Source organism: Euleptes europaea, chromosome 12 (genome assembly GCF_029931775.1).
Source record: "Euleptes europaea isolate rEulEur1 chromosome 12, rEulEur1.hap1, whole genome shotgun sequence".
Lineage (NCBI taxonomy): Eukaryota > Metazoa > Chordata > Lepidosauria > Squamata > Sphaerodactylidae > Euleptes > Euleptes europaea.
In genome coordinates, this window is record NC_079323.1 from 38,710,582 (window position 1) to 38,782,155 (window position 71,574).

Below are 71,574 nucleotides of genomic sequence, written 5' to 3' on the forward strand. Positions count from 1 at the left end.
GCTGCTTTGTGCATGGTTGACATGAATTGCGTATGATCTGATTGGAAGCCAGAATGACAGGGATCTTAAGTAGCCTTAATTCATACTGATTTTTTCTTTCTTTCAGCATCCTCTGCTTACTGAAGAATCACTGTGATACTGCCTTGTAAAAATTATCAGACTGAAGTGAAATGTTAGATTGAAATTGACTCTTTCCCTCTGATTAGAGGATCACTCACTTTGTCAGGTTACTTGAGCTAGATGTAAAACCAAACATTATCTTTAATGCAGCATGATATGTCAGAAAATGATATGACTGCACTCAGACTTAACAGGATTTTTTTTCTGTTCTTTATATTTAGCTTTCTAATTGTTTAACTATCAGTTTGCAGAATTATATGGCTCTTCTGCCTTAGGAACTTATTACTTGAAATCAGTTATTGCTGCCTTTAGGTAAGTAATTTTCTAGTACACTTCCTCACTGGATATGAAATGATTTATCTGTCAGCTTTTGATGGCTTTTTGTATTCTCTAGTGGGGTGGATTAGCCCTTTAAATTAATGGGGAAGTTCTGGGTGGGCCGCTGCCTTGGAAGTTCATTGGCTTTCTGGAGCAGGCTCAGCCCTAGTGGCGCTGGCAGCTCTTTAAGACCACTCAGCCTAGACCTGACCAGAGTCGATGTGATCGGCACTAGGGTTGTGCAAAAACAAAAATCAAAAAAGGTAAATTTCGGGTTCGGGTTTATTGGGCCCGTTTTTTTTGGGAAACCTGAAATAAGCTGAATACCCATACCGGTAAATATGGGCATGCGGCTGATTTTCGGGCTTCCTGAAACAATTCGACCCTGGGAGAGTTATTTTTCGAGGTAGAGCTCCCAAATTCACAGTGTAGCTTGAAGAGACTGTCCTTGCACAAACCCCAAACTTTGGTTAAGATTGGGTCAAGGGATCTGATTTTATGGGGTTTGGAAGGGGTCGACCCCTCCTCCATAGACAACCATTGTGAAGTTTGCAATAGTTGTCTATGGAGGAGGGGGCAGCCCCTGCCAGACTCTATAAAATTGGACCCCCTGACCCAACCTTCACCAAACGTTGAGGGTCATGCAAGGAGAGTCCCTTGAAGCTAAGCTGTGAATTTGGGGGCTCTACCTCAAAAATGCCCCCCCGGATAATTTTAAATCTATTTACCTTTTTAGACTTGTTGTCGGTAATGGCTGCCTGTCTGTTTCCTTCCTCCCTCATGGTTGATTGCAAGGTTGCTGTTAATTATGGGAAGTTGAGTTTTCCCACACTTGTAATTGCTGCTTCCTTCCTTAAGAATGCTGCAAATTTGGGGACTCTACCTTCAAAATTCCCCCACAGGAACTTCAAAAAAATCCTCGTATAATTTAATGGACCCGAATTTTTTGGTCAACCTGGTAATAAACTAAATACCAACATTCAGCTTAATCCGGGTTTACCAAAAAAAAATCGGGCCTAATAAACCCGAACCTGAAATTTGCCAGGGTTTTTTTGCACAGTTTTTTTCCTAGTCACAACTAATTTTAGCTGGATCAGAGAAACATCATTAAAAATATGTTCCTGTAAAAGCAATGGGACAATTCCAAATGCTTAGGATTGAGATGATTTTCTAATTATCTTGGGTTTGCATAAGCTATCAGAAAAGAAACAAAATCTCTTACTTGTATGGAAAAAAAACAGACTTACAGAGTGTGCAAATTAATGGTGAGGCTTACAAGACTTATGAACTGATTTTAAATTACTGTTTGCCACATACTAGTATAAACCTCCCCAACTTGGGAAGAAGAAATGGAACAATCTTTAAAACATGGTTGAGAAAACAGTTTCAAAAGGGCTCTATGTCTTGTGTCATAGAAATGTGACAATATATTCAAAGGTTATCTTTACAAAGTGATAATTGAATGTGATAATCAGATCCCAACATATACCAACGCACACATTATGGAGCATACAGGTTTGGCCCAGGTTAGCCTGATCATCAGATCTGGAAGCTAAGCAGGGACAGCTCTATCTAGTATTTGGATGGGAGACCACCATGGAAGTCCAGGGTTGCTACGCAGTGGCATGCAATGACAAACCACCTCCAAAGACTCTTGCCTTGAAAACACTACAAGTTCACCATAAATTGGTTGCAACTGGATTGTACTTTCCACCACCACCATCCACCTTATGCTTATGGGAAGTCAAACATGAGTTGTGGTTTCTTGTCAATTCCCACATGTGCATGACCTGATCTGGATTGCAACTGCATTGTGCATGGAGAAAGGGCTTCAGTTTTCTCCCTTGATCATCTTCCTGACCTGAGATGGTCCTGGGTGTGCACTATTTGGCCCATTGGGCAAACCCATATGTATAGTTGGGGTTTCCTCAGAGGCCAAATAGTGCCTCTTATGCTATTTTGGGTCAGGAAAATGGCTGAAATCATTTCTCTATTCATGCCACACTTGTGATCTCAACCACATTCTCACTACACATATGAGAATTTAGGAGAATTTGCAATTCACATCGGAACACATGGTGGGGACACCAGACTGATCCTGTGTACTGTGTAAATCAACTTGGTGCCTCTCTCTATTTTCCAAGATAATTCAGAACAATTCTGTTAACAATGAATTTTACTGATGTGTCTAGGCCAATAGATACAAGTAGCTGCAATAAAATCTGAGGCTATACCTGAGCCTTTGTTTTTCATTCTTTCTTCTTCTAGTGAAGGAAAAACTGGCCTTCGAGCATACTACTGGAGCACTTTTTGGGCACCACAAGATATTGTTCTCACTATTAAAAATGTAATCTCAGTGAAGCAAAAGCAAATCATTAGCAAAAGAAGACCCCCAAAGATTAATAGTTCAGCTGAAACATTTTCTTTTGAAGAGGATTTTGACATCATTACAATGGAACTTTTTGGTAATGGAAGATCTTGTATTCTTTCAATGTTTCAAAACTTAACAGGCGAATCTAACCAACTTTGCTGACTCTTAAATCATTTTAGTTTCAGATTCTATGGACTATGATGTGACATTAAAATCAGGTAAGAGCTAATTTATTTTATTGCACTTAGTTTCTATATTTCTAGCAGTGTATCAAGGAATGTTTCTGCATAACCTTCATTTATTTCATTCATTCCAATTCACTGCAAGGCTGAACCCAGAGGATTCAATGCACCAGAAACCTACTCCCTTTCATGAGTAATTGAAATGAATGGAATTTTCAAGCACCCCTGTGTAGCTTGCATTCATTTAATCAATGATTGTGTGGGAGGACTTCTGATGGTTTTTCCATCAGTCCCAACTTCCAAACTAATCACATAGTCTCTCTAAGAATTTGTCCACATTCATTTGGTTCCTATGAAGTTGAATGAAGAGGAATTTTCATGATTCACTATATTTGACTTAGCAATCATATTTCACCCAACAAGCCCCAGAGCCTACAAGCCCCAATCATATTTCACCCTACAAGCACCAAGAAAGAGCAAAATGTTACTTTTGTAAGAACTGGCAAATCTGTTTAAAAACAAAACAAAACAACAAAACACAGCAGTACCATCATAGATAGGTTAAACTCAATCCCAGTTATTAAAACTATTAATTTATCTTTTAAGGTATAATAATTTATTTATATGGTCACTGACCAGCAAAAACAAACAACCAAACAACAGCCACAATAGTTAAAAAAACCCACAACTACAGCTATTACTGCTACTACAAATAATCTAAACCTAAAAATTACAAATTATGTGTATGAATAAAATTTATATATACATTGTATAACTTGCTGTGACCCCCTTAATATTTTGAGTAATAAATTATTTCTGTTACTTTTATCCTGTCAGGGTACGACGTATTTTAATAGCTGCAGCACAGAATTTAGCAGTCAAGAGTGTAAATTGTGATTTTTCATCAGTTAAGAGCTTCTTAGCCAGAAACTCATCTGGTTGGTCAGGGCAAGTGTTAAGAAAAGGGGAAATAAACCTTGTGCAGACATCTTTTAAGGTATGTGTGTTATGTACCATCAGGTCACTTCCAACATGGCATCCCTATGGATTAATGATCTCCAAAACACCCTAACATTAACAGTCTCACTCGTCTTTCAAACGGAAGGCCTGGCTTCCATTATCAAGCCAATCCACCACTTGTTGGGTCTTCCCTTTTTCCTACTGCCTTCAACTTTTACTAGCATTTGCATCTTTTCCAGTGAGTCTTGTCTTCTCATGAAAGCACAATAGCCTCAGTTTAGTCATTTTAAATTATATTTTAAGGTAATTGAGATAATTATCTTGTTCCTCCCCTAAAATGTTTTTTAACTCTCCTGTATTCAAGTTGAAGTGGTGGGGTTTCTTTCAAGGCCTCATAACAAAGCTCCAGATCTCCTTTGCAAACCTCTAAAGGCACAGAATGGTGCTGATCGGATGGAAGATGGAGAAGACTGACTGTGTTACAGCCTTCTAAGGCCATAGATTTTTTGGAGGGTAGGTTTTACTCAGGCAGGCATCCGCCCTAATTCAAATCCAGCCAATGTAATCAGACAATGACAAGCTGTTTTAAATACTGATCATTTTTTCCCTCAGCATTTTCAAGTGCCATTGTGTGGAACTTGGACTATCAGAAATTATTTTTTTCTGTTGTAAATCATTAGCTAACTAGCCAATAGAAATAAATTCTGCAGTGTTTCACTATATGAGGTATGTTGAAAGTCTTCATCAATTTTATTTTACTTAGGAAGACTAGCAACAATCTTAACTCCATTGTATGAATAAAGAAATGTACACTGGCCTTTAGAAAGAATGCCGTCAGTACTATCATTGTATAGCTACAGTCAAGCAATTTAAATAATTGGTAATTTTAACCAGTTATTTCACCTTTTTTTTTTTTAGTGCTCTAGTTTAAGAATAAAAGTATGAATCCAGAGAAAATTTGTTTTTGGTTTTGTGATAGTACAATGTACACCCCTGATCTGGGCAACCAAAGGGGTTATAAACACTACCATTTTTTTTAAAAAAAAAAGGATGAAAAAGTGAAGCAATTAATTAACAGGTTAGGTAAATCTTTCCATGGCTTGTCCTGGCAATCCTATTCCAGAGTTAGGGTTGCCAATCTGCAGGTGGTGGCTGGAGATCTCCCGCTATTACAACTGATCTCCAGGTGACAGAGATCAGTTCACCTGGAGAAAATGGCTTCTTTGGAAGGTGAACTCTATGGCATTATACCCCATTGAAGTCCCTCCCCTCTCCAATCTCGGCCCTCCTCCTGCCCCACTCCCAAAATCTCCAGGTATTTCGCAACCTGGAGCTGGCAACCCTGCCCAGAGTCAACCTGTCTATTGATTTATTTGCTGTTTATATCCTGCCTTTCCAAATTCAAAGCAGTGTACACAGGTCAACAGATAAAAAAGTATTGAAACATGATACAAGAAACATCCAAGAGTCCAATCTAAGCACCACAATAACAATAACAACAGAAGTACCCAGTCCCAACTTCACTAGAAAGCCCTCTACCACAGAATCATCTTACAAGCCCAAGAGAAGGTCATCAATGCCAGTCCTTTACATGCTTCCTTCGGCAGACCATTCATTCCCTGAAACAGGAGCTGCAATGGCGAAAGCACAAGCACTGGCAGAAGCTGTATAAATCTGCCAAATTGAGAGTATTGATTGCAAGGCCTGGTGAGCAGATCCAAGCTCATACGGTTGCTACCCTTACATAACATGCTGCAGCTGTTCAGCAGGACACAGACAGTAAGGGGAGAAAGCTCCCCTTCCTATCCTAAACAACTGATAGGTGTTAATAAGTACCTTACCAAGTACATATTAACACCTATCAGTTGCACAACCCAGTTACTGGGTCAGGCTTTAGAACTGCTTTAGCCATTTCACAGAAAAAATTCCATCCAGCTAGGGATACACCCACAGAACAATTTTTCTACCCGTGTGTAATCTTTAGCTGGATTGGGGATGATTGTCAATATACAACAGAGCCCCATTTAAGAGAAACTTAGTTTATGCTTGGATAGGTCAAGACTAAATATTTGACAACTAGAGGCAGAGTTGCCAACCTTTAGGTGGGGTCTGGAGTTCTTTTGAAATTACAACTGATTGCTTGACAACAGAGATTGGTTCTCCTGGAGGAAATGGCAACTTTGGAGGGGGGACTCTATGGCATCACATCCCTATGGAGCTCCCTCCCCTCCCCAATGCTGTCCTCTCCAGGCACTACTCCCAAACCTCACGTAACTTCCCAAGTCACAGTCTGCAACCCTAACTGGAGATCTGTGATCAGATGTCTCCTTTTAATGCTAATAGCCAGAGGGAGGGGGGAGTGCTCCAAATCAGATAGGATTACAGCTCTGTAGAAGTATCATTTCACTGATGCAACATTTGAGAAACCTTCCAGAGGACACCCCTGATTTGGATAGCCCCAGGCTAGCCTGATCTTGTCAGATCTCAGAAGCTAAGCAGGGTCGGCCCTGGTTAGAATTTGGATGGGCGACCTCCAAGGACTACTTGGATCATGACGTGGAGACAGGCAATGGCAAACCACCTCTGAATGTCTCTTGCCTTGAAAACCCTGCCGGGTTGCCATAAGTCAGCTGTTGCTTGATGGCACACACAGACAGAGGACACAGGCTGAGTCAAAGATAAGAGTCATGTGTGACTTGCAGGTTCTCCTCTACTCCTGTGTGCATGGTGCCCGATTTGGATTGTGACTGTGGCACTCTTCGGAAAAGCCTCCCCACAGCGTTTTCCTGACCTGAATTGACCCTGTGTACATGGTGGTTTTCCCCCAAAGAGCCAAAGGATGCACTCCTGGGACCACTGCAGGTTTCGATTTATTATTACAGCATTAGCCAGAAAAGATACAAACCTTGACAATAAAACTGATTACATGATAAATAATCTCTTTGTACAAAATACAGATAACATTATATCAATTAAAATTCACCTTATTTACACTAATACCCCTTTCCGAGCGGATTTTAATTGTTGCAGAGCAATACTTGGCTACCTGCAAATAACACTGAGAGTCTCCCTCCCATAAGAGGAATTTAATTTTCTCTTCCTCCGAACTGGATTCCATTGTGTTAATAAGAGGAAGAATTAGCTTCTGATGGATTCCCTCATATTAGATACACCTAAATAGAACATGACTTATACTTTCCATTTCACCTGACCTGCAAGGGCATGCCCACTCAGATCTTGATAACTTCCTATAATTTCCCTCCAGGACTGCTGAAGGCAATGCCGACCCTCTAGCCAGGGTTAGGGCTCTCCTTTGCTTATTAAGCTCTATAACAGACAGATATTCAGCTGGCGCTAAACGATAGCATGTTCTAATAGGAGCCAAGTAAACTGGGGAGCTCATGAGCTCTATTTGTCTTTCTGTATTGAAGTTCTTTAGTCTAACTAGAAGCTTTGCTCGCACTTTTTTTTTAGCTCTAAGAGGGATTGAGGTGCAAAACCAAGACTCTCCATTCTTTTTACAGACTGTGTCTGCCATCTGGATCTATAATTGTCCAAACTAAGCAGTGGTAAAAATCCCTCTGATGCCTCATGAGCCTTTAACCAAAGGGAAATTGAGGCTAGGGTAATTCTTGCCGACCACTGCAAGTTGGAAAAACAGTGCAGTGAGGAAAAAATGTTGTGGGGAGATATCCAATTCCCCCTCTCTCTGTATGGTTGTTAATAGCATTTTAATTTCATCTTCCAGTTATTTCAGTGAGGTGCAATTAATTTTCTCTGGAATGGTCCAACGTGGGGAAAGCAAGAATGTGGCCATTTACAGTGCAATCCTAAACAGAGTTACACCCCTGAGTTTAGATGGGTGTCGTTCTGTTCAGGATTGGACTGTCAATCACCTAGCAGTTGCCCTACAACCTGTCCCAGCCCCTGCAAATAAACACACAAACAGAAACAACCCCCCCCAAAAATGCAAAAACACAAACACAATGCTTTTCTACACAGGGATGAAAGGTACAGAAGCTGTATTCTCCATTCTCACTCCGTTCTCACCACAGATACAAACAAGAAGCTCCTTCTGTTTCCAGATAAACCAAAGGATATTCGAGTCATGTTTTTCCATATATTAACAGTGGCTAGAACAAATCGTGCGAGATATTGGAAAAGCAATAAACTCCCTGATTTAAATAATTGGCTTGATAAGGTTAAAGAAACTTATGCTTTAATTAAGTTGACATATTATAATAATGACAAAAATACGGAAGAACTGGATGCTCACTGGAATGTAACAATCTCCAGTGTGTAAATCGAAGAGAGGGAGTGATGTAATTATCACTGGATTTTAGATAACTAGATAGTGTATTGTTTGGCTCACTGGTATAGATATTTTAGTTATATTGCAGCGCGGTTTTAGTTTATTTTCAAGAATTTGTAGTATGTGTATTTTAGTAATGTTGTATTTCCGTTTTCTTTTATTGTTATATTCTCATTTTCTTTTTTAAAAAAAGAAGCTCCGTCTGTACTGAAAAACTGTGTTGTGACTTCAGACATGAAGTTAAAAGATTAGGGCACGATCTTGACAGTGGATCTTTTGTGAACAGTTTGTTACAAGATAGCTGTAATAAATGAGATAATATCTTGAAAAGGCAATTATTTAATGCCACAGACATGGCTACAGTCTGGTTTTGACCTTTGAGGAAAATCAGATATAGATTGCTTTATGCTGCCATGGTTTATTTATTTGAGAAAAAGCTTTGAGAGTCATTCTGACAGTAATGGATGCTGAAGTCAATGGATTTAGAAGGATGTAACTCCGCTTTAGGAATGCGCTGTAACAGAACAATTTCCTAAGAGTAAGCTTCATTGTATAGACCTGAGCAGGATTCTGAGTAGACCTCTTTAGGATGACACTGTAAGTCATTGAACTCAAAGAGACTCACTTCTGAAGAAAAGTATTAAGGACTTCACCGGATGAAAGATTAATTGTCCCAAACCGGGATCATTGTTTGTCCGCTTAAAGTGATGTGGTTCATTTGCTTTCTCCATTAGCTGGTTCGTTTAGAGCTGCTTTGCATTGAATTAGTTGGTGAAAGGTGCTGGCTGAACACTGAGCAATTCAAGTCCTCCAGCCACAAATCAGTTGTCTAGAAGAGATCCTTTTTCACATCCTTTATGCCTCTGCTTTGTCCCAAGGGGGGGCAACTTCATGGGGTGAGAACACAGCGCAGAACTGGCTCACGTCCAATACTTGTCTGATGAGATGGACAAGCCTGCCTTTTGTGATGGAGATATCTGTTCCCTGGGACCTGGGCTGACAGGGTCTGAATTAGCTTCTCTTTAAATTGCGTCTCTTTACTGCTTTGCAGTCATTGATCTGTTTGTGTTTTGTCTGCCAGTGGCCTTTGACCTTTATGCAAAGCCCGGTAATAACAGGACATTGACGCTAATGAATCCCAAGAAATCTTTCTATCAGTGGCGGCTGCGAGTGCCATCTGACTATGTGGTGAGGCTGGTCGTTGTTACAGCGCATGAGATATCTCCTGGGAGCTGCACATCTCACAGGCTGTCTGCCTATGATTTCCTTCTCCCCCTGCAGAACAAGATCATTACAAGGTAGGAGCATGAAGAAAAGTATACTCGATGAGGCATACAACATGTACCATATCCTAAATATTTACTGATCATCATTGAATTGATTAAAGCATTATAGCACAGTGGTAACAGATATTTATATATTTATTATTATTATTATATCCCGCTCTCCCCGGCAAAGCTGGGCTCAGAGCGGCTTACAACAAAATCATACAATATAAAATAGATTACATAAAATACATTAAACAATTCCTATAATAAATAAAACCCTGCCCCATAAACATCATCAGTCAATAAAATCAGTAATAAATATATCAGTGCATAAGTGCATAATATGATGCTCCTTAGTGATATATCTGCTTTTGCAGGGCTTTTGCAGTTAAGTCCCTAACCTAGTAATCAGGATAAATAGAGAGGGTAAAGTGGGGGGGGGGGTAGGGAGGCTAGCACTGATGGAATACCGTAGCTGACCTCAACCATAAGCCTGGCGGAATAGCTCCATCTTTCAGGCCCTGCAAAACTCCTTAAGGTCCCGCAGGGCTAGGGTTGCCGGTCCCTCTTCGCCACTAGAGGGAGATTTTTGGGGCAGAGACTGAGGAGGGCGGGGTTTGGGGAGGGTAGGGACTTCAATGCCATGGAGTCCAATGGCCAAAGCGGCCATTTTCTCCAGGTGAACTGATCTCTATCGGCTGGAGATCAGTTGTAATAGCAGGAGCTCTCCACCTAGTACCTGGTGGCTGGTAACCCTATCAGACACACCTGCCCAGCTCCCACCTCTCTAAGCTTCTTGTGTCCAGCTGTTGTGGGGCTTCTGACAGCCAGCACAAATCTGTGGCTGGGGGAGGGCAGCTGTCAGGGATCCATCTGGCCGAGGGGACTGTCACTGCGGTGTTCCAATGGTACGGGGTTTGATTGCTGTGGTTTCTTCTGGGTAGAAGGCAAGGCAGAACAATTAGTTCAAGTATCCAGAATATTTGATAACTGGCAGTGTACATTCCCCTTGAACAGTGGATTACAAAGCTTTTACTGTAGAGACAAGCCATGTATTAAGGACTAGTATAATCACATGTTCAATCACATGTTGTTATTATCCCTAGAACTTGCCAGGCTTCAAATTTGTTCAAAATCTCATTCCGGCTCTAATTGAAATGTGCCGTATCAATTGTAACAAACCAACAAAAACATCTGCAGTTTACTGTGCACAGTGAAATAACTCACAAGCTGTAATTGGCCTAAATGTGTTTCAGATGGTGTGGAATGTCTGGGGCCTGGACCTCCCCATTTATACGCTTAACTTCATCAAGCAATGTAATGTTGGTCACTTTCTCACTGGACCGAAGAAAAGAGACCAATGTACTGAAAGCGTATTTCCAAGCTGTTCCTAAAATTGGTATGCAATCAGACTTACATAGGCATTGTTTGTGCATTCATGCTGCTGGATTATTTTTGATAATTCATATTTACTTGCGATCTGTTTGAAGCATTTCTTTGGATTAAAACAGGGATAAAGAATGTATCCATAAATTCTATTTCCTAATATTTATAAGGATATTAGAGATTTAATACAGATGTGGGTGCAATCTAGCAGCTGAGGAACACAAGCACAGAAATAACCATACCATTGCTGTCTGTTGAACTTTGCTCTTGCTTTTCCTCTTTTTCACTTGTGGCTTCCAGCCCACTGCACTTTTGCCTCACATGTAGACCTCATGGCTAGTTATTTAGTCCTAAGCAGGCCTAGGGTTGCCACCTCCCCATGGTGGCTGGAGATCTCACCCTAATAAACTGGTCTCGAGGCGACAGAGATCAATTCAACTAGAGAAAATGGACGCTAAAGCAGCCATTTTCTCCAGGTGAACTGATCTCTATTGGCTGGAGATCAGTTGTAATAGCAGGAGATCTCCAGGTACTACCTGGAGGTTGGCAACCCTAGCAGAAGGGGAGGAACTTCAATGTCCAGTTGCCAAAGCAGCAATTTTCTCCAGGTGAACTCGTCTTTATCGGCTGGAGATCAGTTGTAATAGCAGGAGATCTCCAGCTAGTATCTGAAGGTTGGCAACACCAACTCTGCGGCATTGTATTGAAGTCCCTCCCTCCCCAACCTCACCCTTCTCAGACTCCACCCTCAAAATCTCCAGGCATTTCCCTACCCAGAGCTGGCAACTCTAGCAGGCCCTTAAAGAAATAAATTAAAACAATTAAACAGCAGGCCCTTATTAGACCGGAGGCCTTGTTCTGGATTCATTTTGGTCTGGCCATAGTGCCTTGCTCTTCTCCTCTTGGGCTGGCCAAAGGGGAAAACTGGCCACCTGCTGCTTCCATGGCAAAACACAGGTACCATGAATCTTCTCTCTGTTTGACCCTCTGCCTTTACCTTCCTTCTCCCTATCATGAACTCCACTGCGGTATATGCATGTCAGAATAAGATGTGAAGGGGTGTTCCCAAGATTTCAGACCCGATGTTTCATCAGTTTAGGAACCACTCCTTTAAAAAGAAGTATCAAATTTCAACTAAATTATTATACCAATTCCTGATTATCAGCATATGTGAAGTGCCAGATAACAGCACCTTTAGTGCACAAGGCAATACACATAGAGCCTATAAGAAATGTTACCTTTTCTCTTCCATTTCAGCATTTTAGGAAGTATAACTTGTTTTCCTGTACTGTACTGAATTGTTTTGTTTTGTACCGCATTCTTTAGTGGCTTGACTAAGGAACCAACTGGTGAATGCCAGTCTTGAATGAAAGCTGTAGGTTGGGTTCTAGAGCTCAAGGTCTACTCTGATTTAGAGTTCCATGTTTACTCTGGTGTGTTTTCAGATAGTTTGCATGTGGGAGGATTCAATTGACAGTCCCAATCTATGCTTGAAAAGAAATGTGTATAAGAAATGTGTCTCATCAAGGAGTGAAGAATGCATTGGTGAAAGGATATACATAAAGCATTCTGAGTACTTGAACTCTTCTAAATAAATGGTACACACCATTTCTAGTACAGGGCCTCTGACATGGCCTCTTTTACACAGAATTAACACAATGGCATATATCAAAGTAGGCTATTTACGCTGCAATCCTAACCAGCCTTCCAAGCCCATTGACTGCTGTTGACCAGGAAGGATTGCACTGTGAGAATTATGAAAGAGAATAGAAAGATACTATTCTTATAACTAATTACAAAATAAGAAAGAGTTCCAAGGCATTCTTTTGTCCATGGTTTCAAAGAGAACAAGAGAAAAAAAGATCATAAAGGATCCTAAGACTATTACTAGTCTTTTGTTTTCCCCCCTCTTAGTATGTGGTGGCCATTACATCTCTTGGAATGGGACTGTGACTTCTCCTTATTACCCAAGTTACTATCCACCCAATATTGATTGCCACTGGATTATCAGGGTATGTATTCCAAGATGTAGCATAAAATCATAAAAAAGAAACAACTTAATGTACACTAAAGATAGGGTTGCCAACCTCCAGGTGGTGGCTGGAGATCTCCTGTTATTACAGTTGATCTCCCGCCGATAGAAATAAGTTCTCCTGGAGAAAATGGCCACTTTGGCAATTGGATTCTACGGCATTGAAGTCCCTCTCCTCCCCAAACCCTGCCCTTCTCAGACTCTACCCCCAAAATCTCCAGGTATTTTCCATCCTGGAGCTGGCAACCCTAACTAAAAAACAATAAAAGGATAATTTTAGTGTGAGTCAAAGCAAAAGCTCTTTTTTTTTTATACACATATGGTCATTATCTGTGAGGTTAGAGGAAATGGACCCTGTAGCAACCCAACATGAACCCAATGGGATTCTTGTCCTGGCCCTTCCTTAAAGGAAGAGAGGAAAAGGAAGCCTGCCCCACCCCCAGCCCTACTCCCAAGGAGAGGGGAGAGGGGGGGCTGCCTTCTTTCCAAGCCCCCCCCCCAACATGGCTTGTGAGGGCTGGGAGCATCCACTATATGGGCCTCGAATGGGCCAGGTGCCACCTCCCACCTGGCAAGCCAGGCCTCACTTGGGCTGGGTTCCACTTTTCCCCCTGTCCAGCGTCACTTGCAGGCCTCACATGCAGGCCTGGTACTGCCACCCTCCCATAGATGACCAGGTCTTGGAAGGGCAGGGTTACCTCCAGGTACTAACTTAGGGTTGCCAACCTCCTGCTATTACAACTGATCTCCAGCCAATAACGATCAGTTCACCTGGAGAAAATGGCAGCTTTGGCAATTGGACTCTAGGGCACTGAAGTCTCTCCCCTCCCCAAACCCACCCCTCCTTCTCATGTTCTGCCCCAAAAACCTCCTGCCGGTGGTGAAGAGGGACCTGGCAACCCCTATGGAAAGGCCTTGGAAGGGCTTAGGGTTGGCAGGTCCCTCTTTGCCACCGGCGGGAGATTTTGGGGGTGGAGCGTGAGGAGGGCAGGGTTTGGGGAGGGGAGGGGCTTCAATGCCATAGAGTTCAATTGCCAAAGCGGCCATTTTCCTCCAGGTGATCTGATCCCTATAGGCTGGAGATCAGTTGAATTAGCAGGAGATCTCCTGCTACTACCTGGCAGTTGGCAACCCTAGATCGGCTGGAAACACCTTGCTTCTTGCCAGCTGGGCCTCGGGATGGCCTATGATAACAAAGCTATTTCCATTAAATTCTGAGAAATAACCCCATGGCGCATTCCAGTGTATCGTTGCTCAGTTATTGTTTTACTGCCACTTGATAAATAAAGCTGGTTTTGCATATGCATGCCTGTCTTATGTCTTTTGTGCTGAATGGTACTGATTTTCCTGAAGGAATTTGGAGCAAATATTGTTGTTTCTCTTGAAATGTACAAACACAGAAATGACAATACATTTTCTTTTTGCACTTTTATTTTTAAAGAGTGGATTATTTTTAATCTTAGGCACCACTACCTGGATACAGATTGTTATTCAAACTTCTTGTAATACAAGTTCAGGAACAATCTCTAGGATCCAATAAATGTGATAAAGACTGGCTGGAAATTGATGGGGTCAGGTAAGAAGTTTTGTCTATTAACTTGTTAGTCAATAGGATTCCCCCCCCCCTTTGAGCAAAGGCCCTCTGCCTCCATGCCACATTATAAACCCCTAAGTATGTTAGTAGCATCCCTTGTAGCATCGCTGGGTAAGGGAGGGCAGGGGCGCTGATTCTGGTAGTCAGAAGCTTGGCATGACATGTTATGCATATGTCCATATTGAGAGTAATGCTCTACTGATGTCAAACTAAGACCAGTGCAGTGAAGCATGGAAGGGAGCATCTGTGTGGTCTTACAAGAGGGAACTGCCCGCTATTATGTAGCTATAGATGAGATGGGATAACCACACAACAAAGTCTAGAAGGGATCCCCAACCTTGATGAGCCTGTGGGTGCCACTATACAATGACTGCTATGAAAGAAGGACCAATGACAAAATGGCTGCAGTGTAGGGTTGCCAGTTTGTACATGCATTCACTGTAAGGTGTGAATAGGGCTGTTGTATCTGGGTGAACTGGAGAAATTTTAAAATCTCTGAGATTTATGAGTTCTCATTGAGAAATATAATAAGCAGGCTTCCAATGTCAATGACATTGACATTGGAAGCCAAATGTTGACATTACTAGTTACCAATGCTAGGAGGTGACGTCAGGGGAAACCTTGTCCTCCAAGGCATCCGTTTGTGTGAAACAGGATGCTGGACTAGATAGACCACTGGTCCTATCCAGCAGAGGTCTTCTTACGTTCTTATCAAAGTATAACATTTGAATCACAGTAGGGGTAAAAGTTGTAGAATCGATGGTAGTAGTATGTTGTTGAAATGGCTTTAAAATGTATGCATCACTAAATATAATATTTGATTAGACCAATTACAATAAAGTATGATATATATTGTCCCCTATAACTTGTCCAGGTACTGTAAACCAGTTTCAGAAGGCAACAGGGTCAAGGAATATGGCTATTCAGTTGCAATCAGTTTCCATTCAGATGAACTGGTCACACACAGAGGATTTTATATTGAATTCAGAGCATTCAGCCACACTGACCGTAAGTAGACAGAAGCACATTTTAATGTTTGTGTGGGGCCAGTGTTGTGTCTTTGGGAAACTGCTTTTAAGTTCTGCAAAACAATAACACAAAGGAATAATTTAATTGCTTGTCTTTTGATAATTGACTTCTTTTTTTGCTGCTAACTGCAATGCTTTCGATTCTAATGCTAACAGACACCAGTTTGCTAAGATTTCTTTGAAGGCTGAGAACTTGAACCACATGCTAGGGTTTTTTATGTGCTTGTAAATAATGAAAGGTTGGCAAAATCACACTGAATTTCAAAGTCATCAGAAGAAACTCGATGAACCAGTTATGATAGTACTGGCAATGAAGCAGTCTTATTTATTTGATGCTCTTGGCAACTTCTCCTACATCCTGATAATATTAGGCAAAAAGTGACGAACCATTTTGATATGGTTTTATGCCACATTTTTACATGTGGACTGACTGGGGTCCTTCTAATAGATGATCTAAACTAGAAAAGGTACAGATGGACACTGATTGTCCTAGATTGCTCAAGAGGTTTTATACCATTAATTATGGCATATTGACAGAATGCCATTAAGATTTGAAACTTGTGAGCACAGTTTTGCATGGTTCTGCTCCTTTTGGGTGGAAGGTTCCAGTAGTTTGAAACATTATTATGAGGGTCCTCAAGAATCAGCCATACTCTTTAACATTCTACGTGAAACTACTGGGTGAAGTCAGCTGTATCATCAATAAGTAAATTATTCCCTACTCTATTTCTGCATTTCATCTTGTCCAGATAAGATGATGTCATTAGTATGACTGGACATGCTAATGAACCAGATGACAGTGCATAAATCTTAGTTATGTCCAGACAAAACAGAAGGTATACTGGTAAATGAATCAGTGACAGGCTAAAAGGAGAAAGGAGCAGAAATAAGATTACAACTTTCCTGAAAAACCAGGTTTTTAGGTCAGGATTGATTTTGAACCCTGCTTTGCTCAAGAATTCCCAGATATCAGCAGCGGCTCAGAGTACTTTCTTTTAGTTTTGTTTGATTTGCCAGCTATGCTGGAAGACCAAGATTTTGCCAGTCTAATCCATGCTTTAGTGCCTTCTAAATTAGACTGCTATAATATCTGACCTGGATGGCCCAGGCTAGCCTAGTCTTGTCAGATTTGGGAAGTTGAGCAGGGTCAGTTCTGGTTAGAACAACAACAAAGTGGGGTGGGGGGGGGGGAACCCAACCAAATATGTAGAGAGAGCTTCAAAGTTTGAGCTAAAAACTATGCTTTATAACAAAATAGTTACAGTTATTGCTAGGTGTGCACAGTAAAATTGTTAAAAACACAGGGCCTGGAATACAGTCTAAATAATAAAAACATCAGATATGAAGGTCTTATACACAGGGGGTTACCACACTTTGTATTCCCAGCGATGTATTAAGAGTTTGAAAATGTTGTAAAAAACACCGCTTTAAAAGGGCTTTTGGATACCACGACTTATAAATGGTTGGAAGACGTCTTCACAGCTAAAGGGGCCAAACAAAGTGCGAACAGTATTTTTTATAACGTTTTCAAACTCTTAATACATCGGTGGGAATACATAGAAAGTGTGAACAGTATTTTTTATAACATTTTCAAACTCTTAATACATCGCTGGGAATACAAGTGCGGTAACAGCCACAGTTGATATACAATCAATGTAAATGGCCAATGCTAGACCAGACATGTTTTGGCCTGAATAGGCCTTTCTCAGTGGTCATAAATACAGAACGTTGTAAACATCCAGATGTTTTTATCTAATATCTTGTGTGGCTTGATGTAAACTGTTAACCCAAATTGTGGGTCTTGCCATAGGGACAGTTGCTCACCCAATCTGATACAGAATGGACAGTGCTTCCGGATGGGTGTACATCAGCCTGTGAAACCTGGAGGTTGTTTTTTTTTTTTTTTTTGCCATCATCTGGGTGTGGAGTAGGGGTCACTGGGGGTGTGTGGGGGAGGTAGTTGTTAATTTCCTGCATTGTGCAGGGGGTGGGACTAGATGACCCTGGTGGTCCCTTCCAACTCTATGATTCTGTGATTCTATGATAGTTAATTCTGTATCAGATTGTGTGAGCAACTGTCCATGTGACAAGACCCATGATTTGGGTTAAGCTTTATATCAACCACACAAAATATTAGATAAAAATATCTAAAGAGTAAAGGGCAGAAGCTAGGTCAGTTAAGACATGTCTCTGGGTGCTCATTGACTGAGAAAGGGTGCTGTGACCAAGATGCTCTTCTATGCTGCATTTCAATCAATGGTAGTTCTCATGGAATCTACTTGTAGGGATTTCTCCAGCATAGGAGATAACGTGGCCATTAGGACAGTATTAGGGTTGCCAACTATTACAACTGATCTCCAGCCGATAGAGATCAGTTCCCCTGGAGAAAATGGCTGCTTTGGCAACTGGACTCTATGGCATTGAAGTCCCTCCCCTCCCCAAACCCCACCCTCCTCAGGCTCCACCCCAAAAACCTCCTGCCCATAGCAAAGAAGGACCTGGCATCCCTAGACAATATTCACCCATTCCAATTACAGATCATACAGGACCTGAGTCTCCAATGACTGTTCTGCTCCCTGTGCCTTGGCTCTTATCTTGACAGGCAGTGTTCTGCCAACCTAAGCATTCTGCCTCCTGACACAACATGCTAGCATAGTCCTCCCACGCAGACTGACATAGTAATGTGCTTTGCTGACACGAGGGGGGTTTAGGAGCAATCTTATTTCACCCAAGCCATGATTGCTCTGTTACTGCATTTTAAGATGACTGTGATAATCGGAAACCTTTTGTTCTTTTAGCTTGTCCTAGGCAATTTAAATGTTCTGACAGAACATGTGTTCCTTTAAACAGCAAGTGTGATGGGTGGAAAGACTGCACAGATGGAAGTGATGAAGTAGACTGTGGTATGTTTATGGACATTATCTAATTAGTTTGGTGTTGTGCAGAAAAGGCATTTTCATATCCATGGAAATTTGCAAATTTTCATATCACCTGGTTGGCCACTGTGTGGACAGACTGCTGGGCTTGGTGGGCCTTGGTCTGATCCAGCAGGGCTTTTCTTATGTTCTTAAATTGGAGGGGGGAGGGAATGACATGCATTGTCTCCACCCCCAGCCTATGTTTTTTCAGTTGAAGGTTGGAACCTTAATACCATATGGTCATCTCTCTCTCACTTGCTCTGTGATCAGTTTTCCCCAGTGACATGTGGGAGCCTAATGCATGCACACGTGTAGGCCCTATTTCAACCTTCCATCACATGTAGAAAGCTGTTAAGATCCTACTTTATCCCACCATTCGTTTCCATCCACAGGACAGGAAGGTCCAAGACAGGCTTAAGGCATTTGTTGGGGGGCATATGATATTTAAAGTATTAAACATAAGCTCAGGGCTTAGAACCTTAGTAGACCAAGTAACCATTCAACCAATCAAAAAAAGCATCATATAATAATTAGTCCTAACAACAGTTTAACAAGTCAATCCAAAACTGAGCTTTATTTCACATAACAAACTAAGGCTGCTTCTACACGACTGTGATTCTCCTTCTAGCTCTCGTTGCAGCTAAGAATGTGCAGGCATTCACAGAAGCATTCCTGATTTTAAATTTTTTTTTTTTTTTAAAAAGGCCAGTGGTGGGAAAATGGCAGCCATAGCTTCTGGGGCAACAAAAGTACAGTGGAAAGACCATGTGGACACTCTATTGCTGTGGTGAGTGCCTAGGGTTGCCAGGTCCCTCTTCGCCACCAGCGTGATATTTTGGGGGTGTAGCCTGAAGAGGGCATGATTTAGGAAGGACTTCAATGCCATATAGTCCAATTGCCAAAGCGGCCATTTTCTCCAGGTGAACTAGTCTCTATTGGCTGGAGATCAGTTGTACTAGCAGGAGATCTCCAGCCATTACCTGTAGGTTGGCAACCCTATGAGTACCTCTGCAGCAATGAGAACTACACGGAGAATTGATGCGCTGTGGAAGTGGCCTGTTAGAGTTTATGATCCAACAGTCATGCCTCTGGAGCGCATGGTCTTGGGGGCATCTGCTGTTGGACAGAGTTCTACAGCCTTGACAGTATAGTCCTTCCCGTAGGTTGTAATCCAGTGGAGTCAAATTGTGGCAATGGGAAGTGTAGGCACCATTCCAGGACCTGCAAAGGGGATGAGAGCTGTGACAGTGACAGCCAGGAGGAGGGCAGTTGCTGTAAGTATGATGTAAATTATTTTTTTAAGACTGATAATGATGCATTTAAAAGTAAATGGAAAGGCATTTGGCTGGATGCAGCATGACGCTGGCTTCAGGGGGCCTCCAGCTGTCTTGCTCCCACCCCACCTCCTGAATTTTGTCCTCCCTCTTGGCGGCCCTGCCCTTTCCCTTATATACAACCCTGTCACATCCCTTATATATAACCCACTGCTTTTTTCGTCTGAGGTTCCAGTTACTGAATGTCAGCATCACTTGTTTGGCCTACAGTGTATGTAAATTTAAATTATTGTATTTTCAGTATAAGACAGCACCCTGCTGCTTCTAGTGCTCCTTAAGCATGTTATCAAGCAAATGTACAAACAGTAGTTCAATGGTTTCTAGTTGGCTGGTTTTTTTTCTTTCAGAAAAAGAGTTTATCTAAAGAAAAATACTTAATTTCTTCTTAAAATGATCCACTGAAATCCAGGCAATGCATCACAGCCAATACTTTAAAGACAAATATCCGCATTCCCCCCCCCACACACAAAGTTTCTGAATGTGTAAAAAGGTTTTTGCTTTTTTTAAAATAAAAACTTTATTACATACATAAAATTCACAAAATTGGGGGAAAGAAGAAGAAACAAAAAAAATCAATCAAAATTACATACCGTTACAGATAAAAGTAATAATAGTAAAAGTGAATGAACTCAGCTATGCATATTAAAGTCAGCAAAAACATTACTCGTCTTCCTCTCCACGTTCTAGATTTTTAAAAGTTTTTTCCATTCTGGAGATTATTGGGATCCAGACAGCATCTAGATCTTCCATGTCTTCATCATTTTTCTAATAAGTCAGCTTAATTAATACATAGGTTTGCTTAGCCTTATCTATCCAGTTATTTAGATCTGGGAGTTTGTTTCCTTTCCAATATCTTGCAAAGTTAATTCTAGATGATGTTATCATATGACGGAATATGTCTCGAAGATCTTTTTGTATATCTGGTAAATAATTTAGTAAAATTGTTTCGGAATTTGCCGGAATATTTATTTTGTGACTATTAGAAATAATTTGTATCACTTTTTTCCAATATGCATTAGCTCTTTACAACCCCACCACAAATGTAAGAAATCGGCTTTGGCAAGGTTGCAGGGTATAAAAAGGTTTTTGCTTGCTGAACAGATGTTTTCATCATTAAAGTAGCCAGCGCAAGAACCTCACTTAAGTTAAATCAAATTGCAATCAAAAATTTCCCATGAAAGTTCTTTTATATAGCGGTGTCCCTTAAGCACATTATATTGCCCTATTTCTTGTGTACAGTTATACACAAAGAAGTTTGAGTAGTATATGATGTACAAACCAAGACCTTTGACAATGACCATACATTTCCCAATTATATAACTATTCCAGTAGTAAAATTCAGATTCCACTATGTGTGTTTTTTAATGTCCAGGTTATATACATGTCCATTGGGATTAGAATGTTGTAACTCTGCTTAGAATTACACAGTAAGGTACATAAACTATTTATTTATTTTTATACCACCAATCCAGGAACCTGCCAGAGGCAGCATATGAAAGAAGGATAAAAACTAAACATTAAAGATATTAATTAAAATTCAGCATCAATTAATATCTAGCATATTGCCAGGACACCTATGAAAGGATGCTGTTAAATGCATTCATCTTTCCCTCCCTCAAATGCATTGTAAAAAAATATGCTGCATAACCTATATGATGGCATCATTAAACGTATTAATGTTTTCCTACTCTGTCATTGTGTCCTTTCAGTGTACAAAAGTTGCTCACAGCACGCATATAAATGCCTAAATGGGAAGTGCCCAATGAAAATAAACCCAGAATGTGATGGAGTAAGAGATTGTGCAGATGGATCGGATGAAATGAACTGTGGTATGTAATTTACGAGAACAGCAAATGGAAGTGCCTGTGTGCCTATATTGGATCCAAAATCCAAAGTCCTCTAAGATGCATGTGGAGCTTCCATAGGTAGAAGTTCTCCATTGACTTCAGTGCTGGGAACAGTTTTGTAAGTAACAATGCAATCCTGAGCAGAGTTATACCTTTCTGAGTCCATTGACGTCTAAGTCCATTGAAGGCTTAGAAGGATGTTACTCTGTTTAGGATTGCACTGTTAAGTGTTATAAGGAATGTGACTTGGGTGATGGTAGGGACGGTAAATATAATATATGTTATTTTCATGCTTATTCTGTTATTTGTATGTGTATTATATTTTAATAGCCTGTGGAAGGAGTCAGGTAAAGAAAACCAGAATTGTTGGTGGTGAAGAGGCCAGGTCTGGAAAGTGGCCTTGGCAAGCAAGCTTGCAGCTTGGAACATATGGCCATATCTGTGGGGCATCCATTATTTCAAATAGGTGGCTGGTATCTGCTGCCCATTGCTTTCTGGACTCTGATTCTATAAGGTAGGCACTATGCAGCATAGGGCATTTATTACTAGCAAGGAAAACTCATTTCCATAATTTGCTGATAGACACAACATAAATATTATTTACATTATGGACTGTAATATTAAGCTGGGTTCCTTAGAGTAAAATTTGCTGAAGAAAAAGTGTAACTTGTTTTTTTAAAAACCATGCAGCAGAACGCTAATTATACCAAGCAACGGGTTCTTTTTTAGGGGGTAGGGTGGGAGGTTTTCCATCAGGTCACAGATGACTTATGGCAACCCTGTAGGGTTTTCAAGACAAGAGACCTTTGGAGGTGGTTTGTAATTGCCTGCCTCCATGTCACAACCCTGGTATTCCTTGGAGGTCTCCCTTTCAAATACCAGCTAGAGTCAGGGCTGAGAGTGTATGACTGGCCCAAGGTCACCCAGCAAGCTTCCATGGCGTGAGTGGGGATTTGAACCTGGGTTTCCCAGGTCCTAGTCCGACACTTTAACCACTACACCACACTGTCTCTCATACCAAGTGACATAGGTGGTTGAAACTGATTTGTTTGGATGGCTAGCATCCAAATATTTGTTGAAGTAGATTATTTATCACTATGCAGAGAGACCAGGTGATCATCATAAGGTGAGTACGCCATAGCCTGGAGGGGATGTAAGCTATTAACTTGCTACAGTCCTGGCTGGTTTTCCCTCCGAAGTTGATACAGAATTCTGTTCCTAATAACACATTATATGCTTAACATGCACTTTTACAGAATCATGAAATATCCACAGCCCTGAACACATCCAACAGTAGTTGGGTGTCAACCATGGTTTTGAAAATGAAGTGCAAACTATCAGTTATATAGGCTAAGGCTGCATATAGATGCAGTTGTGGGTAGGAACAAACACAGGGTTGTTTTCCTATGAGGCAAGATCTTTTTTTTTCTTCCTGAAAAGGTTCAGCCTCCAATTTGAACATTGATTGATACAACTGTTTACTTGTTTGCTTTCCAGATGCCAAACATTTCCTGAGAATTGTTAGAGATTTTTAAATAGGTTTTTTTTACAATTTAATATCTGGCTTCATGATTGACACAGAGCTTGGTCAGTCAGTGCTGTGAACAGCATAGGGTTGCCAACATCCAGGTGGTATCTACAGTTTCCCCATAATTACAACTTATCTCCAGACTGCAGGGATCAGTTGCCCAGAGAAAACAGCTGTTCTGGAGGGTGGACTCTATGGCATTATACCCTGCTGAGGTACCTCCCTCTCCCAAACCCTTCCCTCTCCAGGGTCCATCCCCAAATCGTCAGGAATTTCCCAACCCCGAGCTGGCAACCCTAGCCATGTTTTTCTATAGGTATGAACTGAATTATACATTTACAATTAGGGATTAGTGGAGACCATAGAAATATAAGATTGACAATTAGGTGACTATTATAGATTCACAGGGGTATCAAGAATAGAGACCCCTTGAAAATCTACATCAGATGCCCCCAACCTTTTTGAGCCTGCAGGCCCCTTTCGAATTCTGACACAAGGCGGTGTATAGCCAATCAGATTTGCAAAGGCCAATCAGAAAAGCTCCACCTGGCCACAACCACTTTGTAACCACACTTGGCGGGAACCAGGAAAGGTGTCGGTTGCCACCACGGCACCCATGAGAACCACACTGGGGACCCCTTACCCACATAGTGCTTTGTATATTTGTTAAATGTGTCAAATGCTATTCAGCAAGAAGCTAGAACCACTCGCTTTCCAGGATACAGAGACAATCATCACAAGCTGACAGCCACATGGGACTCATTTTCCTGTGGTGTGATCTGACATGACTGTGGTAATTAGTAAAATACCAAAAATTGTACAAGCAGGGCCAATCACATTGGTTTTCCACATCCAGTCGCCACCTTCCTTTGTGATGATCGTTGGCTGTGCTGATATGGTTCACACTCATATGTTAGCAGTGCAAAGTGGATAAAAGCCCTTTCATTCTTCCTCCAATCTCTCCCTTGACCGTTGAGTTCATATCAAGAACAATGTGTCTTTCACTTTAAGCCTGAACTTTGTATTTGTTCCTGTTGTCGTACAGTTAGCATCCACACCTGATCGTATATCATGATGTATGATCAACATCTAGTGTTGTTTATGACCATACAAAATAGTACTTTTCTTGAGGTTTTTTTCCCTTATTTTCATGGTATTTATAAACTTTAGGTGTAACCCACTGAGAACTGATTCTGCACAATCCCCTTTGAAATGAAGGGGAGCTGAGTAAGAACAGTGCTTAGAGAACTGCACTCTTTTGTCTCTTTTTCAGATACTCTATAGCATCCGGCTGGACAGCATATATGGGTATAAGGATCATTAACAAAAACAACTATAACCATATAGCCATGCGATCGATCAAAAGGATTATTGTCCATCCACATTACGACCGATATATCTCAGACTATGACATTGCCCTGTTGGAAATGGAGGCACCAGTATTCTTCAATGAGCTGGTACAGCCCATATGTTTACCAAGCAGTCCTAGACTATTTATTTATGGAACTCTCTGCTATGTAACTGGCTGGGGAGCCGTAAAAGAAAATAGTATGTTCATTTCTGGATATGTTTATTGCAAAATGCAAGTGTGACACTAATTTGTAGCCTCCCCCACCCCCAAATCAGTGCTTTTTGTATAAGAGTTGTTTAAAGATTTTTAGAAGAAATAAGGTCAAGAAGACCTGGGTCAATCAGATATCAGTTTTTGCAGTTCTGAAAACACATATTCCCCAGAGATAGAAGGGAGAGCTGTGCTGTCTGGAGTTTTGTAATTCATCGGTCATTAGGAAGGTAACCACATGATCGGAAGTAATTTTAAATCAAATTTATGTTTAATGTATTACTTTTTTCAACTGCTTTGCAAACATTTTTTCTTATGGGGAAATGTAAGCAAATAAAAGTAATCAAGTCCTTCTTAAAGCCTAGGTATTTATTTATTTATTAGGGATGATCTTTAAGTGAAGGCAGATCTTGATAGTTTTTGATTTTCAGTCTTGCCTTCTGTGATTTGAAATACCTTATTTGACTAATTCCCTGTTTCTGTTGATTTAGGTCAGCTTGCCAAAACTCTACAGGAAGCTAAAGTGAAAATAATTAATCAAAGTCTTTGTAGCAAGCTTTACGATGATTTGATTACTTCTCGGATGCTGTGTGCTGGAAACCTGAATGGCGGTATTGACGCATGTCAGGTAAAGCAGAAAATAGAACTGCAAAAAGCTACAATACAGGGTAGCTTTCAAATGCCCATTACAAAAAAACAGTTTTGCTTCAACACTTCCTTTGAAGGATTACTAACATTCCTCTTTCCACAATTCTTACACTCAAGGAAGGATATTAGATTTTCTTGTTTTCAACCCCCATAATGGTGGTGATGGGGAACCTTTTGGTTATACTTTTCTTTTGCCACATGGTGGCATATTTCTTCAATGAGCTGCTAGAGATAAGCAAAATTGGGCATCCAAAATGTGTTTTGTCAGCTTTCCTCAAGCTGAGTGGCAAAAAAATAAAATAAAAAGGGAAAACCAGGCTGATTCGTCCCCTCACTGCATCCCCGTCCCTCATAGCTTTTATCCATGTGGTCCCAGGATCCCTATCATGTCCTTTCAGAGGTCAAAAGGAGCTCTTTTTCCAGCAAAAATGCTGGAGGGATCCAATCTAGGATGTTTTTCACTGCAGGTATTGAGTCACATTCAATCTGAAGCTAGTTTTAGAATGCCTTTGCATCTGATCAAGGTAGAACTGTGATTAGTGCAAAAGATCCCAGGAAACTTTTGTGTGTCTTTTCACTGCAAAGATATTTGTATCCACTTGCAAATATGTCTACTTGCTTTCAAAGGCACTTTAAGTCCCAGTAAAAATATTTATGATTACCATCAACTGATACCTCTGTTTTGGTTTAGTTAGGTTATTGGCTAGGTTTCGTAAGCCTCATCAAGCTGAACCTCATTCTTTATATTGTTAATGTTGGCGTTACCTTCACGTCCATTGACTAAGTAACTGAGTAACTATCAGCCCATTCCTGAAATTGCGGCGTGTGGAGTCAGCTGGGAAGGGGCGCGGTGGAGCCTCTTCCGATGCCGAATCGCACACGCCGCAAAACAACAAAAAAAGCAGTTTTGCTGCTTTTTGTTTTTGTTTTACCGGGGCCTTTCACCCCATTGAAAACAGCGAGGCTGCGTCTGCTAAATAGCTGCGTCTGCTAAATAGCAGGCGCAGCACCGCCATTCCAGCTGCCGGTGCAAGTGGCCGAAAGGGAATAGGAAGTTGCCTAGCCGGTGGCTCCTCTCCCCGGACTGCCCCTGGAATGCCCCCCTGCTCCGGCGCGGCCTCTCCAAGCCATTGCCGGCGCCACAGAGAGGCCGCGCTGGCGAAGGGGTGAGGCGCGGTCCCGCGGTGCTCTGCCGGCGGCGGGACTGGCCTCGCCACCAGCGTGTGTTTAAACTCGCGATTACACACACGCTGCCGGTGAGGTCATGCCGCCTCCTAAGAAGTTTTGGCCCAATTTTCAGGAATGGGCTGTGAGGCACGTAGAAACATCTTCAGATTTATGCTCCATGTTCTGGCCAGGAAGTTCTACATATGGTTTTTCCCATGTGGGGTCCTTCTGAACTAGGTGTTATATGCACAAATAGTGCTTGTGTGTGTCCCTTTGTTGAACGCTCATATGAAATAAGGAACCCCATGGTGCAAAGTGGTAAGCTGCAGTACTGCAGTCAAAGCTCTGCTCATGACCTGATTTCAATCCTGACTGAAGTTGGTTTCATGTAGCTGGCTCAAGGGTGACTCAGCCTTCCATCCTCCTGGGGTTGGTAAAAGGAGTACCCGGTTTGCTGAATGTAAAGTGGAGATGACTGAGGAAGGCAATGGCAAACCACCCCGTAAACATACTCTGCCTGGTAAATATCATGATGTGACATCGCCCCATGGGTCAGTAATGACCTGGTGTTTGCACAGGGGACTACCTTTACCTTTACCATGTGAAGTACCTGTATGGTTTTTATGGTATGATGAATTATACAGCACTGGTGGCAATGCCAATGCTAGTCACTTTCCTTAAGCACCTCTCTTCTCCACTGTAGCTCAGTGCTGACTAAATTGATAAAATAAACTGATAGTGTGTAGATATGGGGACAACATGAGGACCTTAGATTTGGACAATCATGCATAGAAATGGATAGAGCATCCCAGAATTGAAAGGGAGATATCATGGTGAGAGATAAATATAAATATGTCTAAGCACCCAAATGACATAAAAAATGAAGTTTCTCTGTTCTAATAGTGGGACTTCTGTCCTTCCACTTTAGGGTGATTCCGGAGGTCCATTAGCCTGCTTAGGAAAGGGGAACAGATGGTACCTTACAGGCATCGTCAGTTGGGGTGAAGGATGCGCGCGAAGAAACCGCCCTGGAGTTTACACCAAGATCACAGCAGTTTATGACTGGATTCGCCAATACACAAACTAATAGATGACTTGAGGAGAAAATGGAAAGAGCACACATATCCCTTACAGGAGCCTTTTAATTCTAACAAACAAGACAGGTTTTATAATATTGTAAACAAGACATTACGAAAAAGCATTATAGGATTTTCTATGTTGACTTATGGGCAAATGAATGTTGCACAGTGACCACCTCCAGGGTGCCCTCTGATCATAGCGCTACCCAGGTGATCATTCCACAGTGCCTATATTTATGTGGATCTTCCCTGTGTATATTTCATAGAATAACAGAATCATAGAGTTGGAAGGGACCACCAGGGTCATCTAGTCCAACCCCCTTGCACAATGCAGGAAATTCACAACTACCTCCCCACCCCCACCCACCCCAGTGCCCAGAAGATGGCTAAGATGCCCTCTGCATGGTATGATTGTTGTTAGAATCATAGAGTTGGAAGGGACCACCAGGGTCATCCAGCAGGGTCATCTAGTCCAACCCCCTGCACAATGCAGGAATTTCACAACTACCTCCCCCACACACACCCAGCAACCCCTACTCCATGCCCAGAAGATGGCCAAGGTGCCCTCCCTCTCATGAACTGACTAAGTTCATAGAATCAGCATTGCTGACAGATGGCCATCTAGCCTCTGCTTAAAAACCTCCAGGGAAGGAGCACTTACCACCTCCTGAGGAAGCCTGTTCCACTGAGGAACTGCTCTAACTGTTAGAAAATTCTTCCTAATGTCTAGATGGAAACTCTTCTGATTTAATTTTAACCCGTTGGTTTTGGTCCGACCTTCTGGGTGCTTTTACACATCCTGAATAATGCACTTTCAATTCATTTTCAATGCATTTTGCAGCTGGATTTTGCAAGTGGCAAAATCCACTTGCAAACAATCATTAAAGTGCATTGAAAATGGATTGAAAGTGAACTATTTATGCTGGGCGAAGGCACTAATATTTTCATTTACAGACTGTTCTGTTTATAGCATTTTTGTTTGCTTGTTTTTCCCCCCTTTTTTTGCACTGTTACACTAGAACAATGGGGCGATTTAATGCCCCCATTGGTCCCATTGGCTGATGCAGTTACTGCCCCTAAAGCCCACCAGTGAACTGTACCTGGCCTACCTGTCTATCCTTTCGATTGGTGTGATGAAAGGTTAGTTTCCGCTTCTCCCTAAGAGTGACCAGTGAGAGCTGACAGAATATTGGGGGTTGTCAGCTGGAAAACAGCCATCAAGAACAGCAGTTGGGAGTTGGTAGCTGGGGAGCTGAGAGGGAAAAGGAGGGTGTCTGATTGACAGTAAGCATGGTGTGGTGGTTAAGAGCAGTGGACTCTAATCTGGAGAACCGGGTTCGATTCCCCACTCCTCCACATGAAGCCTGCTGGGTGATTTTGGGCTAGTCACAGTTCTCTCAGAACTCAGCCCCACCTACCTCACAAGGTGTCTGTTGGGGGGGACGGGAGAAGGGAAGGCAACTGTAAGCTGCTTTGAGACTCTTTACAGTATAGAAAAGTGGTGTATAAACCCCAGCCCCTTTTCTTCTTCTTCTTGAGTGAAACTGTGCAAAACAGCTGCTTAGAGCAGGCTGAAAATAGTCAATTTGTAATCAAAGAATCCCAGTGGTGGGAATAGGGCCACAGTTCAAAAGTTCCATGGAAGTGAAACTTCGTAACTTCTACCTTATTTTCTGCAGTGTTATGTTAATACCATAAATAAAAGTTAACTTCTTGTTTTTGTTTAACCCTATGGGCTGTGTGTCTAAGGGGAACACACACAATTTAATATCTCTGTCTGTCTGTCTATCATCTATATCTATTTATCTATTATGTGAAATGAATAAATGGAAGCAGCGTGTGAATGGAACAATGTTCGAGCCCCCATCCCCAATAACTGTGTGAGGGAGGGCCTGTTATTAAAAGGGGCTGGGCTACCCTGTCTCCTGATGTCTCTGTGAGTGAGAGAGATGACCTGGCAGGGGAAATGGCCAGGGCTCTCTCGTACATTTTAAAAGAGACAGAGAAGGATAGGGAATGTGATGTCCTGACCTAATCGTAACCCAGAACCCGAGAGAGAGAGGTTGCTGAGTGAGTGGAGAAGGGATGTCACAAATGGTTAGTTGCTTTCCCATGTTAGACTGGTTGTTTTGATTGGCTGTGCTACCCTTCCCTCCTTTTTCAAATTACGGACAGTAGCTAAAGAATTCAGCATAGCTATGAGCATGGCCTATTGCAGGGCTAAGGGAATATTACTTTGAAAGGTTATTGTTGAGGTCCTTCGTTGCACCCTTACACTGGTCCAGTTCTGTTCAGCAATAAAGAATTTTGCTGTGTAGAGCCAGCATGGTGTAGTGGTTAAGAGCGGTGGTTTGGAGCGGTGGACTCTGATCTGGAGAACCGGGTTTGATTCCCCTCTCCTCCACATGAGCGGCAGAGGCTAATCTGGTGAACTGGTTTTGTTTCCCCACTCTTACACATGAAGCCACCTTGGGCTAGTCACACTCTCTCAGCCTCACCTACCTCACAGGGTGTCTGTTGTGGGGAGGGGAAGGGAAAGTGATTGTAAGCTGGTTTGAGTTTCCCTTAAGTGGTAGAGAAATATATTGGCATATAAAAACAACTCTTCTCCTCCTCCTCCTCCTCCTTCTTCATTCATTATTACTTTGCACCGATTTTGTCACAGAAAGTGTGCATGTTGGGGAGGAACACCACACGGGCATCTCTTTTGTCCAGTCTCGACTCACTCACCTACCCAGGACTTATCTGACTTCTGGTTCCCTTACTGCCACCACAGCTTGCCCGCCCACAAAAAGCTCATCAGACTGCCGGCTCTCTCGCTGCTGCCTCGGCTAGCCTGCCTGCACTGCACACAGAATTTGCAAATGGTACCCAGACACAAGTGACCAAGTGTGCACTAAGGAATGTTCCATGAGGCAGCAAGGCAATGATCACCTGCTTGTTTCAGCCCTTCTGATGGGCCGTGACAGTTCATTCAGCACATGCATGAATTACCACTGGCCCACTGTAAAGCTAGCATGCAATTTTCCCAAAAGGAATCACCGTCCACCCCAACCCAACCCAAGACAAAATGGTGAGGCGGGTGGCACACTGCAAAATGGCACAGGCCTTTCATACTGGCAAAATACCCAAATCAAGCTGTTTCGGGGGGGGGGGAAGATCGGGGGGGGGGGACATTTCAGAAAGACCAGGAAAAACTGAAGAAAAACTGGGATAGCAAGGGATTGCTAATGAAGCTGTGTGGAAACAAGAGGAAAAAAACAGTAACAAAGGGAAATGAAGACACTGTTGTCTAGTGATTGTTGTTATCGATGGATTAATATGATTTTAAAATAACATGTTTCTCTGTTTTAAGCGGGCAAATGAAACCCCAACCTGTATTGCATGAAGAAAGTGAACTCTCTGATGGATGGGGAATAGGAGAGGTAAACTCAACACACTAGTTCCACCCATTTGCCCATCCTGTCATTGTCCTGATAAAAATAACCCCAGCCATCCCTCTGCAAGCAGTACTTTAGTTTTGCCCAAGAGCACTAATTTTGGTAAGAGGTCCCAAACTTTTGAATTTGAATTGATTGGCCCAAAGTCTTCTTGGAGGGAATTTTTAAGTTGTACCTCAAGATCTCTCTCTCACACAAGCAGACACACACTCTCTCTCTCCCCGGGCCGCACAGCAGCTGAGCTCACGCACTCATCCACGACTGTCTCATCCTGCCAAGGTCAGTTCTGGCAGCAACAGTTTTACAGTTGGGAATATGGTCATTTAAGATGAACAGGTTGAATTTTTGGAGCTGGGTGACCGGCAAAAATGCTGTGGTCACCTCAAGGTTAGACTACTGGAACCCCCTCTACATGCATCTGCCCTTAAAATTACTGCAAATTCCAGCTGCCAAACATTAGATGTATGCTGCTCAAGATCAATGGATCAAGGAGCTTCTAAGGAATAAAGGTAAAGGCAAACTCCAGCTGCTACAGAATGCTGCAGCCTTGGGGAACTGGAAGGATGTGTTCTCACATTTGGGGAACATTTGGGGCACTGTCATGGTCAATTTGAGGGTTTGCTTGCTCCCTGTGTTCAAATAAGAAGATATTACAAACAAACAAAACCAGATAACTTGTTCATTTTAATCTTCATACTCTGCCTTTCAGCTCCTCAAATAATTTGCTCCTTCACAGAATAAGTTTAGAAGTTAACTCGGTTCTGCTGTAGTTCTGGTTGCTTCCTGATTAAAAGGGCAGCACCGCAGAATTACTCGCAGGTGCTGATGTCTTAGTACTCTGTGCGCAGAAGAACCCTGTAAAAGACTGTCTCTGGAATTTCCTAAGCCTTGGAAAGAGCAGAGTGCACAATGAGGATTTGTGTGCTAGTTTTCAGAGCAATAGGAGTAATAGAAACTGATTAAAACACTTAAGTCGTTCTGTGAAAAAGCAGTTCTGACTTTTTCATGTTGGGAATGCTTGAACTCTGGACTTCAGTGAGGTGTGAAAGAGACTTACACAAGAGTTTAGTTAATGATTGATTGCCATTGGTAGCTTCCTTATCAACATACCTGAGTTGCTAGAATAGTATCTACGGGATTCTCATAGTGAATTAGGTGTAGAAGCAGCAGCAGAACACTTCTTTCACAAAGAGAACAAATGCCATTATAAATATACAAGGTCATGGTCCAGGCATGCATGAAAAGATGGTAGCTCTGAAGTGAACATCAAGTTCCAGACCTATTTTCAGCACTAAGATGAAAGGTAATGTCTTCCTTTCCAAGTATCGATATTACTCATATCTTTATGATTATGAATGTCTGTACTCTAGTTTTTATGAAAGAATGTAAGTAGGGACTTAACTTGAACAACGCTGGTGGTACTCTTACATGGAAAGTACCCTTGTGATTCAGGCCAAGCACCCACAAACATTACATAACACACAGTATCGTGTGTGTGAAGTGTGTATCAAGCTGAATGGATTCCAACTAATCATGAATATATCTAATAATGTGGCCAAATGTGTGAATATGTAACTCCAGAGACTGGAGCCATGAATAGCCAAAACAGACCTTTCTATAAAATTGAAAAACACCCCAGGTTTTGGAGGGTGTTAACCCCCCCCCAATAATAGTAGCATCACCTATAGCTTTAAGAAACAAATGTCCTCAGTGACCATTGCTAGGCAATCACAACAGTATTGCCAGCCTTCAAGCCTTGGTTTCTGACAGTAAAAGGCAGGGAGAAGGGACAGAGTCCTTTCCAGGGCTGTTTTGGCCTTTAATAAAGGACTCATTGGGGCCAGGCCTGGCAATAACCACTGGGTTACTTCTTGTCTCCTGGCTTGCATGACTCAGACAGGCCTGACTTCTTGCCCCTGTTTCATAAGCATGGGAGCCAGTGTGATGTAGTGGTTAGAGTTGTAGACTAGGATCTGGAAGACTTGTTGGAATCACCACTTTACCATGAAAGCTCATGGGGTGACCCTGAGCCTAATTAACCTCACCGGGTAAGGTAAAATGGAGGAGAGTAGAGGAGAACAATGTAAGCTGCTTTGGGTCCCCACTGTGAACCAAGATGAGTTATAAATAAAATCAATAATATATATAGCTGAGGATGGAAGGTAGTTTAAAGGTAGGCTGGTTGGTGGGTGGGTGAGAATGAGAGAAAGAGGGGAAAGTGAGGGGGTTCCATGAGGAGGAAAAAGAGGAAATAGTGTGGGGAAAGGTATACAGGGGAAGAAAAGTGCCCCCCCCCCACAAGTCTTTGCAGGTTTCCCCCCTGTACAATTGGGCTCATCCTGGTGGTTAGAATTGCACAACTTGGCCTGGCACCACATAAATGTGCCCCAATTTTCCCAAGTAGAGACTGCCAGGGGAAGGGAAAGCTGAAGACAGGGAGGTAGATAAAGTTAGGCTTGCTGGTGGGTGGGAAGAAAAGAAGGAAGCAAGAAAAGGGGACAGGACTATGGGGATTTCAGGGAAGGGGGAAAAAAGAAATAGTGGGGGAGAAGAGAATGAGTTACCCCATGCAAGTCCTTGGGTTTCCCAGCTTGTTATATCTAATTCTGAACATTGCCCTAGATGCAGATTGTTAAATCCACAGATCAGGGATTTCCCCCACCCCAGATTTTTCAGCAAATCCAGGGAAATCTCCAGGTTTAAATGGGGTGTAGGGGGGAGAGAATCTAAAAACCAAAAGAAAAAAGGTGAGGGAGATATAAAAGTTTTAAAAGAGAGATACTGCATGATGTTGTGAGATTTCATCCGCCATCATGCGGGTTGCCTAGCAACTCAAGTTAGGAATTTTATAAGGTAATAGCAGAAGCATGGGAGGAGGCTGCAAGAAAGGACAAGAAGGGACAAGAAAGGGTTCAGTGTGCAAAAGAGAGAGTGAGAAAGACCATGCCAGTGAGGGAGAACAGGAAGGGCTAAGTGGAGAAGGAACCATACTGGCAAGAGAGAAACAGGAGGGGTGGGGTGGGAGAACGAGAAAATGGTACCAAGGGGGTTGATGGGAGGGTTGGGGAGGAAAAAGATTCTGCACCCACACTGTCACTACTACCTTTCTCTCCCCCCAGTCCAAGCCTCTTACTGCATTACACCATTGATGGGGTATCTGGGTCTACGTTACTCCCCCACAAACCCAGGCTTATCAGTTTACCTGCAGTAGCAGCAGGTCTCCCTCTTGTCCAGGTCTATCATTTTACAACAGCAAGGGGAAAATAATAATAATAAGAGTTGGTATCTATATGCCATCTTTCTCTACCACTTAAGGAAGAATCAAACCTGCTTACAATCAACTTCCCTCCCCCTCTCCACAACAGGTAGGTGTGGCTGAAAGAGCTCAAAGAGCTGTGACTAGCCTAAGGTCTCCCAGCTGGCTTCATTTGTAGGAGTAAGGAAACAAATCCAGTTCACCAGATTAGAGTCCACCACTCATGTGGAGGAGTGGAGAATCAAACCCGGTTCTCCAGATCACAGTCCACTGCTCCATATCACTGCTCTTAACCACTACACCATGCAGGCTCTCTTTGGGTGAAAACGCATGGTCACTTTATCCTCCTTTAATCCCTGTTTCAGCCAGGATCCAGACAGGATCAGACGCATGCGTTTCGCTTAATGCGTGTTCGATCCTGGTTAAAACAGGGATTAAAGGAGGATAAAGCGACCATGCGTTTTCTCCCTTTGTTAGTATCAAATATGCACAATGCTTCTGAGTTCCTAAAACAACATAGTACATCTAAACTCCTGCAAAGATAGATTTTTTAAATTAATCAATTAATGTCAATGCTTGTGCAGCCTGTTCTGCAAATATATTGGTCCTGATCCAAATGCACATATCTGCAGCACTTAAGGGCAGTTGGAAGTCAGGCCTGTATGCTCTTTGATTTCAACATTTATTTTCTAATACATGCACAGACAAGAAGGTCAGGAAATGAACTATTTATTCAACCACAGTTTGCATGCCCAGTTCCTCACCTAGCGGGAAAAATATGCAGATATTCCCCAAGCTAGTTGGCGTACTTAGTTCTCAATGTTAAATACATAAAACTGGACTCATCAATGAGTTTTCCAAATCAACAACATCTTTGCAGTCATCCATATCCAATTTTATCAGGGCTAAAAACTCAAATCCTGCCCTTAACATCAACAAGGACACTCTAGTTTTGATACTTCCCAATGAGTTGTAATTCACTAGAACTCCAAGTCTGCATTTCAAACATTCTTTGGAGGAATTAATCATCTAACTTGGATAAGTCTTTTAAGATTCTCTTGGTGGCAATCAGGCGGGGCTGTACTCTGAAATGGTTAAATCAGCCATTAATTGTATAATTACCTTTTGTTAAACAAAAGATGCTTTTTATCTAGTCAGAATTCTCCGGCTTTAATTTGCAATCCATATTTTTTTATTTAATGCCTTGAATTCTTTGTTATACAGTACAATTATCTGTGTCAGAGGGTTTTATTGTGTTCCAAGGAAAAAATGAGCCTTTATTACTACATAAAGGGCTGGGTTGCCTCAGGTTAAGTTGCTTGTTTAGGTCTACAGAGGGCAGGCGCAGTAAGGTAAGCAAACTGGAAAATCCAGCCTTACACAATTTGAGAATGAGACTTCATGTTTCCCTGTCCTAGACAGACGAGGATCTGCTAACTTAGGGACTGGTTTTTCTTTCAAAGTCTATGCCTTATTTTATAAGGATTCCATTCCATTATCTAATTCATGAGAATAGCTGCCCGAATGGAAGCTCTTTGGCTTTATGTGTTATCAGAAGACATATGACTGGAACTGAAAACACAGAGGAAGTTGGTTTTTCCTGCTTAAATGTCCTGCATTGGAATCGTCTTTGCTGAGAACTAGAAGCAATGAATGGCTACTTTCCTGAACAAGAAGTGCAAGACATTGAGCTACATGATATAGGCGAAGAAAAGGAGGAAGAAAGTAGACCTGGTGTGGAAGAGCCTCTTAACCCTGGAGTCACAAGAACTTCTGAGGTAGGTCACTTTTTAAAAGGGGTGTGTTAGTGTAACAATAATATTTCATTGGAATATTTTATTGGAATAAAGAATTTTCATTGGAGGTGCTTAAATTCCAAAGGTTTTATTGTAAAGCCTAGTTGGAGGATATTCACCTTGAAACGGACTCTGTATAACCTTCAACCACTTATATATCAATGCCATCCTAAGCAGAGTTACCCTGTTCTAAACCCATTCCTTTCAGTTAATTTTGAAGGTGTAACTCTGCTTAGGGATGGCACTGTAGATCTCACTACGTGTACCAATTGCTGGTGTAAACTTGTATTTGATAAACAGAGAATATCATACCAATAACGAGCTGTACTCTCCTTGAAAAAAGCAGGTTAGATTCATTTTTACCTGTTTCCCAACTTTGTCTAGCTTTGGTTGGTTCACCAGCTCCAGACTTTCCCTGAGCAGTCTTTTTCTAGACAATGCCAAAGTTTCAGCCAGTTCAAAATGAAGCTGCAAAAATTGCTATTTGGCATAAATTGGTGCTGGAAAGTGCCATCAAGTCAAAGCTAACTTATGACCACCCTTCAAGGGGTTTTCAAGGCATGAGATGAACAGAGTGGTTTGCTATTGCCTGCCTCTGCATAGCAACCCTGGACTTCCTTGGTGCTCTCCCACCCAAGTACTAACCAGGGCCAACCCTGCTTAGCTTCCGAGATCTAATGAGTGAGGTCGGGCCATTCAGATGAGGGCTTTTGGTTTAAATTACACAGTACATATTTTACCTGTGTTACAGGATTTACATTGGCAACAGATTCACTTCCGGGATACCCACACAAGTCAAGGCTTATATCTCCATAGATATTTGGTTGGCACTGTGCTACATTTTCCATGCCAGTTCAAGACGCATCTGTTTTCTCTGGCTTTCTGATCATTATTGTTCTGTTGAATGGGTTTTTTAAATGTGATTATAAGTTATATTGTATTTTAATCATATTTGATCCAACGTGAGTGTTTCTGGAGGAGAAAGCAGGAAAGAAATTATCAGAATAATAAAAAGAAATAAAGAATGTACACACTAGGCTAGTGTATTTCACCTATGTTGATTTAGTAATCAAGCTGCCTTTCCATCCAACTTAAGTTCCACAAGGAGGCAAACCCCCCCCCCAAATTAAAATAAGATTAAAACACATGAATATATGAAAACAATTACAAACAATTAAAACATAAATTAACATGGATATGAAGAAGGGTTGATGAGAATCAGTGAATGAGTGCAAGACAAAAACAAGTCTTTACCCGAAGGCAGAAGACAACAACGATGCTGCTGATTTAGCTTATTTATAGCCCACCTTTCTCTCTGAGAATCAAGACAGATTACAGAGTACAGAGAGAGAAAGCAAAAAAATGTACTCATACCCTATATGATGCAATAGATAATGCAATAGAACTAGGAGTACAAAATGGAACAAAGTGAGCAATGATGCGCTCATAAAGGATAAGATATATACGAAACTATATATAATAAACAATGCAATTGAACAATGCAACAGGACTAGGAATACAAAATTAAATGGGAATGTGAACAGGAAACTGCTCAGATTGGCATAGCGTGAGTAATGCAGAAGGTGGGGTTACAAAGGCACAGGGCAATGCAGTACCCATCTCCCCACTTCCATATGAAGGTGCCCTTCCGGACTATGATAGAAGGGGACAGACAAATCTCCTTGGGGAGAGAATTCCATAATTTTTGTGCCCTGACTGAGAAGGCCCTTTCCTGGGTTGCTACCCAACTAGCCTCAGACAAAGGGGGTACCCAAAGCAGGGCTTTTAAAGAAGACTGTAATGGCTGGGTGGGTTCATATGGAAGTAGGCATTCCTTAAGGTAAGCTGTTCCCAAGCTGTATAGGCTAGGGTTGTGCAAAAAAAGATCAGTATTTCCGGATTTGTGTATACTGTATCTGAAAAATATTCCTGATATTCCCAATACCAAATACTGGTATGGTATTCAGATTTGGTGGAGTTCCTCATTTTTTGGGTCCATTAATTTTCTGGGCGGCTGGGGAGGGGGTTGTTTTTAAAGGTAGAAAAACTGCAGGAGAGTTGCTGATGCCTGTCCTTTAAGAAAAAAAAAAAACCACCAAAATTTCAAGTAGATTGGACCAAGGTGTCCAATTCTATGGCCCCATGAAGAGGGTGCCCCAGCCATCCTCCACTATTCCCTACGAGGAGAGCAAACCCCTCCAAGCTGCTTCCAGGGCAAAAGCCATGCCTGCAAGCAGCAATCACTGGTCAAACCATGCCTCCCACAGTAGAACCAACACAACAAGCCCAACAGGACCATTGAAGAACTCAGGAATCCCAGCAGAGCCACAAGCCAATGTGCCATGCCAAACAGAAGCAAAATCAAACTGGAGAATCTTGACAGTAGAAACTGCTGGTGGGGGCACAGCAGAACCAGTTGCAATGTGCAGATGCCCAGCAGAACCCAGTGTCACTCCGGCAGTGCATGCGCAACAGGAGTAATGTCAAACCGGAGAATCTTTCTAGAGAAAAATCATTGTGGGGGTGGGGCACTTTTGCAAGCCCAGCAAAACCAGCTGTAATGTGCAGAAGCCCAGCAGAACCCAGTGCTGCTCTGGCAGTGCAAGTGCAATAGGACCAAAGTCAAACCAGAGAATCTCTGCAACGGAAACCCTGTACTTTGAGCCCATGTTCAAAATGATAGATGGATGGATGGATTGGTGCATATATAGATGGATAGATAGAATTATTGAACAACAAGATGTATTTCATGGCCATTTCACACATTATGCAAGCCTAAATTTTCTATCAAGCCTGTGGGAGCTTCCTCTCCCAGGTTACCCAGTTCCTCTTCCTTCTCTCCTGGTCTCACAACTAACTTGCAAGATGTTTGCAACTCACCTTTGGTCCTGACTTACCACAGTCTGAGAAACACTACTTTAAGGGATCTATAATCACTCAGATTACAGTATGTGTTTCTACAACAGTCATATAACTCCATATCCCCTTATCCCCTTTTTATAATATGTAGCCTGATCTTTAGAGTGCTTCATCAAAGACATTCAGGGTTATGATTAAAATTTCTATACTCTTTGCACCCCCTATCATTATTGATATGAGGAAAAGATGCACAATGTCATGTTGCATATTTAACTAACTACCAAGAAACTGGACTTCAAAGGATTCAGCAGCTGCTTTCACCTGAAACTAAGTAATCTATTGCATCTGTTATCAAGGAAAGACATTGTTGATTGAAGAAACTATGTATGTGTTAGAAATACTTTCTGACTAGGTTTAACAAGGATGTTTACCTAAGGTGGAACAGTTAGCTGATGCTGCTAGGGATCTAAAATTGCTGCTGCAGTTTGTCAGGATCCAGGCTTTTATTTAATTATATAGGCCTACAGAAAGTTCTAGAACAAATTAGTTAGTATAATTTAAATAATCAAAACAATCAGACAGTTACATCCCAGGCAGTCTTACTTCACTAAGCGGCCAACAAAAGACTGAAGGCTGTGAGCTGTGGCCAAAGAGCTTAGGGCTCTTTAGCAGCTATTTCTCTTTACTTCGACATCTTTGGAGTTTCTGTTCTCTCTCTGTCTCTCCTCCTCCTCCTTCATCTTCTTCTTCTTCATGATTCAGTGACAGAGCATCTTATTTACATGGAGAAACTCAAACAATCAATCCCTGGTAACCCCAATTAAAAGGATCAGGTAGTATTTGATGTGAAAGATCTCAATATGAGACCAGAGAGCCACTGCTAGTTGGACTAAATACTGACCGTGACGGACTAGTGGTCTGACTCAGTTAGGGTGGAGATCTCCCAGAATTACAACTGATCTCCAGACTACATAAAACACTTTTTATTTTAAATATTTATTCCACTTCTCCTGGAGAAAATGTCTGCTGTGAAACTGCATGGTATTATACTCTACTGAGCTCGGTCCCTCCCCTCCCTAAACTTCATTCTCCCAGGCTCCACCCCCAAAATCTCCAGGTATTTCCAAACCCAGAGTTGGCAACCCTAGACTCAGTAGAAGGCACCTTCACATGTTCTTCTCTCTTTGTAGGTTATTCATAATATCCTGCAGTAGGCTTTTAATTCTTTACATTCACCCTTTTGCTTCCCTATTTATGCTTTATACTATTAACTGGATGCTGAAAATCTCCAGCTGTATTTTTTTGTCCCCATTTACTCTTGTCACATCTGTGATGTTTCTTCTTGGATCTCTTCTTCTACCTTTAAATGAATCTTCCCAAAACAGAGTTCGTATTTTTCTTCCCTGTTCTTTTGCCTTTTCACCATTTTTCTCTACCCCTTGACGTTATTAGGGGAAAGTTGTTTGTTCCCATATAGTAATTCATTACTGTTGCAACTGCTTTGTGGAATGTGGCCATCTGAATATCAGAGGTGCATATTAATTATTGCCTGTGATATGAATGGTTAGATCCACAATATTACAGTGTTTTATTACTTCTAAGAGAGCCATTCATTCACTCACCCATTGATACTGTTCTGATCCACACAATCAAATTACTTACTAATGGATTTTCACTTTTATTCTTTGTATGATTAACAGACAGCCAACCCACACTCTTGTTTGGAGATCGTTTTTTGGAAATGCAAACTGTGGATGGTTATAACTTCCGTTTTCCTGTGTTTGATCCTTGTGATTATTATAAGTTTAAAGTTTTATTCAGGTATGCATCCTACTTCAAATATGAATCTTGTCAACAAAATATCAGAGATGTATTAGGGAAGGGAGAATGGGTGGTGGTGGTGGTGGAAAGTGCCATCAAGTCATAGCTGACTTATGATGACCCCACAGGGTTTTCAAGGAAAGAGACATTCAGCGGTGGTTTGCCATTGCCTGCCTCTGCATAGCAACCCTAAACTTCCTTTGTGGTTTCCCATCTGAATACTTACCAGGGCTGATCCTGCTCTAGGACTCCCCCCAAACTCTTTTAGGAGGAATCCTAGAGCATTATGCCAATGTGATACTATAACTTACAGGGTTGCTCTAGAAGTCATTATGTGTCAGAATGACTCCCATCCTTCCCCCTGATTTCCCCACCACCACTCAGTAGGTAACCAGGGCTGCCAGCAGGAGGTCTCTCACCATAGCAGGATACCTGGCAACCCCACTCAGGTCATATCTCTTTATTTGTGTGTGTCCATCCCCTAAACTTCCCACAGGTTTCCAGGGGCTTGGCTGACAACCCTAGAGCTGAATGCCCCCTGTAACCCTAGCAGAACATATGGGGGCATTTTTCACGGTAGATTTTGCTTCTCTTTTGCCACGGACCAACCCCCCCCCCCCGATTTAAATGTTTTTTTCATGGCCGCGATTTATCCCTGTCAATCTTGATGTAGTTTTGGTTTTTCATGGGAACAAAGCATGCTGTATTTGACAACGGTTTGGTCTGTCCCTTTTGCAGGAGGCCTCCCATTCCAACAAGCTCATTATTTATGCCTGCCCCCAACTCCGCCCAGCAGATTACCTCGTGCGGTTCACCAGCCCCAGCACAAAAAACAAGCACCAGTCCCTCTGGTCTCCTCCATTTTTCTTCCACCCTCGCTCTGTTCTGCTTTAGGAACAGTCAGATTCCACATTGGGGGGGTGGGCAAGGCAGAGCTTTCCTCAAAGCTTCCCTCTATTTTCTATAGGTGTGGAACCCATTGCCCTTTAATGACAGACAGGATTGGGGGGGGGGCAGGAATTGCATCCATGTGCCCAGAGAAGTGTTTAGCTGAAAGTGGGAATGGAGCAACTCCAACCTGTGCCGCTTCAAGAGGTGTGCCTTGGATTTGCCGCTCTCTAGATGCACATTTTCCCCATCCTAATTCTCAAAACTCTTCTTGGGGGCTGATTGTTGAGTTTTGAGAATTTGGATGGGAAAAAGGTGCATCTAGAGAGCGGCAAATCCAAGGAAAAACCTCCCGTGCATAAATGGCCACTGTAAACCTCTTGCGTTAAAGCAATTTCCCAGAGTATGTTCCCCCCAGAAGGCCCCTGGCTTGCACCCTGGCCCTGATCTGACCCCAGTGCATCGTGAGAGAGAGGAGGGCTCCTGGCTTGTGCGCCAGCCCCAATCCAGCCAGTGTGCATGGCGGGGGGGAAAGGAAAGAAGGCCCCTGGCTTGCGCGCCGGCCCTGATCCGGCCCCAGTGCATCGAGAGAGAGGAGGGAGACCCAGAGCAGACTGCCTGCCCCTCTTCAGAAGAGTGATGGGAGGGAGTTTTGCCTTGGGTTTTCCGCTCTCAGGATGCACATTTTTCCCATCTGAATTCTCAAAAATCCCCCCTCCCCGCTGGGGTAGAGGGGCCAACAGCCCCTTCCCTTGAACATCCCCCCCATGGGTCCAGCTGCCCTAGACCGAGCTGCCACCACCACCACCCCCAGCGCGCGAGGCACAAATGGCGTGGCCCCACTGGTCTCCCCCTGGAGCAGTCCATCCAATGTCCCCCTGGGCTTGGAGGTGTGGGCCCAGCTCCAAGGCCCATCCCGGGCGAGGGGCAGGGAAGGCGTGCTGCCTGCCTGCCCGCCAGCCTCTGGGACGGAGGGAGAGAAGTTCCAGGACTCTAGGCAGGCAGGCAGCAAAAGGGACGGTATTCTTGTCCGAGCGCGAAACTCCCCCAGCCAATCGCCATTCTTGGGGGAGGAGAAATTAGCCGGCATGGGCAGGGACAATTGTTCCAAACCAAGGAACAAAGGCAGTTTTTCATGGAGCTCCGAGCCAAAAACTGCGCAGCAGCAGGAAAGAACGGCGCAAAAGTGGTTTGACTTGCCCTGGTTATAACACGGCTTTTATTGCTCAATCCGGAAAAAAATCGGAGCAGCCATGAATAACCAAAAATTTGCAGCGACGCAAACCGGCTGTGAAACCGCTGCAAAGCTCCGTGAAAAATCCCCCATAGGGATTAACTTTGCTTGCTTCTAGCTGTCAATAGCCCTCCAGAGCTGCAGCCCACCAGAAACCTTTCCAGTCAGTGAAATAGCTCATCTGTCCTTGTCTGACTGTATGGGATACTCAGAAATTCTCGCCTATGGAAGCTGATCTCTGACCATCTGTGAATTTCTTCTTTGGAGTCAGCTGAGACAAATCAGGTCTATTTTAAGCTTCCCTTGGAGCACTTTCATAAGTCAGACACCTGGATTCTGATGAAAAGCACATCTGTTGGCAGAAAAAAAGCCTGATTTTTGCCAGTTACCCTTCCCATTTCATTCCCTATGCTGTCTCTGGTTGTCTGTGTGCCAATATGGTTTTAGGGGACACCACAGGCTGCAGAAGGAAAGGGGGAGATCAGGCTAGCATGTTTGCTGTTAGGAGTCCCAGAAGCTTTATAATGAACTGCCAAAACAAAAATGTGCTGGGAAGCTAACAGGCAGCCAGTGCAATTGTTGGCAGGTTCCTGGGCGTAAAAAAGGTTAGGAGCAGCATCTTGCACTTTGCTGTAAATCCCAACACTTTTTAAAGTGGAACCACATGTAAACGATGTTGTAGTAATGACCCTGAAAGGTTATGGTAATAATGGACACAACTGACATAGAAGATATAACTTTTGCCATATTGGCTACCTCAGTCTCAGGGAAGAAAGCCTAATCCAGTCTCCAGGCTGTGTATCTTTGTTCTCAGTTGAGAGGGAGAGGCCATCCAAGAGAAAGGAATACAAAACCTTCTCAAGATGCACAGCTTGCTGACCAACATCACCACCGTCACATCTGTGAGCAGTTTCAGTTAGACCTTGTGCAGATTGTAACAGCCAGCATCCCAAATCTGTTGTGCCTGAATATGATGAAACACAAGATAAAAAAAGAATGGTCTGTCATAGAATCATAGAATCAAAGAGTTGGAAGGGACTACCAGGGTCATTTAGTCCAACTGCCTGAACAATCCAGGAAATTCACTGGTACCTCCCCCCCCCACACCCCCAGTGACCCCTACTCCACCCCAGAAGATTGCAAAAAAAAAAAAAACCTCCAAGATCCCTGGCCAATCTGGCCTGGAGGAAAATTGCTTCCTGACCCCAAAGTGGTGATTGGCGCTACCCTCGGCATGCAAGAAAGGGCCACGAGAACCAAACACTGATGTAAACCTTCCATCCCTCCCTCCATGATCTACCTAAGGTCATAGAATCAGCATTGCTGACAGATGGCCAGCTAGCCTCTGCTTAAAAGCCTCCAGGGAAGGAGAGCCCACCACCTCCCAAGGAAGCCTGTTCCACTGAGAAACCACTCTGTTAGTGGTGGAAAGTGTAGTCAAGCTCCCCAATTTTTGGCCATCCCACAGGGTTTTCAAGGAAAGAGACAAACAGATGTGGCAACCTTGGACTTCCTTGGCGCCTGCAGTCTCCCATCCATGTACTAACCAGGGCCGACCCTGCTTAATTTCTGAGATCAGATTAGATTGGGTTAGCCTGGGCTATCCAGGTCAAGGTGGCTGTTGTTTCACTATGCTAACAAAGATGCACCAGTGGCACAGTGTCAATGATGTGCATTAAGAATCACTTGATGCTGAAAAATACACTGAATCTGTGAAAGTTATCAATAATGAAATGCTTCTTTTAATTTAGAGATTTATATAGATGAAGATGAATACTGGGATCTCCAAACAATAGCAAATGGCGATCATCATAATTTCTCTGGAATTTTAAAAATTCACTGTGCTAATCCTGACTGGCTGCTCTCAGAATCAGCATATCAGATACTTTCTGAAAATCTTAGTAAAAGGGTAAGTTCATCAGGTGCTTAAAGAGGTTTGTCTATAATGTATATTATGTGTGTATTTTAAACCTTTAGCTAATCTCCCCAATAGACTGTATAAAAGGACAAATTCCGAAGAGATACAGGAAATGCACAATCAGCTTCCAACAGGGAGGATTTTTAAATGGGTTCCAGCTAAATTGAATTAGGACCACAGTGCTGGAGGTCCCATGCCATTTCCTGATTTAAATTTTCTTTTGCAAAGCAAATTGAGGCATAAAAAAATCTGCATGGATCCTGTATTTTTTCCTCCATGGGGCAAACAGCAACTGGGAAGGGGATTGTATCACAATAGCACAGAGGAAAGATTTAACCCCATTTCCCTAGCCCTTTGGTCTCAATCCAATTTGAGATCTTTCCATTATTTGTTATGAAAGTGTGTGTGTGTTTGGGGAAATCCAATGAGATGTATGGCTTTACTATATCTACTCTTATTTAACCCTAATAAATCCTACTCTGGGAGTGTTACACTTGTTGTCAAGGCTGCATTTGAGCAAACCAGTATACTTGTATTACTATGTCACAATTATTTTACGAAGAAAACAGGTGAATTCAGGAGGCCGGTGTGGTACTGCGATGCCAGCCCATCAACATTACTGGGTGAGCTCAGGACAGAGCCCGACATGCCCTTGAAAACACTCTGTCCATTTACAGACTAGGAGAGCGACCATGGCTCTGTGGCACAGCTATGGTTGCAAGCCAGCAGCTGCCAACTAGTGGGAGCCTGGGGAGGGCACAGAAATGGCATTATGTCCCTTCTGGGGAAAACGCTGAAGTGGTGTCACTCTGCTGTAGGAATTGCTGGAAATGTTATGGTAAACTCATGGAGTTTCTGGTGATTCCTAGAACGGAGTGATGTCACGTCTTGGTTTGCCCCCGAAGTGATATTGTGCTGTCGTCCCCACAGTGATTTTAATTTTTTTTCTCCTGCCAGCCACAGGAGAGGTGGTAGGCAAGGAGAGCTGGGGGTAGGAGATCTCCCGCCCCCTGTTGATGTGGCATCCCTGAGTACATCATCTGCTCCGCATGCAGAAGGTCCCAATTTCAGCCCCCCAGCTTCTTCAGCTAAATGGATCAGGTAGTAGGTGAAGTGAAAGACCTCTATGTGAGACCCTGGAGAGCCACTGCCAGTCAGAACGGACAATACTGACCTTGATGGAACAATGGTCTGATTAGGTATAAGGTAGTTTTCTGTATTCCTGTGAGCATTTTCTTAACATACAAATCCAATGCCTCTGTGACTGACATAATGCCTTTTTTACTAAGCGATAGGGACCCCAAGGCTACAATGTCAGTGGCAAGATTTGTTTCAGTCCTTATATCCCTCCAACACTAGATATCTGCTGCTCAAGATCAATTGATCAAGGAGCTTCTAAGGGATAAAAAGAAAGGAAAAAAGGTATGTACTGGATGGCTGTTTTCATGTTGTGAAATATGTGGAAATAATTAATGCTTTCTTTCTCAAGCTTACAGATGTATATAATCATTCACCTGCTCTTGGGCGCTATTTTATTTCCGCTGAAGTTATTTCCTTCAGGTAAGAAAGCAAAATTAACTTCTTGATTTTATTTGTGTAATTTAGAACACTTGGCTCACATAAAATATTAAGAGAAGAAGGAATGGATTTTGGTAGTCATGTAGAGAACATATGATATTTAAGGAAGAATGGAAGGAAGGAAAATTCATCTGTTACTTACAATTTTCACTAGAAAGTAGTTGTCATTGACAGCAATCCTAAGCAGGTCTACTCAGGAGCTTACTGTTAGGAAACTGTTTGCATTGACAGGTACCTACAAACCTTTACGAAGTAATACAGAGAGTGCAACACAACTTCTTCCATCTACTCAATCACATTTGTTTAATTTGTGCCATCATGTCCTGGGCCTTTTTTTATTAACCTTTTCAAAATTATTGCTGTTAAAGTTGTTTTAGTTGCTTGCACATCTCAACTGTGGAAACATGCTTCTGGTAGGATTTTTTTTTTAGGTTGCTTCAAAAAAAGTGGTAGAAAACCAGCCTTTGTTTATGAAACGTCCTTTGCTGGAGAACCAAGCACTGATTAAAATATATTTGAGATGTGATGTGGGCCATTTCTCAAGAGAACATTTAGGAAGAAAGAGAATGGTTGTGCCATGTCATAATCTTATCTTTCTTATTAAAACAAATGAGGCAAGTCTGTATATACATAGATCCCTACCTTTACAGACCCAAAGAACTGTCGGAGCATAGAACCTCCACATTCAAAGTATGTTTACTTCTGAATATGGTTTGCTGTAGTTAGGGTTGCCAATCTCCACATGGTGACTGGAGATCTCTTGCTATTACAACTGATCTCCAGCCGATGGAGATCAGTTCCCCTGGAGAAAATGGCCACTTTGGCAATTGGACTCTATGGCATTGAAGTCCCTCCCCTCCCCAAACCCCACCTTCCTCAGGCTCCACCCCAAAAACCTCTTGCCAGTGGCGAAGAGGCACCTGGCAACCCTAGCAGTAGACCACAACAAAGGAGGTCTGCTGTCTTTGTACCATGCATATAGGTCTCCTGGTAAAATCTAGTTTCCCACTAATGACCTTTCCACTGTGGAAGAGCTATTTCTGCCAGAGGAAGGCTCCTTTGTTGAAAAGAAGACTTCAAAGTAGCGCAGAGTGGTAGGATCCAAGCCCCTGCCTTTTGTGGTAGCTCGGGAATGCATGTGGAATAACTAGAGCTGGTTCTATAATGAGGCCAACTGAGTCAGTGACCCTGGGTAGAAGATTTTGGGAGGCAAGAGATTCTTTTCCTGATCTCCAATCTCTGCCACCATCTCCTTTGCTTATGGCCCACCCACCCCTGCTTCTTCTACCTCACTCTCCTGCTGCCTCCCACCGAGAAGCTGGAGCAAGTAATCCTCATTCCCTCTTCACTCTCCCAAGTTTCTTTCAACACACATGGCTTGTCTGTTGATAAAACAACTAAAATGGTGGGTGACCTCTTAGGAGAGGAAGGATACACAAGAGTCCAGGAAATCCTACAGGACATGCATGGCTTGCCGTGCTATGTCTAAAGAGGCCTTGGGTAGCAAGGGAGAAAGGAGGAGGTGCTAAGGTTAACCAGTGGGTCTACACATACATTACAGAGCTGCTGCACATGATACTTCTTCCCCCATGAAGATTTGCATGAAGAAAGGCATTTGTCATGTTCAAACTTTATATGTTGATGCTTATTTTTTTTTTAAAAAAAAAATCTTACACACACTCATCTATCTTACACAACACTATCTATTTGTGTTGGGGGGGGGTCTCTGTAATTTGGCTACTATGCCTAGTTCTTCCTTTCAGTGATGAAAACAAAACTGCATCCTTTGAGTTGGGGTTCTCAGTCCCACCTGAAACGGAAGAGTTCATGAAGAACAGAATGAGTGAGACGTTTGTGAAGAACGTTTTAAGGCAAAATATTTATGACCAGAAAGAAATATATGGCATAGTTATAACTGGATGTACAGATCTGATGCTTGATCCAACTTCTCTTTCAGTTTCATGTAAGTGCCACATTCAATTAATAAACTCTTTTGTAAAAGTTAAAGAACCTTTTTAAAGTTAAAGCGTTTTTACTGAAATATAACGAAGCCCTCTCTGTTTAAAAAAAATCATTTCAATATACAGATTCTTGGAATATTATGATTCTTTTCTGTTCTCTAATAGAACAGTGATTTCATTGACTTGTTCAAATATCGAAGTCTATAAATACAAAAATCCTGAAATGATCTACAAATTGTTAGGCAATGTTGATTTCAGTTCCATGGAGCAGGAACCTGCATTCTCCCACTCTATGGCAACATGCTCATTGAAAACATTATACAAACAATACACACACACATCTGTATATTTGGGGAAATGTCCCTAGTAAATAGTAAATTCATTAGTTTAAAGCTGGAATGTGTCCAGAGGAGGGGAACTAAGATGATGAGGGGTCTGGAGACCAAGTCATATGAGGAAAGGTTGAAGGAGCTGGGTATGTTTAACCTGGAGAGGAGAAGACTGAGGGGTGATATGATCGCCATCTTCAAGTACTTGAAGGGCTTTCATATAGAGGAGGGTGCCGAGTTGTTTTCTGTTGCCCCAGAAGGTCAGACCAGAAACAACGGGTTAAAATTAAATCAAAAGAGTTTCCATCTAGAAATTAGGAAGAATTTTCTAACAGTTAGAGTGGAACAGGCTTCCTCGGGAGGTGGTAAGTGCTCCTTCCCTGGAGATTTTTAAGCAGAGGCTAGATGGCCATCTGTCAGCAATGCTGATTCTATGACCTTAAGCAGATGATGAGAGGGAGGGGATCTTGGCCGTCTTTTATGCATGGAGTGGGGGTCATTGAGGATGTGGGAGGGAGGTAGTTGTGAATTTCCTGCATTGTGCAGGGGGTTGGACTAGATGACCCTGGTGGTCCCTTCCAACTCTATGATTCTATGAAATAACTCTAATTAGTTAGACAAACTTTTATTTTCTTTTTCTCCTCTTTTCCCACCTTGTTTCTAAAGCAATACAGGCTATCAATACAGATGGCTGAATTGTACATGGACTGCAGTACTCCCGAACAGCCTTGGAAAAGTCTTCAGCTGTGGAGCTTGAAATGTATTATTCAGTGAAACAGTTCTACCTGACTGATTTCCAGTATGCACTCATTCCTCTTTCCATAAACCATCAGCTGTAGGAAAACACCAGCATCATCTTCGTCTTGTCTCTGGATTCAGATTGTTGACACTCAGCCACAGACTCAAGACATTGACCCAGGATCCAGTGCTGCATCACCTACACTGGCTACTAGGGTTGCAAACTCTGGGTTGGGAAATTCCTAGAGATTTGGGGGATGACCTGGGGAGGGAACTCAGCAGGGATGTGATTCTATAGAGTCCACCATCCACAGCATCCATTTTATCCAGGGGAACTGATCTCTAGTCTGGCAATCCACTGTAACTCTGGGAGAACAATATCCCTGAAGAGCTCAGCATCCTGGGAGGTGCACTGATTCACTCATTTAAATTATGCACTTTATTATAATGTCTCACACCGCCATAACTTGTGTGTGTTTGAACCTGCATATATCAAGAACTGGCAAACATGTTTCTGGTGAAAAAGGTTTATCAAAAAGTTGTCACCATTTGGGAATTATGTACAAAGAATTTTTATTATATTACACAATGCAGCATTTTTCTCATCTGAAAGAGTTGATTAAAAGTTTATTTGAAATGATGGGCATTTCATATTCTGACTGTGAAAAAGTATATGGTGAAGGAAAGCAATTCTTAACTTACGAGCACATAATTGGGGTCACTGTTGTCCTGGAGGCTGGGAGAAGTCACAGTTTTGGGGGAAATGACAATACTGGCATACTCGGTCTCAGTGCTTTTCTTTATCCTGGAAATGTTTCCTGTGTCGGTGTGGTCAATAGTGGCATAGCATATTTCAGGGGGTTAGGTGGAGGCTTTGCCCTCTGTGTTCACCTGGTAAGAAAGAAATCAGCTTCTAACATTTTTGCAGTTGGAGACAAAAACATTACAAAACAGTTGCCAGTGCTCTAATGCTATTATTCTGAATCGTACTTTATGAATTGTACTACACACGTACACAAGCAAAGCACAGCCACGCTCCTTCTGCCCTAACTGTTGTGACTTGCAGCTGTTGTGGCAGGCCATGGAAGCACTAAAGGTCCTATCTGCTTAGAACTCTCTTCCACCGCCTTCATTCATGGGATGTCTCTTGGAGTTACTAGACACTGAAGAGCAGCAGAACTTGGTGGATTGACAGAAATGTTCCAACAAGGCTCAAAACAGGCAACACTTGCTGTCAATTCCTTGTAATGGCCCATTGCCTCTTCCTAACACTGTGAAGTTTCTTTTTAAAATGAAGATCTTAAACTGTACAGATTTCATGAGTCATTAAGGTTGCCAGCTCCAGGTTGGGAAATACCTGGAGATTTTTGGGGCGGAGCCTGAGGAGGGTGGGGCTTGGGGAGGGGAGTCATGTATTAACAATACATATTAAGTCAGGGGTCCCCAACATTTTTTAGCCTAAGGTAGGGTTGCCAGGTCCCTCTTTGCCACCGGTGGGAGGTTTTTGGGGTGGAGCCTGAGGAGGGTGGGGTTAGAGGAGGGAACTTCAATGGCATAGAGTCCAATTGCCAAAGCAGCAGTTTTCTCCAGGTGAACTGATCTCTTTCGGCTGGAGATCAGTCGTAATAGCAGGAGTACCTGGCGGTTGGCAACCCTATGAGTCATCCTGATGACACCCTCAAACTTCTGTTTGGACTCCCACTTCTCCAACCTCCAACTAGGATTCCCCCCAACATTTTAAACAGGAAAAAGATGGCAGAGAGTGCAAAACGTATCATTTAACATATTTGTTGAATTCCTTATTCTGGATCTCAGCCTGGCCTTGTGTGTTGCCAATAGCTGTTTGTTTTCTAAAGAAAATTGAAATTAGTGAGACACACTCAAATCATATCATCAGATTGTCTTGGGTTGGGTGCACCTAGGCTAGGCGTTCTTTTCAGCAAATGCTGGAGCAGAAGTGTAGCTGCTTTATTGATCATGTAACTTATTATTCAGTTGAAGAGCACAAACTGCTCTCTTCAGCCCAAAGCCTGCTAATTGTGTCTTCCTTGAGAATGCCGCATCTGGCCATTACCTGCTCGCTCACCTTTTACTATAGTAGTTCCACTGCTATAGAAATAAGCTCCATGTTTCAGAGAATTCTTTTGTGCCTATTTTTTCTGATCGTTGTATTTGATTGGTGTATTCTTTGGATTGATGGGGCTCGAAATGTTTTTACGTATATGTTGTTAGCCATCCTGACCTCTTAGCACGCAAGGCAAGAGGTAATTGTTTTAAAATAAATGTTAAAAAGAAACCTCTGTTATCATACTGTCTTTTAACTGACTTGGCAACTTTGCCGGGACAAGACAAATGTAGCTTAAACTGCCAGTTACCAAAGCTCATGTCCCCTTAAAATGCAACCCCGTGTAGAGCAATTCTATTCTAAACCCGTTGCTTAGACTGCAATTCTGTATAGGACTGCATCGCAAATTGGCATACACTTGTCAGTTCCGTTGTATATCTTTTTTAAATTAAAAATGAAAATGTTCTGGGGTGAGGAGCCTGTCTGACAACGTTAGTACAAAACAAACATTTTCCACCTTGAAAGATTTTATTTTCAGCTTAAAAAGATACTAAGAAAATCTTTCAGTACCTGATCAGGAGCGGAGGAAATGTCTTTAGCCTGCACTGAAAAGAAAAGGGAAATCAGGTCTGAATGTCATTATAAATACTCTGAAATAAATGGTTTGTGAGAAATGGCCAAAGACCTGTCCCTGAAGCTGCTTGTAATGTTTAAAAAATACTAGAAACTTCCCCTCAGATTTCCCACACAGCATGTAGCTTTGCCACTCATATCAAAGGTACTGGTAAGACCCAGAACTTCATAAACAGAAAAACAATGGACATCTTTCAAGCCATTCTCTTTACCAATTTGAGGAATAATTACTTACTTCCAGGGTGAAGGCATCTTCTAAAACAGGGCCAATGCCTTTTACTGCAACATAAAAAACAAGGACGGGGATTAGAACTCACGATCAACAAGGGTGTTAATATTTTTGGCTTTCTGAACATCTACTATTCTTGTTTCCTTTGTCCATTTTCCTTCGTGTTCTCTTGATGCATGGAGCTGTCAGAACACTTTTGCAAAAGACAAGTAGCAAGGAGAGAAATGTATTGTTTCTTCTCTTGGCTATGAAGTGAAATTCATCAAGTGACTCAATTAACAAACACACAAATAAAACCATTTTCTCCTTTGCTTTCATGTTGATTTTATATGAAGTAATTTCCCCCCTCTCAGAATTAAAAGAATTGTCGAAAAAAGAGATTCTTTTGCTGGCAATCGCTGTAATAAATCTGACTGACTGACTGGCGAAAGAAGAAAACTGGCATAATAATCTCACAAGATATCTAAAGTGTGGTATATATCTAAATTGGGACCATTCTAGCTATCCTGCATCCGTTCAATAACTAAATAAATAAAGGCAGGGCTCCCTGTGTAACACACAATATGTACCATGTTTGAAAAGATACCAAAGTTGATTTGGATAGAAAACTTATTATGGTTAAAAGTAACAAAGGCCTGTATATATGATCTGAATCTAACTTATACAGATTTTTATTCTTCTATGACAATTAACAATTTTTATTTTTTTAACTTATTTACATTATTTATAGTCTCACAGGGACTCAAGGCAGAATTCACATAGTGAGTCAGTATAATCAACAAAATGGGGAATTCACTATCCAAAGCATTAGGATTTTAGAAGTCTGGAACCACCAGAAAGAACTGAAGCATAGCATAAGTATTAACATATTAAGTCAGGGGTCCCCAGTCTTTCTAAGTCTGAGGTAGGATTGCCAGGTCCCTCTTTGCTACCGGCAGGAGGTTTTTGGGTGGAGCCTGAGGAGGGTGTGGTTAGGGAAAGAGAGGGACTTCAATGCCATAGAGTCCAATTGCCAAAGCAGCCATTTTCTCCAGGAGAACTAATCTCTATCGGCTGGAGATCAGTTGTAATAGCAGGCGATCTCCAGCTACTACCTGGAGGTTGGCAACCCTAGCCTGAGGGCATATTTTGAATTCTGATACAGCATGGAGGGCATAGCCACAAAATGGCTGCCACAAAAATGGTTGCTGCAAGAGGCGGAGTCAGTCACAAAACAGCTGCTGCAGCTTACCTTCAGTCACACTTTGAAGACCCTTGTGCTAGGATGACAGCTGCTGCCAAAGCAATCTCCAATGGCCAATCAGAAGCCTTGCTCCCAGGAGTAGCAGATATGTCCTGGGCCTAGGGTTGGCAACTGCCAGGTAGTAGCAGGAAATCTCCTGCTAATTCAACTGATCTCCAGCCGATAGAGATCAGATCACCTGGAGAAAAATGGCCGTTTTGGCAATTGAACTCTATGGCATTGAAGTCCCTCCCCTCCCCAAACCCCACCCTCTTCAGGCTCCACTCCCAAAATCTCCCGCCGGTTGAGAAGAGGGACCTGGCAACCCTACCTGGGCCTGGAATGACAGCCCCCAGAGTGGAATGGTGGCCCCTGGAAGTAGCACAAGTGTTCTGAGACTGGAATGACAGCTCCCAGAGTAGAATGACAGCCCTTGTGATTGAAATCAGTGTAAGGTATTTCATTCCACTCAAAGATTTGTGATTACAGGTGCAGAGCACGGATTTCAATCCCAGGGGCGGTCATTCCACTCTGGGAGCTGTCATAATAGTCCCAGAACACTTCTATTCTTAGGGGCCATCATTCTATTCTGGAACCTGTCATTCCAGTTCCAGGACACTTCTGCTACTCCCAGGGGTCATATTTCCACTCTGGGAACTGTAATTCCAGGCCCCAAACACTTTTCCTACTTGCAAGGGCTGTCATTCCACTCTGGGACCTGTCACTGCAGTCCCAAAACAGAAAGACCCACAGAAAAGCATGCTCGTACATGCCCTGAAAAATGCCTGTACAGTGCACGGGAGACTCTACAGAACTCCTCTAGTAGACAATTCTGTACAGTAGAAACTGCAACAAAGAAGGTAGGGGACCCTAAATGCTGCCACAAAGGGCACTATAAACATAAAGATCTGAACTGGTACATGCTTTCATACGAGGAAACATCTGGAAGGATCAGATGCACTTTTTCCTATAAGCCTTCTTCCCCAGCAGCCAACTGCCAGCCAATCAACAGCACTGAGCTAGGAGAAGAAAGCATTCATGACATGCTTCCTGCTTAGGGTTGCCAACCTCTATGTGGAGGCTGGAGATCTCCCACTATTACAACTGATCTCCAGATGATAGAGATCAGTTTTCTTGGAGAAAATGGCTGCTTTTGATGGTAGACTGTATGGCATTATACCCCATTCCTTTATGCAGAACAACTTTTTGGAGGACTGCTCCTATTTCTGTTATTCAGTGGTGCCCAAAGGTGCCCCTCTGTACACAGAGGAATGTTATGTGAACAGCAGTAATTCTTTGGCTCCAACTGTGAATTTGGTGGTCATCACTGTACGTGGTACTTTCGGATGTTCACAACCAAAAAACCAGGCAGCTGCCTGCCACCAAAGAACGATCTTGTTTAATGTCTTGATGGTCCAATAATATTAAGGGCCACCATAAATAATGGGTATAATCAAGCCAAGATAAGCATTTTTATGTCCCATTGCTTTCCATAAGAGATATTTAAGCATGTGGTCAGTTTGCTTGTTGAAATCAATATGACTTTAAAAATACTTCGCTTCTCACATCTAATTTTTTGAAGGAAACAAATTAGAGACCTACTATCATACAGACTCTTCAGTTGAGGAGCCTTGATTAGCTACAGTTTCCAGTTTCCAGTCTTCTGTGCTGTGTAATGGGAGAAAGGCCTCAAGTTACAGCATTGGTGAACAAGCATCTTCTAGTCCAAAGAGAATGTATGCAAACTTCCAAACGGGGCTCTCTACAGCAAGATCTTAAATGTATTTTCTCAGCAGTATAACATACTGTATTCAGTGAGGATCTTTTCTTTTTTTCCTGAAGTCCTTATCCCCACATTCCCAATATTCATTTATAATGGAAGTGGAAACCCGAAAAAAACATGGCAGATATTTTGACTTAGGTGATACTTCTTCATGACTACTTAAAAGTAAAAATATTTGCGATGCTTAACATTACAATACTTAGGCTGGATGAACCACAATTTGACTTTGTAATGTCAGTCTTGCCATCTGCTGTTTCGAGTAGTGGTAATTAAGCAAAGGAATTAATTAGGAATGCTTGCCAGAACTGATGAACTACAGCAGAGTTAGTCGTTAATTAATTTTAAATGATCTGAAGTATTCATAAACCTTGTCAAAGAGCTGAAGAGTGCTTTGCATTGATCCCAAAAACTAATTTTAGGACTCGTACAGCGGACCTTTATTGATCCAAATTGTAAAGAAGCTGAACTTGACCAGCAGATATAGGAAATATGTGATGTTTCCTAATGTTTAATGTAGGAAACTGAAGGACCAGTATTAAAAACGGTAAGAAATCAATCTTTAAATTTTTTGAAACCAAGGTAATAATTTTGACCACATATTTTTCACATTATCACATTAAGGTAAAACATAAAGGATTTTTTTCTGATTGGAAGGTTTAGTATGAGACACAGAGCTTGCTTTTTCAAAATCCCTTTAGGGTTTCTTCATTCTCCTTTTCTCTTTCTATTCACCTTCTTTTAAACTGAGAACAACAATTTATAAAAGCAGTATCTTATATCTATTTTCCCATGGGAACCTGAAGACTCACTACAACAGTTTGGAAACCACCTTGGGAGACGGCTATAGGGTATGTTGTTTTCCTCAAGTGATGCAGAACATACATTTCTTTTGGTACTTGATTTCCCATCTTTTCAATTATTCTTGCCAGTCAGGCTCGGGTTTTTTTCCCCCTTCTACTTCTTGTTCTTTTCTTCCTCTTTGAGTGTGTTTATAGTAATTGCTCTGTCTAACAAGAAGATTTCAATCCAATAAAGTCCAGTCAACAGAGAGAATTCTCACACATCATCAGAGACAGTATAACACATTTACACTGTGTAGAAATTCCCCTTTTTCATCACTGATGGGGGTGTAGTTACACAGAAAAAAAAATGAGATCACTTCCTAGAAGGGGGAGGACAAAGGTGGGTAATGGATATGCAGAACTTAGCTTTCTAATAAAGCTACAGCAACAACAAAAAACCCAGCTGATGTAGTTTGAACACTCTAGGAGGTCATTTGATTGAAACATTCAGTCCTTAAGTTTCATTTGCTAATGTGAATCATGCAGTCAGGGACTAAACTTTGTGTCTGTTTGGAGAACAGCACAAGAAAAGTGTATTCCAAGTCGTAACAAAAACATACCATGCTGTCTTTTTTTTCATGTGAGAGGCAACATGAAGTCCCTCTCCATGTTGTCATTCAGTGCCGTAAACTATACAAGCCATATAAGTGAACAAAAATACTAGAATAAAACAAACTTCCAGGAATTACACTACATTTAAAGAAGTATTTTTTTTCCTACTGTTTTAGCTTAATGGTGATGTTCATCTCAACGGCAAGCTTTATCCAGTACATACTTTCAAGTGGTTTGTGAGGCAAGTGAGTTGTCTTTTTATAGCAAATACCATAAACGGAAAACATGTGGTTTCCAAGCAGGATATCTTCTGCAGCTACAGATTAGTTCAGAGGCTTCTCTTTTGACTGCATGCTCAGTGTATAGCTCTATTTTGGCATGTGTGTGTGATATATTTCCCATAAGGTCACAGCTGTAGCGATTTCAGTGCAAGAGACATTCAGAGGTAGTTTGCCGTCGCCTGCCTCAAAAACCTCCCACCGGTGGGGAAGAGAAACCTGGTAACCCTAGCCTAACTAAATGTTACATTGTACATTTGTACACTAACAGGTATTTGGATGGGAGACCACCAAGGAATACCAGGGTTGGTGCGCAGAGGAAGGCACTGGAAAACCACCTCTGTAAGTCTCTTGCCATGAAAACCCCCAAAAGGGGTCGTCATAAGTCGGCTGCGACTTGACGGCACTTTACACACACACAAACACACACACACACTAGCAGGTACACATAAGTAGACCTAAGCATCATGCATCTGGTTAGACCTTACAGTCACTGAAGTAGTCCAACAATGAGCAGCTGAGAGGGTAAAGCGCTGCCACCAGCATTGCCTGTTTTGGGTCTTTCCCACCCTCACTGAGCAGCCCAGAACCCACCACCATTTTACATGGTGACAGTTCCATGGCGATATCCATGTTTGTCTGTTCCCACAAAATAAAACAAAAGTCCAGCAGTGTCTTAAAAACTAACAAAATTCCAGCATAAGCATTTAGGACCCGAACTTCACTTTATCCCAGGCATGAAGATGTATTTATATTTAAGGTTAAAAGTAACAGAAAGGAGGGAATAGGGAGATCTTAGAAAGACTGGCCAGTTATAAACCATAATCTATCACAGAGAATTCTAACTCAATCCATTCAGAGAGGGTGATGATCACTCCCAACTGTAGATAGATGAGCAGAGTACTATAAACCTCAAATCATACCTAACCAAGAAAGGCGCAGAGTGAGACATAATAAGCAGAATTAATTGACATGTGACAAGAGTTGGCTATGTTGAGATATCAGCACATATGGTTAGGGAGGAAACCTAAGTCATTATTTAAGGCTTGTGGAAACAGTGTTGATTATCTTCATGAATCCTAATTTAACACTTTCCAGTTGGATTCTCCCTTTGAAGATCTTTTGTAACAAAACAGTAACCTTTAAATCGGTGGCATGAGCAAAGGTCTCAAAGCCACCTGCATTTAGCTTGAGAAGACCTCACAGCAGTCTGCTTCCCAAAATCCAAGTCAGGGACTGATATTACACTGTTTTGAAGAGCAGAGGATTGCTTGAGAATGAGATGTTTGAATATTCCTTCATATGCCTTTTCCCCAATTGAAATTGCCAATCCTCAAAAGTAGCAATTGGCATCTTGGAAGAAAAAATGCAGGTACCAGAGCTCTAACTCCTTCCCCCTGTTAAGGGAATTTCAGCTTTGGCGGGAGTGGGGATTTCTATCCAGGGAAGGCCTGTAAAGACAGGATCAGTAAGCCATATTGAGCAGGACAGATGCACCTATTCCCCCTGTGCTCTTCCCTGAATCTTCAAAGTAGACAGTAGGAGCTGCTAAATAGTTTTTGTTTGTAATCATCTTCAGATCTGTTGCACGTTGTCCAGTACGATCCTAATATGAAAATGCTTCTTTTTGCCTACTAAAGCCCAGTAAAACGAACAAATAGGGGATTTACTTGCACTGGAAAACATAACACATTATTATCCAAAGAAAAAGCCAGCCCTACTGTCCTGTTTGCTATACATGCCTCACATGTAGGTTTTGTGTTTTATGGACCCCATGTACTGCCTCCCCTAAACGTCTTGGTCATGTGCACCTGTGTGGTGGGGAATGTTACATCTGGATGATTTTCTTGTGCGGAAACAGCTGTAAGGATGCTTTGAAAAAACAAAACATCTTAGAAGGGGTTGAGCTTCAGAGAGCAGCAATGCTTTCCCCAATGCTTTCCAGCACTGCGCTGTCGTAACAGTCAAAGTCCCCTGGGAAATACATTATTTCTCATAGGGAAGTACATCTTCTCAGTTCTCATAAATGACAAGGCATACTTACAGTACAATAAACGCCGGTCCGTAAAAACAGATGTTAAAAGCCTCAATCGGTAATTGTGAATTGATGAGTAAATTGCATAGTACAGAGCCAAAATGATCTCCACATCTCTTTTCTTCTGTGGCATCTGGACTGTGGTGGCAGGTAAGTCTTGTACCTATTAGCTTTTTAAAAAAACTAACTTTATTGACAGAGTCATCATGAACCCACAGGTAAATTTTTTATTATGTTTGACCAGAGATTCCATGGTATGATCTATCCCCTCCACCTCCCAAATGCATCGCTTAAGGGGAGGAAGAATGGTAGGCCAGCAACAACAGATCAAGAATGTGTTCAGGCAGGTGGTAAAAAGTTGGCAGCCACAGTGGCTGCAGGTTCTCTGACAGCATTCAGTTCTGGTTTAACATGAAGGCTGACTGAATTTACTAGCTGGCATGCAATATACAGGTAGTCAATTAGAAGAAAGGTCTAAATTTGTACTTGTGTTCAGTAGGGTTTTGCCTTGGAATCTTTTTTTTGTTAATCCCAGGACTCCAAACTGGAACATATGAAATAAGCATAGTGCCTCTGAGCCGGCACAGAAAACACATCTCTCACCTGTGAATAACTACAGGAAGTCCTCACAGATATGTGATTAGAGGGGGAAAGTCTTCCAGATCGGAGAGTAGAATCTCTGGGCAAGCTGGAGTCGTGCTTTCTTTTCCCCTTAGAAATGCACATGGTTGGCAGGCTGTAGAGTGCTCGTGTGGCTGATGATGGGAGCTGTGCTTGCTTTATCATGACAAGTCACCCTCATGAAGAACGTTGCCAGAATTTAGCAACTTGTTACTGTTATTTGCAGGTGCAGCCCAGGTGATTCACCAGTCAGTTCAAACAGCCATAGCTGGAGAAAATGTGACATTGTACTGTCGGCTGGCAGAAAGCTATGATGTTGTTCAGGTTACCTGGCAGAAGGAGCATGGGAAAGCCAAGGCAAATATAGCCACTTACAGCACGGCTCACGGTCCTAAAGTCCTGGGCACATATGAGAATCGTGTGCACATTTCTCAAAGTGGGCTGAATGTTTCTACCATCACCTTCCATGGTGTTACAGTAAAGGATGAAAGTTGTTACAGCTGCATCTTTAACACATTTCCCTTGGGATCCATCCCAGGCAGGACATGTCTCAAGGTCTATGGTAAGTGACATGATCTCTAGGAAATTCTGTAATCTTCCCAGAACTCCATCAATTGATTCCAAGTTCTTTCATGTCAATAGCTGTGCAGAACAGTGCATTAGTAATCAATTCCAGGTGGGTAGTCATGTTAGTGGGAGGGAAGGTAGCATGGTATTGCCCGATCATCGTCAGATCTTGGAAGCTAAGCAGGGTCAGCCCTGGTTAGTGGATGGGAGACCTCCAAGGAATACCTGGGTTGATATGCAGAGGAAGGCACTGGCAAACCGCCTCTGTTAGTCTCTTGCCTTGAAAAGTCCATAAGGGGTTGCCATAAGTCGGCTTTGACTTGACAACACTTGAAACACACACACAGTCATGTTAGCGATGTATAAGAGAAGACCAGTGGCACCTTAAAGACTAACGAAAAATATACCATTTTGTCAGCTCACTTCATCAGATTCAATTAATCAATGAAAGAGTGTAGTGGGGCAATATATATTCTGTACAACAGATTCTGTACCTTAAATAACTGCTCACTCTCCATACTTACTAGTGCAATAAATAAAGAAATATTTTCAGTGTTGCAAGATAATCAGAGATATTGTAAAAACACTATTAAGTGTTCCCTGCATAATCAACATACATCTATGAGTTTTTACCCTCAGTTGTATGGAACAAAGCCAGTCTTAGAAGATATCAGTCTGTAAGTAAGCCTGATGACAAATATGTACCTCTCTTGGCTTCACATTGAGAAGTAATTTTGTCATTCTCCAGACTTTAATAATAAAATGGTGCTATGCAAAAACATGAATATGATTGACTTAAAAAATGATCACTTTAGTACTTCCATTCCTTTCATTAGTAATTCAAAAAGTACAGAGGAGAGATTCTTTCCTTCATATCCAAAACTAGTGTAAGTTCTAGATGACAGTAAGGTGGAAATGGTGTTATTTAGTTATTTCCTTCGCACCTCACTTTTCTTCCCAATTGGGTCCAAAAGCGGCTTGCAGCATTTTCCCCTTCTCCATTTTATTCTCACAACAACCTGTGAGCTCGGTTAGGCTGAAAGTGTATGATTGGCTCAAGGTTACACTCTTCAAGGATCAGATGAAAGAAGACAGAACAAACAAGTGACAACTCCCTAGAGAAACATTAAGTAGCTTTTGACAAATACTTACTTAAATGATATTGCTTAAACAGCCAAAAGGCCACAAGCAGCATCACACTAATATAATCCCCAATATTAACCCCTTTTTACATTTAATTACCGCTTGCAAAAAATTAGCCACTAATAATGCCCGTGAACGCACCAGCAACTTACCTCGCTATTTACACTGAGAAAAGTACGAAAGCATCCAAGACGAGTTTAAATTCCTGTTCCCACCGCGCCGCCTTTATCCGCTGCATGTGATAAGCCGGGATCAATGGGCTCCCACGCATGCCCAGTTGGCGCTCAAAGCAAGAGGACGGCGATTGGTCCAGAGTCCATTAGGGAGGCGGGAGGAGTGGGGGGGGGGGTTTGGCTGGCAGCAGGAGGTGGGCTGGCAGCAGGAAGTGGATTCAACACTGATAGCATGTTCCCACTTTAAGCTCCGGATGAGAAAGACGCTTCATTTTTTTACTTCGCCGTATAAGCGGATCCTCTTACTGCGGAGAAATTGTGCTCTGATGACGCTTCGGAAATCCTTCAGTTGAGAGTAAGTGGGAACATGCAAGGAAAGCCCGCAGAAGTTGGCGCCGCAAACAGCCAGTGCGGACATGGCCAATGTTTGACAAATAGAATCCGCAAACTTTTAAAAAACACTCTCCTAAAAGAAAATAGACATACAGATCAGACAGTATTCATAAATCTACTTTAAGGCCTACATACAAAACTACAGGAACACAATTATTATTATATGATCTTTCACATAATTCAGTTGGACTTCTGTATTTGCTCATTGGAGCCAAGAAGATTCTACCCTTCTAATATTAGCTCCAAGAGCTCTTGTGGCACGAATACTTGCATATTATGGGCCAAACTAGATGTGGCATGATATCAGTGATTAATATCTAACAGGGTTTTTTAAAAAAATGAGCAGCTCCATCTATTTCTTTGAGGATCAAGGAAGGGTCACTGGGGAAGGGAGAGGTCAACCCTTTCCAAAATTTCAAGTCTAGCCCAGATGGGCTGGGTGACGTTGCCATTATTCTGAGAAAGGTAGGCTGCACTGCTGTGTGTAGCAGATAAAAAATGTGGGACTTGTACCAAACAGAGTTGTGTCCAAATCCCTTATCACACGTAAAACTCCCTGGGTGGCACAGGCAATAGCCTTTGCAAGCCTAATCCCCCTCCCAAGTTTGTCTTAATGGGTTTAAAATGTGATTTTACTGTTTATGTTTTAATTTACTAGCTGCCTTGGTGGCCCCTTGTGAGGGCAGAAATGTGGCACATCAATTTTTGTACAATAAAATAAAGAAAAATAAATTGTGAGGATAAAATGAATAAATATTTGTTCCGGGTGGTAGTTGTAGGTATACTGGTAATTTTTGTTTGTTCCAGGGCTAAATTTTATGTTGCCTCATTTAATCCGTATTTACTTGGAGTTAAAGTCCAGTGGAACTTACTCCTAGGTCAGGGTGCACTGAATTGTAGCCTTAGGTTTAGCCTTGGCCATTTATGCTTGGTAATTAGCAGCGCGTTCCAGGCTGAATTGTCCCGCATATTTTTTTTTTTACCGTAGTTTTTTATGGTGAACTGTCCTTCAGGAAGTGACTGCGAAGCTGGTGCATACCTGCTTTGCATTACTTAAGAGCCCCTCTAACGCGACCTTTTGGGTTTGCTCCGCCGCTGCCGCGAAGAGTCCCCTCAAGGAAACATGCAAATTCACAGCCCCACGTTAGCTATGCAAACGAAGGTTGCTAATGGAAGGAACAAAGGAAAAGGCGAGTGGGTGTGTGTGGAATTTCTCCTTTTGCATCGAGACCATGAATAAGCATTTTAAAAGTCTCATTTAAAAAAACAGCTTTGAGCGAGCATCAAAATTGGCCCTGTATAAATGGCCCTTCAGAAGAATTAAACTAGAAGAGACCTAAAAGCTCATCAGTCCAGACAGCTGATCCAATAGACCATCCAGCTCCCATCAGACTTTCATATATTCAGGCTGTGTCATCATATACTAGGCAGGTCCAGATATAGGGCTTGATCTACCTAGCATGAGTGGAGCTGCTCTAGCTGAAGGAGAAATTCCCTGCATCCCTGTTCCTGGTCTAGGCTTTTGTGCCCCCTGGAATAGTGTGCTTATAGGCCAGAAGACTCTGTGGCCAGCACGTGGGCAAAATGGAGGTATACAGTGGGAGAAAAGAAATCACACACATACCAAACAAAAAACCTTCCATAAATGCGAACAGAGGATAGGATCCAGGTCTTAAAAGGCAGACAGTGCAACCTTTTGAAGACAAATAGCACACTGACTTTTGCTATTTGGAAGCAGAAAATTCATTTACTAGATCTCTAATGACATATTTTAGATTTTTTTCATGTTTAATTGCTTCTGTTTTACAGCTCTAACAAAACCCAAGGTCGATGTGAAGAGTGTTATGAGTCCAGACAGCACAGGAAAAGAAATGCTAAAACTCAGCTGCTCAGTAACAGGGAGACCAGCTCCAGTGGTCACCTGGCAGTTCCCGAAACACCTTCAGATAAAGCCAGTCCAGTATGTCATCCACCATCCAAACCAAACAGTGACTGTTGTGAGCAATTTTACTCACATGTCCTCCAAAGATCTCTGGGAGAACCCAGTCAACTGTGTGATTCAACATCCATCTTTAAACAGTACACAGGAATTAACTTTGCCTGAAAAAGGGGTAGAACAAGGTGAGTTTAAATATCAATGTTTCTTGTTTTGATATACAGCTGGTGTGCAGGCCATCCTTCAACCTTGGCTAGATGTCTCCAAACTGATGTCTTCTGTGACCAGTGAGTCTTGAGTCAGTCTCCTTTGGCTTGCAATGAGTGCAGGTGGTCTTTCTGTGGCCTTCCTCGTGTCCTAGCATCCACCTCTACCATGTCTATTTAACAAATTGCTTCCATGCAAGCACACTGTCTCCTGAAAACATCAGATGCAGTAGAAACAAGAAAAAAATTAAAAACCTCTCACACCCGTACACAGAGCATACAAAGTCTAAAAATCAATTATCTAAGCCTAATACAAACTACTTATCTAAATCGATATAACAAACTATATCCTTATACTAATTTTCAAAGGACCTACAGCAAATATAAAATATCTGTATTAATCTATAATCTAATGAATCATTGGATCTACTAATCCTAAATCGTATTCCTAACTATTAAGAAAATATAAAATATCTGTATTAATCTATAATCTAATGAGTCATTGGATGACTGGGGAAGGCACTGGCAAACCACCCCGCAAACAAAGTCTGCCTAGGAAACATCAGGATGTGATGTCACCCCATGGGTCAGGAATGACCCGGTGCTTGCACAGGGGACCTTTACCTTTACCATTGGATCTACTAATCCTAAATCTTATTCCTAACTAACTAATAAGTAAATATATACAATGAGGGTTTGAGTGGGAGTCATATGAGAAGTGTGAAAAGGGACTCGGGAAAGGTTGCTTCCATGTGCAAAGCATTCATCAATAACAAATGGACAGCAGTCATGAAGCAGTCATGCCCACTTTTCAGTTGGAATGAACTAATGGGAAAGTGTGTTCTGTTATTTGTACCTGTTTCAGGATTCTATGAGTACCAGCAGATGTCAGTCGCAGGCTTTTCTCTCATCCCTGCTTCTACTACACTTGTTACCAGGCTATCTGGGGAATATGCTTCACTTTCATTTCACAGGCAACCCATCCTAAACTGCATAGGGAATTATTTTTCACTTTCATTTGTCAAGCAGCCTTGCCTGCTTTCTATACTAATCAAAAGGATTCTTAATATCTGGAACTGTAAAAACTGGGTTTGGAAGTATTCAGATTATTGAACACACATTAAGCTGCTTTACCCCAAGTCAGACTAGTACCTCAAGGGCAGCAGCTTTCCAGGGTAGAAGTCTTCCCCAATTAGGGTTGCCAGGTCCCCCCTCTCCTCTGGCTGGAGATTTTGGGGGACAGGGATCACACACACATGGCTGCGAGCAACGCGATCCCGTCATTGCCGGTTTACTTCCGGGAGCGCCGTGGCGCAATGGGACAATTCACCACTCAAACCCACATTTGAGTGATAAAGCGTCCCTTCATGCTGTGGTGCTTCCGGAAGTAAACCAGAAGTGACGGGATAGCGTTGCTCACGGCCACACACACGCGTTAACCTTGCTGTGAGCTGGCCGATGGATTGGCAGGCAATTGCCCACCATTCCAAGACACCTGGCAACCATATCCCCAATGCCTGTTACTGATCCTATTAGGGGGATATGCCAGGGTTTGAACATGGGATCTTCTGCATGCAAAGCAGACTTTCTGCCACTGAATCATGGTCCCTCTTGAATACTAAATGTGGCATTGTTGGGTGACTATTTCCATCTCTGAATTGCACTTTTATGCCCCATGTATATATATTTAGCATTGTGTAGAAATGATACTTGAACTGCCTGAACTGATACTGACCCATGATCTAGGACATCTGTCCTAGTAGCACCGTCAGCCTTGTGTAGAACTGATACCTGAACAAGCCTGAACTGTTCAGAAGCTTGAACTGAATTGTGTAGAACTGATACCTGAACAAGCCTGAACTGACCCTAGAAGCTAAAATGACTCAACTGGGGCTATCGTATTTTGGTCACATCATGAGAACAAGAGTCACTGGAAAAGACAGTCATGCTAGGAAAAGTTGAGGGCAGCAGGAAAAGAGGAAGACCCAACAGGAGATGGATTGACTCAATAAAGGAAGCCACAGCCTTCAATTTGCAAGATCTGAGCAAGGCTGTCAAGAATAGGACATTTTGGAAGACTTTCATTCATAGGGTCACCATGAGTCGGAGGAGACTTGACGGCACTTAACACGCACACAGAACTGATACCATGTCTCCAAAGTGCAGTGTCATGTTTGTCCCAGTTTCAACTAAAACAGAAAGAGAAAGCAAAGTCTGGATCTTGGGGAAGATGTGGCATTTTTGCAGTAGTTAAACAGCAGAAGCTGCTTTCATTGTGGGTAGAATATAGGCAGCTTCCATCACTTACATGTAATAAACCTCAAGACAGAGGAAGGGGAGTGACAAATAGAAAAATCTCTATATTTTGTATCCATAGTAGTGTTGCTTATGTCACAAGATGAATGGTTTTGCGATCAAATGCACATGTTTATCGATAGAAGAACAGCATAATTAGGAGCAACTTCTGATTTTAAGCATTTACCAACACCACAATTATTCACAACTGTCTTCATGGCAGATCATCTAGGCTGACTGTGCTACTAGGACAGATGTCCTAGGTCATGGGTCAATAACACTATGGCCCACTTTTCATGGAAGATTTTGATGCTCTCTTGCCGCGGAGCAAAAAAAAAAAAGCGATTTAAATTTATTTTTCATGGACGTGATTTAAATTCATGTTTTTATATCCCCGTCAATCCAGAAGTAGTTTTGGTTTTTCATGGGAACAAAGCAAGCAGTATTCTACAATGGTTTGGTCTGTCCCCTTCTGAAAAGCTCATGGTTTATGCACGCCCCCAACTCCGCCCCAACTCCGCCCCAACTCTGCCCAGCGGATTACCCAGTGCAGTTCACCTCTGTGGACACAGCCCCAGCCAAAAAAAGCACCAGTCCCTCTGGTTTCCTTGTATAACTTTTCTATTTACCATGCTCCCCGTCCCCCCTCCCGTACTTGGGACTTTGACAGATGGTCATCATTGTGCCCCTCCCCCGTAGAGCTCTGGCCATCCATTGCCAGGAACTTCCATCCAGACAGAGAAGGGAGACCTAGAGCAGACTGGCTGCCCCTCTTCAGAAGGATGATGGGAGTTTTGGTTTGGATTTGCCACTCTCAGGATGCCCCCCCGCAACACACACACACAGGATCGCACTGGCAGGAGGGAGACCCAGAGCAGACTGACTGCCCCTCTTCAGAAGGGTGTCGGGAGTTTTGGCTTGGATTTGCAGGAGGAGATCTGTCCTGCTTGGAGGGAGGCTGTCCCCCAGGCTTGAAACTCTCCCAGCCAATCGCTGTTCACAGGGGAGGAGAAATTAGCCAACATGGGCGGGGATAATTGGTCCGAACCCAGGAACGTTTTTCATTGAGCGAAAAAAATGCGTAGCAACCACAAAGAACGGACCAACACAGGTTTGAGAAGACGTGGAGTTGACGCGGATTTTCTGCTAAAGCTTGAAGCGTTCATGAAAAATCAAAAATTTGAAGCGGGCCAAAACAAAGGCAAAACCGTGCCAAACCTCCGTGAAAAAATGACCACTGAGACACATCTGAGGCATGAAAAATGCACTTGTACAAGCATCCACTATGACCCTGTTGCCACAAAGGTTTTCAGCAATGCTCTCATCAAGCACAGTTTTTTTCTGCCCCCCTTTCCGCCTGCCCCTTCTCATGTATTTATTTCTCTGCAGCAAAAAGAAAAGTTCCAAGAATTCCTGTCCTTGTCTCTATCTTCATGTTGGTTGTCATGTTTATTCTGGGGCTATTGGCTTTTTCCATCTTCAACTGCTGGAGAAGAGTACCCCCTGAAGATAAAAAGCAAGATCTTCTACAAATGGTGAGACTGTTTTTTTTAAAAAAAGAAAGAATTGGGAAGCAGGGATTCATTGAATAAAAAGCTGATAGGGTCTTAACCCACAAGGCCTGTTTTCAGTGATGGGGTTTGGCCTTGTAAAAAGCAAAAGAATATAAGGAAAGAGCATTTGCAGAGACTAGTTTGCTCACTGTCAATGGCTATAAGTCATGATCACTAAATGCAGCCTCCATATTCAGAGGCATTCCTTCATTCCACATGTCAGGTAGAAAGAGAAAGATGGGGGATATTTCCTTCATGGCCTGCTTATAAACCTTCTTGGAAGTTTCTGGTGGACGGGGACTAGGGTTGCCAACCTCCAGGTACTGGAGTGAAATGGTGAAGGTGCTAACTCGTGTCAAAGGAAACTTAACAAAATCTATAAACGGACACAATACAAAAGGTAGTAGTAGCCAAAGCTACTCAAGTATCAGCGAACTGATATATACACACAAGCCAACTGTAACAAATAAAGAACGATTCATGTATCTTAATATCTGGTCAAAAAGACTGGTCAAAAAGACTCTAACTCAGTTCATTAGTCTTTCATTCCTTGCGGTGAGCAGTACAGGAGGCAGAAGTCAGAAGACGGGGGGAGGTCAGAACGCCGTCCTGAGCTTTAGCCACCAAGCATTTTGAACAGAGCAGCCCGTTGGGAGCAAGTAGTCACTAGCTGAGAACTAATTCTTTTCTTCTGTAATTTAAGGTATGTACTGCATATCCTTTTGATTGTTTGGACGATGCATTTTAATCTTAGACTGATAAATTTAGGAGTAACGAGACTACAACAGAGAGATTCTTGAAATGTTTATTGTATCTATAGGAGCTTTGACTCCTGGTAAACGGAGAGCTGAAGAAGCCACCCCGGCGGCGGCGAAAACACGAAGCATCCGGACGGCGTTCTGACCTCCCCCGTCTTCTGCCTTCTGCCTCCTGTCCTGCTCACCACAAGGAATGAGAGACTAATGAACTGTGTTAGAGTCTTTTTGACCAGTCTTTTTGACCAGATATTAAGATACATGAATCGTGCTTTATTTATTACAGTTGGCTTGTGTGTATATATCAGTTCGTTGATACTTGAGTAGCTTTGGCTACTACTTTTTGTATTGTGTCCATTTATAGATTTTGTTGAGTTTCCTTTGACACGAGTTAGCTTCACCATTTCACTTGTCAATATATGTTTTTGCAATTATTTTGAGAGCCTTGTACTATCATTTCCTCAGCCAGACTACTTTAGTACCTGTGCAACTTTATCTTAGTAACCTCCAGGTACTAGCTGGAGATCTCCTGCTATTACAACTGATCTCCAGCTGATAGAGATCAGATCACCTGGAGAAAATGGCCATTTGGGCAACTGGACTCCCCTCCTCAAACCCCACCCTCCTCAGGCTCCACCCCAAAAACCTCCTGCCAGTGGCGAAGAGGGACCTGGCAACCCTAATGGTGACCACAATCTAAACAGGGTGTCCTGGACTACAGTTTCAAGATGGCCTCTATCCCTCCCATCCTTGCTGATCAATTGTATTTTTATTTCCCGTTTTTTGAAGAAAATGGACACACACACAAACCTCAGGGAAGAAATACAAACTAAACACATTCAGTCTCTATGAATTATATATCCCTCTTAGAATTATCCCTCTTGGGTGTCCTGGAAAGTGAGAAAACGTTTCTCTGTTTGAACCTCAGTGGCAAGCAATTTTCAGGCACATTTGACATTCTAGAGCAGCCTTCCGTTTATTTGCATCCTTAAAAGTATTACCTTGCTCTTCTCCAGGTTCTTCCGATATGTCCAGGAAATTTAACATGCGGATGGTATCCCTGCACAAGAAATGAAGTCCCAGTGAAAGCTCTTCCCCCAAAAAACTTTCTGGTGGATGAAGAATCTGTTGAACGAAACCTTTTTGTGAGATGAAACTTCACATGAACTCTAATCGTATAAACAGGGTTGCCAGCTCCGGGTTGGGAAATACCTGAAGATTTTGGGGGTGGAGCCTGAGGAGGGTGGGGTTTGGAGAGGGGAGGGACTTTGATGCCATAGACTCCTATTGCCAAAGTGGCCATTTTCTCCAGGGGTACTGATCACCGTTGCCTGGAGATCAGCTGTAATAGTGGGAGATCTCCAGCCACCACCTGGAGGTTGGCAACCCTACTTATAAAATAAACTCAGACCTTTGCCTTTATAAAAACATTGTTGCAATAATTAAGCTAAATTGTATAATAAAATTCAGTCATTATTTATTTTGAAATGTAATCAAAACAGAACACATGTGTTTCTTACGCGATGTGGCCACTAGAATCGTAAAATCTTAAACCTCCAAGGTTTATGGCAGTTGTTCTTGTTGTTCTACTTAAATGGATTATTTGAATGCATGACACTGGGGGTTACCGCACTTTGTATTCCCAGCGATGTATTAAGAGTTTGAAAAACAATACAAGAGTTGTAAAAAACATCGCTTTAAAAGGGGTTTTGGATACCACGGCTTATAAATGGTTGGAAGACGTCTTCACAGCTAAAGGGGCCAAACAAAGTGCGAACAGTATTTTTTATAACGTTTTCAAACTCTTAATACATCGCTGGGAATACGAGTGCGGTAACAGCCTCTGTCTGTACAAATAGTGAAGGTTAAAACAGAAAGAGATGGCAAGGTTTGTGATTTGATCTTGTCAGTGTTATAAAAATGCTAAAGGAAGCTATGAGATTCAGACACCTCACTCATGTCAGTGGGCCTTAAAAAACAAATTAGATTTTCATTGCTGAGTATGCCAATAAGGTTCACAATTACTGCTTGCTATCTGCTTGTTTTACTGTTAATATTTATTTGATTTTATTGATGTTATGACTATTGTATTGATTATGCTATCCCTCACCTTGTTAATGAATCAATAAACAAATAGCTTCCAGTTAAACGCAGGTAAATTAAAAAAAACAAAAACCCTGCAGATCAGCTAGCACTGGGTAGCCTTGGGCAAATCTCTTTTATTTATCAGCTTGCTTATCTCTTTCTCTCTGTGGGTGTTTAAAAACCACAAAGCCCTTATTTTACAGCTGTTATTTTGGAGATAAAATGATAAGTCGCTACATTGGACCCTGAGTTCTTGTAATAATGTGAGAAATAAATTTTACCCAAAATAGAAAACAATGTACTATGCAGCAGCACTGACATCCCTTCGAATTCTCTTAGCTGTAATTCTCTTCTCCTGTTGTGTTGCATATTGTATTGTTTTAAACATCAGTGAATAGAATAGGACTTGCCCATCTTCTGGCTGAATTCCAAATACTTCTGCATTGGATGGGGATATATGGTGCCCATTTTCTTCCAACAGCATCTGCCCATGTTTTAGGGGAGTGTATGCTGAAGGCCTTCCAACTTGGGGTGGGGGGTAGGGTTGCCAGCTCCGGGTTAGGAAATACCTGGAGATTTGTGGGGTTGAGCCTGAGGAGGGCAAGGTTTGGGGCAGGGAGGGACTTCAATGGGGTATAATGCCACAGAGTCCACCTTCCAAAGCAGCCATTTTCTCCAGGTGAACTGATCTCTATTGCCTGGAGATCAGTAGTAATAGTGGGAGATCTCCAGCTACC

General features: G+C 42.3%; 3 protein-coding genes across 4 annotated transcripts; all 3 read left to right on the top strand.

The window, feature by feature from the left end:
- Positions 1-2,770: 2,770 nt before the first annotated feature.
- On the top strand, positions 2,771-27,611 carry LOC130485236 (suppressor of tumorigenicity 14 protein homolog). 2 transcript variants are annotated; one of them, XM_056858377.1, is made up of 14 exons: positions 2,771-2,903; positions 2,989-3,027; positions 9,345-9,561; positions 10,788-10,930; positions 12,832-12,929; positions 14,413-14,525; positions 15,418-15,551; positions 18,370-18,474; positions 19,653-19,763; positions 21,533-21,652; positions 22,001-22,184; positions 24,472-24,655; positions 25,251-25,387; positions 27,503-27,611. In XM_056858377.1, the coding sequence occupies exons 1-13, from the start codon at positions 2,891-2,893 to the stop codon at positions 25,284-25,286; spliced, it is 1,497 nt and encodes a 498-aa protein (XP_056714355.1). In that variant the 5' UTR covers positions 2,771-2,890; the 3' UTR covers positions 25,287-25,387; positions 27,503-27,611. The 2 variants fall into 2 exon arrangements, with proteins under 2 accessions (XP_056714355.1, XP_056714354.1); XM_056858376.1 differs by lacking the exon at positions 15,418-15,551 and having other exon boundaries at positions 2,879-2,903; positions 18,422-18,474.
- An 8,243-nt stretch (positions 27,612-35,854) lies between these two features.
- Positions 35,855-49,440, top strand: C12H3orf52 (chromosome 12 C3orf52 homolog). Its single transcript, XM_056858378.1, has 6 exons — positions 35,855-36,127; positions 40,705-40,825; positions 44,699-44,856; positions 46,355-46,425; positions 48,207-48,406; positions 49,400-49,440. Exons 1-6 carry the CDS (start codon positions 35,999-36,001, stop codon positions 49,426-49,428), a joined length of 708 nt encoding a protein of 235 aa, XP_056714356.1. The 5' UTR covers positions 35,855-35,998; the 3' UTR covers positions 49,429-49,440.
- Positions 49,441-59,211: 9,771 nt separating this feature from the next.
- On the top strand, positions 59,212-69,906 carry CD200 (CD200 molecule). The gene is made up of 5 exons (XM_056858185.1): positions 59,212-59,260; positions 59,958-60,293; positions 63,817-64,128; positions 67,834-67,979; positions 69,769-69,906. Exons 1-5 carry the CDS (start codon positions 59,212-59,214, stop codon positions 69,904-69,906), a joined length of 981 nt encoding a protein of 326 aa, XP_056714163.1.
- The last annotated feature ends 1,668 nt before the right edge of the window (positions 69,907-71,574 follow it).

Coding starts and splice junctions, on each gene's coding strand:
- LOC130485236 (XM_056858377.1), top strand. Junction 10,931..12,831: donor CCAAGCTGTTCCTAAAATTG/GTATGCAATCAG, acceptor CCCCCCTCTTAG/TATGTGGTGGCCATTACATC. Junction 15,552..18,369: donor AGCATTCAGCCACACTGACC/GTAAGTAGACAG, acceptor TTGTTCTTTTAG/CTTGTCCTAGGCAATTTAAA.
- C12H3orf52 (XM_056858378.1), top strand. CDS start 35,999: ATGAATGGCTACTTTCCTGAACAAGAAGTGCAAGACATTGAGCTACAT. Junction 36,128..40,704: donor GAGTCACAAGAACTTCTGAG/GTAGGTCACTTT, acceptor TATGATTAACAG/ACAGCCAACCCACACTCTTG. Junction 48,407..49,399: donor AACTTCTCTTTCAGTTTCAT/GTAAGTGCCACA, acceptor TTGTTTCTAAAG/CAATACAGGCTATCAATACA.
- CD200 (XM_056858185.1), top strand. CDS start 59,212: ATGATCTCCACATCTCTTTTCTTCTGTGGCATCTGGACTGTGGTGGCA. Junction 59,261..59,957: donor CATCTGGACTGTGGTGGCAG/GTAAGTCTTGTA, acceptor TGTTATTTGCAG/GTGCAGCCCAGGTGATTCAC. Junction 60,294..63,816: donor GACATGTCTCAAGGTCTATG/GTAAGTGACATG, acceptor TCTGTTTTACAG/CTCTAACAAAACCCAAGGTC.